This window comes from Symphodus melops (genome assembly GCF_947650265.1).
Source record: "Symphodus melops genome assembly, chromosome: 15".
Classification (NCBI taxonomy): domain Eukaryota; kingdom Metazoa; phylum Chordata; class Actinopteri; order Labriformes; family Labridae; genus Symphodus; species Symphodus melops.
Window position 1 is genome coordinate 15,387,821 of NC_136705.1, and position 71,675 is coordinate 15,459,495.

Genomic DNA, 71,675 nt, shown 5'->3' on the forward strand with positions numbered 1-71,675 from the left:
GGATCACAAGTTACGACCTCAAGCCAAGGAGCAAAATGTTCCAAGCGTGCTTTTTTTTTTTTTTTTTTTCAGATTTTCTGCCCCAACGAAAATAGAAGAGAGATACATGTTATTAACTGCTGACCTTTGCACACAAGTCAGACCACCTTCGCAGAAAGAATGCTGCAAGAGCTGAGGTTTAACCTGTCAAATGGAAACTCAACCTTAACAATAAGAGCATATTCAAGAGATGTCTAGAATTACCATGTTGTCATTGTGTACATTAGAAGAGAGAAAAAAGATTTCATATCGACATTTCTCATTCTGTCTCAATGCTAAGCTAAACTTCATATACTGTATGTCTTTATACTGAGATGATGTTAGTGCAATATGAATACATTATTCTGAATGATTGATTAACTAAACCTCCTGTGAGATCTCTTTAACATTTGCTCCAAAGCAAAGTCTCTGTCACTTTAAAACAACATTTTGCCATTTAAGATTACTGTTTAAGAACAGCCATGTAGACATATGGCTACTTTAAAATTTACGATTTTAACATCAGTGATATTCTGGGAGTGCTTTAGGTTATATTTTGACCATAGCTATTTGCTTTTGTTTCTACTTTCAAAATTCTCAAAATAATAAAGCAACACTAAATTACATTTGAATATTTATAAATCAATTGACAATGTGTCATGTGAATGTGTGATGCATAGTGATTAACCAATACAGCACCATCAACCTGTTAAGCAGCTCTCTGTTTTTTAAAGCTCCTCTAAGCAATGTCAGTCTTGCAATGTTGGCGCCCCCTATGGTGCTGATGTTCTGTGGCACTTGTGGAGACCAAGCGTCAACATAGGTATTGAAAATGGGTAAGAAGAGCCCTTTTAAAATATGGCAATGCACTCTTTAAAGAAATTTACCTTTAGTGTTTTAGCATACTGCAGGAAACCAAAGTGGTATGAAAACATAGAAGCAAGCTTGTAATGAGTAAACAAAACATTATCATCCGTGTGAGGTTTGGATCATAATGAGATTAAAAAAAGCAATAGGGAAAAAGAAACAATGCACTGTGTGATACACTTGGAAATGCAACCTTTGTTTTCAGGACAAACATCATTGACTTACGAAGAACGGGATATTCAGTTCAAGAAACATTTAAAATGTGAAAAAATTTGGTGTTAGTACATGTGTTTGCATTATGTTTGTAAGTGGGTCTACGTAGGTTTGTGAGTCTGTATGCCACAGTTGGCTGAAGAAGAAAACTAATTTGCTTGTCCATTTACTCTGCTTCCCTTTGCAGCACAATGCAGCGGCAGCCATTGGACAAAGAGGCCTCACTGTGGGATTCAAATGAAAGAGTGAGGAGGGGGCAGTGTTAAAAAGGATGAGTTTTTTTTTTTCTTTTTTTTTTGGGGGGGGGGGGGTGTACAGAGGTTGGGTTTCGAGGGTGGAGAGATGAATGAGATGTACAAGCAGAAGGGGGGGGGGGGGCGTACAAGAAGAAGGAGGGAAGGGGGGAAGAGGTGATAGATGATTACGGGTTAAGAGAAAGGAGGGGGACTGGTCACAAAATTATCCCCGACCCAAATCAGGGGGCAACGGTGCCCTTCAGCCCGCTGTGAGACCGTGCAGCCTCTCATCAAAATACTCACACAATACAGAGAAAAGCTCGGCTTCAAGCCAGCCGCCACAGTGTGTGTTTTATGTGTGTGATTCAAGGTGACACACAATATTATGTCCTCAAACTAGACTGCTGCAGGTTTGGTACATCAGGTGATAAATGAAAAGTTTTTGTGCTCACCTCGTCGTCAGGGCACTACATCGCTCGTGGGCGCTTAGAGGTTGTCAGTATACTTAGGTGTAGTCAAATGGGGAGAGGAAGCTTGGTGAAGACATGGAAATGAGCTGCAGGTGAGGCTGTGGTCAACAACCAACCTGTGGTCAAAGAGAATATAAACAGTAAATAGAAAAAGTGAGAGCTTTTCGCTGAGGATTACTTCAGGAAATCCGATCGTGCATTACATCAGAGAAAAAAAAATTCAGAGAAAGTGTAAAGATCAAAATAAACTCAATGTAGGTAAAGTACTTTCAAATGTCACTTATTATTTCATAGGAGGTGATAAGAATTCATGAATTATTGTGTACATCACTTCAATGCTGCACATGGGTCTTATTTTAACAGCTTCATTTATTGAAGGGTTGAATGTGAGTAATAAACATTTGATCAATAAACGTTTACTGTGAAATATAAAAGTGATTTGTGGTTTATATTTTGTATAATCAAAAACATAAGGTGATGCACAGGTATCAAGCATCGAAAATGAAAAATCCTAAATTAAAGAATCCCCAAACCCACAAAAAAGATACACTGAGGTCCAAAGCATGTTTTCACTAAATCAACTTAACCATGGGGCTTTAAATGTCCATAGTTTACATTTCTTTACTGTTCTTTATTAGCTCTATGCATTTACTGTCCCTTCGTGTCTGTGACTTTACACTATTTTCCATTAAAGATGAATTTGACTCTGGTTGTTTGTTCGTTGTCAGAAGTGTTTCATGTTCACACAGATTCACAGTCACAGGGCTCCCTCTAGTGTTGATGAAACAATGTAGCCTCTATTACCATCAGCATCAACTACTACTACAACCAATCAAATAGTCTACTGACCAAGAACCTATAAAAGACTATTATTTTGCAACGTAATTAACAGTTACATTAATTATTAATTGCCTACTAAGAGTTCACATGTAGCAATGTTTTGAGGAATCAGTGCTGTCAACTCAATGTCAACAATGACATTAAACTACACAACTTATAAGCCCCGTTTCCAACCAGCGGTTCAGTTCAGCAAATAAAGTCCAACTTTATAAAAGAATTAAAAAGCAGCAGTATGCAATTATGGGACTCCAAGCTGTCGCTAATATTCTGGATGGGGTCAAAAGATTGTCTCAGATCACTTCATAGCTACAGTACATGTCATAAACACAAAACGCGTTTAAAGATGCGCAATATATTAATGCATCGTTTTATGAATGGTTTATTAAAACAAAAAAACAAAAAGTACTGTTAAAAGTGTATGAGGCTAAATCTTACAGATTCTTTCTAACGTAGGCCGATATGTTTCATGAGTCCGTAAATTACAAATACAAGTTTGTGATAAGTGAACTCAGTCCTTTGTTTTCTGGGGGATGTACAGGCCTAAAAACTAAATACACACAGGTTAAAGGTAGTACATCTGAGGCCCTATAGCCTAAGGACGGTAGCTGTAAGGAAATCTTTTTTAAACCGTTCAAATATTATTTTACTTCGAGAAAATATATAGTAAATTGGGTTTCTGCTCAAAAATAAACTCACAACTGTCGCAATATAAACCAAATGACCAGAATCCGTTTGACCTATAAGGTGTAGCCTATTTTAAGCTGCAGGAATGTAGGCCTATTGTCATCATGTTTTGATCTGAGTGTTGATGTTATTTTAGTTGGTTAAAGTCGGGTTAGTAAATTTTATGTGCATTTTTAGTGCTGATGTTTCACATTTGAAACTCAACCATTCATACAAAAACAGTGTGCAACAAATTTTGCAGCATAACGGACCTCGTTTATCGTTTTGTTGGTCGTCTGTGCCGATTTGATCAACTTTAACAGCCAATGTCATTTTAATTTGATAAATTAAATAGGCTTAAAGATTTGACAGGATGGAATGATCGAGTTCCCCTTTTCGGATTCTGACCAAACAACTTTACTGGTCATCAGATCCCATCGAGCTAGATTAGGACAGGAGTTATATTCTGAATGTTTATCTGACCGTTCTGTCAGGAGATGTAATGATGAAATAAAGTGGGGTCGTACAGATTGCGTAAATACGCACAATACCTCGCTCGATCTACAGACGCACACATTGATGATGCCACAGCTGCTGGCAAAAGGCTTATAATAAGCCTACACAGACTACTACTTGTAAAATGGGGAAACTAAAAACGGTATGGACAGGTAGATTAACTTATTGCAGACTCTGCCTCTATTAATTAGCCTAAACGTTTTTTTCATGCAATGTAGACCTTAACGCCAATGATAACGTGTTGTGTGTAAGCTGTTAATATTTGAGTTGGTGATGCCAAGTAGTTTTTATGTTGTCGTTGACATTTTTACATTTATGGATCAATGCATGCGCTCACTGTAAAAGCCTACCTTCGTGAATGTACTTCTACAAACCTTAACGTCCTTTTTGACAAAATCTCGAGTTAAACTTTTAAAATAATATTTTCTTACAATAATAGAAATTTAAAAGAGAGACTTTCAGGACCATGACTTCCGACCACCACGGAGGATCTCAGCAGGCTGGGTCCAGATAAGGCCCCCAGATTTCACTCTATTTGTGCTGTAGGAGTGACCTGGTAACACGTGACTTTAGTGACGGAGGAAATATCTGTACCTCAATCGCTTTAAACATATAGAACTTTGTCTTGAAGGTGAATTTTCCAGGAATGCTAATTATCAAACCTTAGCAAAAAATGGTTCTTAGTACAGATGTTTCAGGGATTCTGCCACTTGGAGGTGCAAATATAATCACAATTAAAAACAGATTTACTTTTCCATGAGAATCCAAAGGCTTTTATATCCTTGGGACGGATAGTTGTGGCTTGTGATTCTAGTTTTTCATGTTTGATTTGATTTGAAGATTGTGAAGGTCTTCTGAACTTTACTGGATTCTGACATCTTCTTGTTTGTTGGTCATTTTCACAGGATTCTATACACTAGCACTTAGCTCCTGCTGCCAGACTGCCCATGATGAGGAAGCGGACCACCTTGGTCCACCCTTCTGCAGAGCTGACCCAGAATCCTGCTCCTCAGCGTCCCCTCCCTGATGCTGATATTACACCCTTGGTGCTAAGGCCTCAGCATAATATACCACCTGCTGAGCTGCCTCCAGTCCCCAGCGCTTCACCACTCCACTGCCAGACGACGACCCACTGCTGATCCAACAATATTCAGTGGGGGAGTATCAGCAGCGCCACCAAGCTGCAGTAGATGACACCGTCCCTCAGGTACCAGAGTGGCCGTCTTCATCCTTAAAGCTTAGATCTGAGACGTCGTCTTAGGCAGACGTTATGGAAGCGACTGGATCTTCCCATGTTCACTGAATCAGCGGATGAGATAGGACTCGTACATGTGGATGTATGTATGTATATATATATATATTTGGTATTAGTAAATTGTTGTTTTTAGTTGAATAACTGAAAGTACTTTTAGCATCTTGCACGGTCGTTTTTAGCATAGTCAATGTTCAAGTTTGAAGTCAAACCACTAAGAGGACCTTAATGTGAAAAACGTCATGTGCCTAGGAAATCCTCCACCTTTGTCCTCTTTATAAACTTTCTGCTTCCATCCTTAAAAAACAAACAAACAAAAAAAAAACCCATCTGCACCATCCAACATGTGCAAGTAGCTTTTACCACCAAATGCTGCACATAGAAACATTTCTTCCAACCTCTATCTAAAGCCTCTGCATGAATCCATCAGCGTCTGTCTCCAACCTGTGCCTAAATCTCAAGCCTGAGCCAAAAAAAAAAAAAAAAAGCAGCCTCTACCTCAACTTACGCAAAGTCAAAATCAGCTGCCCACAACCCAAGCCGCTACCAGAAACCTGTAGCCACCTTCACCTGCAGTTTGAAGCTGACAGCTATGGCAAATGCCTCCAATTCGAACCTCATATCAAGAGAAAATGACGCCACTACTCGGCTCCAGTATGATGACAATGACTCCACTCCTGGACAATATGGCCGGGTGGTTCTGTCAGGCCCTGCATTTTCAGGCTATATTCCTCCCAGCAGCTGCCCCGTGTTCCAGTCGACCTGCTCCCTCCCCACAGCATTCCCTACTCTATCCACCATTTCATCTAAATAAAAGAAAGCCAAAGACAAAATACAAATATTAAAGTTTCCCTTTATCATGTCAGGATGTGATGTAAATCTAGCAGAAGAAAACATAAAAAAGATATAGTCCAAAGCATCTTAAGTGCTGAGGTTTAAACTTTTTTAAACTGATTTAACACCGGACAGTAACGGCACATTTTCAACACAGATAAGATCAACAAAAATAAACATGTTCATAGTTTGACAAACCATACGTCGGTGGACAGTTTTTATGGGCAATGATCCCGATATGTCTATGTGTGTGTGTGTGTGTGTGTGTGTGTGTGTGTGTGTTTATGCGCGTGTGTGTTGAGTTCATTTCTCCGCGTCTCCTCTCAGACCTGATGGTAGCTGGTGTTGCAGAGTGTGTTGCATTTATGATTAAAACAGGAACAAATTTAAGAAACAGCTGAGCTTGAAGTTAGCTGTTATTGACTTTAAAATAGTTTAAAATCCCAACGGAGACACTTAGAAGCATTCACACAGGAGGGTCAGAGTCTGATCCATAGATGACTGGTCTGGAACATGGTACAGTCTTATTGTACAACAGTAAAGAGTTAAGAACAGGTGTGATAGTCACGTCTCCGTCTGAAATATCAAACAGGTAGGTAGGCTGTGTGTGAAGGGGGAGAGGAGGGGAGGGGAGGGGGGGGTAAAGGGTACAGTTGATTCTCTGTGGCGTTTCCTCTTTAGTTCCCATTCAATCCTCTAGAACAGCTGAATCATCGACTCCCGAGACTTGCCTACTCCGATCCATTTAACTGAGGAAAAAGAAAACAAGAAAGTAGAGTTCTTGATTTTTAGCGACAGATTTCAATCTGCTAAAATCTGGGTCTCAGTTTGTAGTAAAGTCCTTTGGCTAAACCAGTTAAGGACCACTTCTCTAAACAGATTAAATGCCCCATATCACTAATTCACCACTCCTCAAAGTGGTGCGTGCATATGACATAGATTAGCGTTAGCGCACAAGTTAGTTGGCCAAAGAAGAAGATGAAAGTGGGATAGAGACATGCTGTGGGATAATGTTAGACAGCATTGAAATGTAGTTAAGAGTCAGTGTGAAACTGACACCAAATCTCAGTGAACACATTTATCCTGCACTTCACATGTCGAGAGGCATTTTAAATTCTACAGCTAAACAGGTATCGTGATGTAAAATCATATTAGTGTTTTGTTATCAATTATTGCACAATCGCTGTATCATGCATTATCGTTATAAGGGGCCACAGGTCACATACTTTATCATTTCTTATCGTGGTTACAATCAGTGTCACTTTATCACTATCACTTCATGGTTAGTACTCTCATTAGACTGTTTGAAATATGATACCTGTCCTGTTTGAACAGAAGATAAACAGCATGTATGCAAATGAGGTGCTGATAAAGTTCCTTTGTCGTCCAGCAGAGGACACTATCAACATGTGATCAGGACTGTGTGGAAGTGTTTTGGAGTCGCATTGATATATGGGAACTCCCTGTGATGACAGTTTGTTAATCAGGGGGCTTTATGTTACTGATCAGGTCTGCTTTTGGACCTGGTTGATTTTACTTCGGTCTATTTCCACCATAACTGACTAGTATTATTTTTAATATCAGAATAAAATTTGTTTCCATTTCCGTAGTACAATGGCAAGGCAGGCACACCCTGAAAAGTGCTTGTGACTCTATAGCACTTAAGTTTAATTAAAATGAACATTTTCTTTAATGTGTCTACTTTGTATCTAACCCTGTGTGTGTGTGTGTGCGTGTGTGTGTGTGTGTGTGTGTGCGCGTGTGTACGCGTGTATAGTATCATACCAGGAACCCCCACATGCTCCTCAATGAAAAGGACATATTTCTGAGCATTTTCTGGCAGCTCCTCAAAAGTCCTTGCAGCCGATGTGTCACTCTTCCAGCCTGGCAGCGTCTCATACTGGACCTCCACACGATGCAAAACCTCCTGATTGGCTGGCACACAATCAACAAGACAAGGGTTTGGGATATGAGAGGGAAGTAATATTACACCATTGCTTCACATGAGACAGTGATCACACAGCTATGACAGCAGATCAATATGTCTCTGCATTGAAATGGATTTTTTAAAACCTTTAAATATGTGCTGACTCACCTGGAAAGTGAGGTATAGTTTGGTTGTCGACTTTGTATGCTACTCCCACTTTGATCTCTGCAAACATGTCAAGTATGTCCAGTTTGGTGAGGGCTAAACTAAGAGGGGACAGAAAAGTAAAAGAAAGTGTCCAATCACAGACAGCAGAGATTCTTACTGATAACATGAGAACAAATACAGCAAAAAACAACCATGCAAAACACCTGTTATTGTTTTTTGGTATCTTTAAAAAAGTAAACGAGACAAAAAATGAGACATGATCTGATAAGACAGATCAAATTTACTACACAAAAAAATACATAATGGTTTACATCAAAAATCTAAAACAAGTCTCCTGGGAGACTATACTGCAAATTATATACAACTATATGAATCCAAACAAGCACAAAGAACTCACGCAGTAAAGCCATTAATCATGTGTGCATATTTAATGAGCACCAGATCCAGCCAACCACATCGCCTCTTCCTGCCTGTGGTCACGCCCACTTCCTTCCCTCGGGTCTGAAGAAGCTCTCCGATGTCCTGAAGATCACAAGATCAGCAGAGTAACAAGAAGTTCAAGTTGGTGCTGTCAATCATCTGCATTTATATATTTAAATAATGCAGTCTCCTTGAGAAATTGTTGACAGTATGTGGTTAATGAATACCAACACGCTGTTTATGTTTATTACTCTGTAATGATTGGTGAATGTTACCGTGTGTGTACTCTTACATTGCTTTGCTCTGATGGGAAAGCTCCGATGCCCACTCTGGTGGTGTACGCTTTAACCACCCCATAAACTTCACCCACGTTCTGAGGCGGCATGCCGAGACCCGTACAAACCCCGCCCACTGTGCAGTTGGACGAAGTCACGAATGGGTACGTGCCTGCAAAGACGAGAGGAGTGAAAACTGAAATCAAGAATACAAAGACGAAGGAGAGAGTTTCTAGGGAGTGTGAGAGTATCATCATTTAATAATAATAATAAAAAAAAGTCTGCCAATAAGAGCACATAGCTGTGAGTAGTTCAGATTTACATCATAACCTGCTTGTACAGAAGTTCAGGGATGAATCGTGATAAGAGGTGAAAGTGACCCCAAACATAGATAACCCTGCACTTGACCTTTTTGGGGTATTCAAAAACTCAAAACAAATTCTTTGGTGTATCATTCTATTCTTGTCCTGCAATACTGAATAACCCGTATGGTTATAATACATGCATTATTTATTGTGAGAAACCTTACAATTCCCACCCCTACAAATAAAAAACATGACACAACCTGAATGTTCAATTAATTTGGTCAAAAACTCTCAAATACATAGCGCCGCTTGAATGTGACTCGAGGCTCACAAGCATTTGAAAAAGTTGCCTCCTGAAAAGAAAGAACCAAAATCAAAGCACTCAAAGCAGGTTGTAGTGGTGGTGGTGTCTTTTACAAAACTGTCCCCCAGGTGATAACCATTCGCACACTGACGTGAACAGTAAAACGGCTTCCTCTAAGAAATGTTAAAAATTGTGTGCTTCGGAAATTGTGTTTTAAAGTATTTCAGAAAACAAAAGGGGGATCAAGTTTCCAGGCCTAAATGCTGTAGGCTGCCCACATGCCAATCATCCCAGCGTTTAAAGAGAATGTTGTGTAATCAAAGCAGAACCAGGATTATAACTACAGCTGCCAGTGTGACCATCAGCAGTCTGTCCGCGCAAAGCGTTCTTTACTGAATACATTGATGTCTTTAATGGTTGATAAGCTCTTTACACGCGCAATGTTATTTTGTTGATATGTATAACTTTAAGGTTTGATGCCATAACTTCCATATGAAGAGTAGAAAAAGTTTCGAAAATGAGGTTGGTTGTTTTCAGTGAGCAGGTCACTCTGCCCTGATACCACAAGAGTGACGCATAGAGTTTGGATAACACATTATGATATCTACAAGATTAGCATGTCTGTCCTGTTATTATCCGAAATATAAAAAACTAAATTGTTACGCTATCAAACATCAACCGTCTGAGGATATTTCTGGACTGAATCATTACTTTCGGTCGGTTGACATACAGACTGCTGATACAGGATGCCGTCGTGCTCATGCACAGTCAGGTGGAATTAGGTGGGTTAACTGTGAGCGTGCACATCGAGCCTGGACGCGAGAGCATCTTAGAAGTTAGTAAACTTACCGCCGTCCCTAGTCTGAGCTCCAAGCAGCTTTTTGTAAAGAGCATCACAAAGCTTAAGGCAACTTCACTGGGTCACTGTAAATGCACTCAACAGTGCTCTGCAGTTAGAAAAAGCACTTATTCTCAGAGTAAGCACAAAGAATGTATTTGTACAGGACGACTGGAGAAAGAAACAAACAAAGTTAAAAGTTATGTTCGCTAAATGTGATACACGCGCAAGCTCACACTCAGCAGTCGACTTACCAAAGTCTATGTCCAGCAGAGCTGCGTTGGCTCCTTCCACCAGGATCTTCTTAGGAGGACCATGCAGAGCCTCGTACATGTAGTACACCCCGTCTCTCACCATGGGCTTGATCCGCTCCACGTAGTCCTGGAAGTCAAAATGTTACTACAAAGCTTCATGTTTCTAGCAACCTCCTGTTATTTTGTAGTTCTTCTAACCTTTAATTTGACCAGCTCTGCCTCTTTGTCGATCTCCAGAGTCGGGTATATAGACTTGTACTGCTGGGCTAATACTTTATACCTGGAACAGACAACATCAGTCAACACACACGCAGTTATTTCTTTCCTCTCAGTCATTCAAACCAACAACAAGGCTCAAATGTCAACATCTTTAATCATGGTGCAATTACATTGTCAACATGAGGCGGCTTCACATTCTTCTATTTTAAAAATGCATCAGGGATTTGTTTCACATCACTAAAACCCCGTAAAGACTTTACTATCGGCACAGACCTTTCAGAGAACTTTGTGAAGTCAGCCAAAAGGTCACATATCCTGAGGCCGCTGCGTGCTGCCTTTGCAGAGTACACGGGACCAATCCCCTTCTTTGTCGTCCCGAGGCTGGGAGGGACGACAAGTGAGGAGAGAGAGGGGAAGAAAAAAAACAGAAGTAGCATCAGCATGTAACGGCTTTTTTTTTTTTTTAAACAGTTGAAAGCGAATCATGTCTGTCTTCTCACTTTTCATCACACCACCAAATTACACAACATTTTTAGCAAGTTACTGATCTCTAATTTCAGTTTCAATTTGACCATGTGCAATTAAAACAGGTAACTATACAACATACTGTATATAAAAACATCATACATCCCTCAGCAAGTAAAGGACATATAACAGACAGCAATATATTGCACACGTCCCTCACACACACACCCCATAGTCAGAGGGTGCAGTGACACACACACACACACACACACACAATACCGTGTGTCAGCAAGGGATAGTCAAATCTTATTTGCAGAGGTAGACTGGCGTTTATAGTCTGCAAAATATCAGCTCGTGTTCAACAAAGTCATCTGGTCATTCCCCTATGTCATGAGCTTCAGGCATCAGTAAGTGTTGTGTTCAAGTGTTCTTACACTGGCAATCATATATAACTTCGTTTTACATAAGAGGGAAAAAAAAAATACAACAATAAACTAGTTAACCATTTACAGATGACACACTCAATATGTACCTGTAACTCGGCCTAAAAGAAGGAAGGTTTGTCTTAGCTGACTTTGGTTAGCATACTGTACATGCAAACTAAAGAATAGAAAAACCCAAAGCCTCTCTATGGGTTTAAAGTTTTATCATCAGCAACAGCCTATGTGGGATTATTGTACGAGTGAAAAGGTTGTATTTTTTTAGGCTGGTTAGCAGTGAAGGACACACACCCAATACAGACAACCATTAAAACAAGAATGCATTCAAACCTTTAAACTAAAAAAATACCAAGATAATAATAACTGTCAAAACTGAGATCAAACTGGCAGAGCGACTGAAGGCTCTGGAGCCCGTGGTGGACAGGCGTGAGGGTGGTGCAGTGAGTTGAATGGAAGAAGAAGACCTGCGTGTGGGTGGGTGTGATGATGTGCAGGAGTTCAAAGAGGTACAGAGGAGCAGGCCTTAAAAAGGTGAATTTTGAAGTTGATGCGAAATTTAACTGGGAGCCAATGAAGCTGCTGAAGGTAGGCCATGAGCTATGAATTATTTGAAGGAAACAGGCAAATCTATGTGTAATTAGACACCGAGCAGCCACATGTACTGTAGCTGATAAAGAATTCTCCTGTGAGGCTGGCAGTCGAATAAACCCTCTGACGAACAGATTGTCGAAGATTTTATTTGGGTAACGCAAAAGAAAGTTTCAACTTTTTGTTTAATGGAACTGAACAAAACTTTTCCATTATCGCAGCTTAAAATTCAGCAACTTATCACAGCAATCTACAAAGAGCTCATAACTCTGTCTTTTAGGCACCCTGTTGATGAGGCCCAACAGTGGTGGTTGCCAAATTGGAAATACAGGAAGAGCAGTATTCCTAAAACAACAAATATCCACAATTGTATGTGTTGGCGGTACAACACAGGGTTGTGTGTGTGTTGTTGGAATAAGGTATGATGATATATATGTAAATTATGGTAATAAGGGTCCTCTCATGTATAAACTATGCGTAAGTGTGTGTGCACATCAGCTATTTTCAGGTTTCTTACTTCTTGCCTGCTTGATCTTGTCTCTGCTGTTCCTGAATGTCATCAACTGCTTGGTGGAAGTCAAACACTGTAGAGGAGGGAGAGAGGGGACACTTTCACACACCTCAGAGAAAGCAGCACTCAGACATACATATCATGCATGGAAACTTTCACAGATTAAAATGAAGGGGTTGGTGAAAAGAAACTTACCAATATGTGCTCTGTCTGAGATGATCAACCTTTTTTCCCAGTCTTTGAGACCTACACACACACACACACACACACACACACACACACACACACACACACACACACACACACACACACACACACACACACACACACACACACACACACACACACACACACACACACACACACACACACACACACACACACACACACACACACACACACACACACACACACACACTCTTGAGCCTCCATAGAATAAAAACAAAGCTGAGTTTTTTACTTTTAGTGTTAAACAGTTTTTACCGTGTCCCTTGCGTTCGTTCTTTTCTGCTTCATCAAACAAGCCTGGGAGGTGGATCACTACACCGTTGCCTAAGACACAAAAAAGGAAAACTAAATAGTTGAAGGTCAGTCTTCAAACGTAAGAACATTAAGTCTTCTTAGAAGAATGATAACAGTCAAAAAGGGAAAGTTATTAACCGCAGGTATTGTAAATAATATGATACCAACACTGATTCAAGCCTCAGATTCCAGGAGCTCCTCGGTGACGACAATTTAGATTCTTTTTTAAACCTTTGATTGCTACAGGAATAATCTATAGTAATCTGCACATGTAGGTTCCTTGCATAGAGGTGGTGATCTGAACAATTCTAATCGAATCACCAAATAACCCAGTCCGTCAAAAGTTATGGAATCTCTGGTAAAAAAAAATATATACCGAGTCCACATCATAACCCAATTTCAGCTCAATTGATGAAAAATTTGATGTCATTGTGCTGCTGTATTTATAGATCTGTCAAGCTTTTGATACAGTTAATCCCTACCGTCTTTTTAAGAAATAATCTACTTTTGGTTTGGATGAAAGGTCATGTGCCTGGTTTCAGGATTACTTAATGTTTGACAAGTGTCTGGTAAAAAAAAAAAAAAAAGAGAAAAAAAAAGAGTTTGGTAAAAGTCCATTCTCAATACCAACAGTATGGGGATACTCCAGGGGTCAGTTCTAGGTCCACTGCTATTTAGCATGTACATCAATGAATGACACACCCAAGATCTGACCTGCCGTTGGCTATCAAATGTATGCTGATGACACGGTTATATACACATCTTGAAGATCTGCTAGGAAAGCTGCTACCCACCTTAATGACTGCTTGCACTCTGAGGCAAAATGGCTCGAGTCTTCTCAGTTAACATTAAACATTCATAAATGGTATGATGGTGGTATCAATATATCAATATGTTAAATAAAAGGAAAAAGAAACATCTTCAGTTAAAATATATCATGAGGCCATCAATGACGTTGATGATAACAAGTACTTATTAATTGTGCTTGACACACCTACGATTTGTTACACTCTACATTAGCACAGCACAGCCTTATATACATGCTATGATACTTTCACATCATACGGGATCAGTTCTTGGTCTCAAGCCTTTCAAACAGATCCTATCTCTATATAACCAGACAATTAAAAACATTTGACAAAAAAACCTGTAAAATGGCCCCATTGGTTACTTCAATCTTAATGTTTACATTTTTGCATGATCTGGCACTTTCTCCATTTGATGAATGTGCAACAAGGCGTCAGGATTCTAGTCCAGTCAACGCACACACTTCAGTGAGCGTTGCAGTCCTGTACGCAAAACCTTCACCTAACATAACAGACCTGTTGGAGTGGAATTCGGACACCTACATAACCCGTTCTCCTGACTTGTTTTGAAAGCTCCTTGAGCTCTCTATTAACGTTTAACAATTTGTAAAACTGCATTCTTTTTTAATGCCCTAACTTCGTAGAAAGCTCTCCAGCAAACTCTCAACACTGGAGTTCTTTTCTCTCTTTTAGAATGAAGGTTGGGTTTCGAGCCACTTTTTGAAAGCGTGTTTTAATTGATCTTAATTGTTTTTGTAATTGATAATAACTGTTATGGTATTTTATGTGTGTAATATTAAGGGTATTGGAAATTACCTGAAAACAGGCTCAAGGCTAACACTGATGGCAGGTTAAGCTTCGAGTGTTTTTTATAGTACTCTTAACATGAATAATAAGACATTGGAGGATTGCCATAAGGCGTGTAATATTCCTGCCTGTCAGAAATATGACAGCTGCAGCTGGACGGTGTAGTCAAAGAGGTTGGGGACCCCTGTGCTAGGCTATCACTACCCCATGATATACGAAACCAAATGAGGAAGACAATCATTCAAGCGTAGTGTGTGGTCGATTTCTCTTCAAACATTGCCACGGCTGCTTACTTGACTTTTGTGTTTATTCAAGACAGGCATTCTGGCTGATAAAATATCTTGACTCGATAAATGGCACTACTGGAGAAGCCACGCAAAAGATTACAATTCATCCTGAGCGGGACATAACACATGAACCAGACTTCATGGCAATCTTTCCAACATTTGATGAGACATTCAGTTTAGAAGAAAATAACTTGACTTGACTTAGTAGTGAAAAAGTCAGGGAACCAAAAAGTTAATAGGATTCACCATGTGTAAAAAAGAACTGTACGTACCCAGTTTATTGGCAATGTATGCAACAGTTGTTGAGATATTTCTGTCTGCACCAAAGAGGAAGACGGACTGACCAACTGATATGGCCACTCATAGAGCCAAGCTGGTAGGATGTCTATTAATATCTACATGCATGAAATACTGCATCATTAACGAAGATATGCTTATGCTTCTTATATTTTAATTAGGTCTATTTCATGAAATAATCCTTTCACAGCTTGTAATGAAACCTTGATTCATGATCTGCATGGAAATTCAGTGAATGATCGACCAACCAGCTGTCCTTTTTAAAATAATCTTAACACCTTCCATGGCAACAAAGGTCACAAGGTCAGACACAAAATTCTGCAAACATCTACTGATGAAAAGAAACATTATCTTCTGAGCTCAACGACTCAATTAATAAAAGAAATACATGTTATTTTTATCATCTCTCTTGATTTTTGGATTAAAAAAAACAAACCGAAAAAGGATCTACCATTACTATGGGTATGACACATGCAACGTGTACCAAACACCTTATTGTCACACTTGACGCACCTTTCATCAACTCTATATGATTGTCTGAGTGTGCACAATACGGCTAACGTCAATATATCCAAAAAAGAAACGTGGAAATGTCATCGTGTATTGACAGATCATACAGTGGTGCACGTTTAAGTATCATGTGTGGAGGTTTGAAAGGCTAAAAGATAGAGTAAGAAACCATTAGCTAATGAAGTTACTGCAGAGGAGTGGACGTGATGTGTAGTCTGGCTCTGAGTCAAGCTGATCACTCTCAGCACTGCTCTGTAGCATTCAACATGGAGGCTGTTACTCTGGCAAAGACGAAAGCCAGACTAAAAGTAGAGTTGATCTATTCATCAAGAAAATAGCTAAATGAGATGGCCTTGAAACAAGGGCCTGTGTTTAATTGTGTATGTGTGTGTGTGTGTGTGTGTGTGTGTGTGTGTGTGTGTGTGTGTGTGTGTGTGTGTGTGTGTGTGTGCGTGTGTGTGTGTGTGTGTGTGTGTGCGAAGTATGGCAGGAGTGTAAACTCTGTGTTTCTGCGTGTATGCGTTTTTGTGCGTTACACACCGATGAAGGCGGTGACCTTGGGGTTGATGATGCCGCTGGGGAGGAGGTGAAAGTCGTATTCTACTGAGTCTACCACCACTGTGTGTCCTGCGTTGTTTCCGCCCTGCAGAGAAAAGACAAACAGCCCAACATAATACAAAGTTTGAGCTGGAGGGCAGGCTGAATAGTTTGGCGAGTAGCAACAGGCATCACACATAAACCACTGTGTGTTGGTGTGTGCGCCCGTTGCTTGGAGATTCTTGCTCACTGTGCAGTCACATCTAAGGGAGGGGTCAACAGCATGCGTGAGCAAGGGACAAATGGACTGTTTGTACATTGGATTCAACATTATGTATATAATGTTTGTCTCTCCATAACATAAGTCCTGTTAAGACTTGAGCATGAATCAAGTCAGAACCAAAACCAGGACTGTCAATGGGCCTGGAGTATCTCAAAGGTATTTTCCTGAACCTTGATTGAACAAGTACTAAACGTTTGATAACTCCTTTTTTTTTTAACTGGACCAACTTCACTGGTTTCAGCCTGATGAGTTCCACCGCCATCAAGAGGAGGTGAACGTTAACGTGTGAAGCTTCATGGACAAGTATCCCTCACAAAAAGGCCACAAGAGAGGGAAAAAAAAACAATGTCAGCTTTTTAACTTGAAGTTCAGCAGAATCACTATAGTGAGTTTCTGTGTTGAGACGTTGATAAGATATGAATGGGACATCTGCAGACGTCTGCAATTTCTTGAGGTCAACTTCTGTATAATTAATCTGTACTTTTGGGATGTGCTGCTTGTGTGAAAGCAAACACGTGACATTTTCACCTTGACTTTACGCACACTTTTCCCCTGCCAGTCAATGTAGCACGTATGTAGGGCCAGCGTGTAAAAGCAGCAGGTAAATTATATTCAGCAGAATCCTGAATCACCGCTGCACTTCATAATAAACCTGTTTCATACTCTTTTCTGCTTTTTAGTTTATGGCCTGTGGCTCCTTTTCAACATGTCATTTCCCCACTCCCTCCTCATGATTTCCTACTCTATCTACTGTCCTGTCCAATAAAAGTAAAACATCCAAAATAAATCTAGAAAATATAGAATCAAAAGTGCCAAGAGGAAGCTGCTGGTGTTAGTGAACCAAGGAGGAGATGTATACTTTCAAAGTTGTTCACAAACGGTTACTCACAAAAGCCCCCTTTATTTGAACAGTAACAAATGTGTTATCTAACTTTATTACATTTTGTCTATTCAATATTTAATCCATTTATATATGAGGCTTCAGCTATGATGACAGAAAATCAAATGCAAGCAGACCAGAAAAATGAAAGCAGTTGCGTGCAGCAGCCTGCAAATGGACTGCTCTGATTGGTCGACCATGAAGAAAAACATTTTCAAATATGCAGGAGGAAGGGACGTGTTAAACAAAAACAATACGTGTTTACGGATCGAGGCACGCTCATGATATAGCCGGGCTGACGATGAAGAGAAAAACAAACTAGAACGAGGATATTACAATCTAAGCTGCTTAGCGTTTCACAGTCAGAGGTCACACTCTGCAGCTTTTACATAAAACAATATGACATAAGATGCTGTGAAAAGAACGCCAGCATCACATTCTCACTTCCTTCAGTGCAAACTCAACTTGAGCCTGTCTTGAGACAAAGATGTGATCCTATTGCTGTGGCCTGTGGGTATAAATCAAGCCCAGCATGTGCTTCGACCGCGCTGGGTTATTCCTGGCCACAGCAGCGGCCTGAAGGTGGAGAGGCGGCACAGATGGGGGGGTAGAAGCCTCTCCTTTTAAAGATACTTTTACGATTTACACCATCCCCCACAGAAGCTGACTCGGGTTCTCATGCAGTCCCCTGATAGGGCTCTAATTTGTGGAGGAGAAACGACATTTTGTGATGAATTATTGTCATTTGTTTTGTTATGCGTTACGTTCTCTTCGACTCTTCCTGTTTTCCCCCCCAATGTCTATCATAGTATACGTCTTTGAAGAAGTTAAGTATTGGCTCCTTATACAGTAAGGGTGGGAATCGCATCATGCAAAGTGATATCATATGATACAATGCACGATATGTAGCCACAATACAAAATATGACCATGAAACTGTGACTCTACGATAACTGATAAATTGCAAGAAACTCTTTTAACCACACTTTTAGGCAAATGATTCATTTTAGGAACAAAACGTCCCGAAAAAGGTAAAAAGCAGGATGAAAGTTTTTATTCAGCTTCACCTCTTATTATGCCTCATCTCTTCATGCCACTTCTTTCGGACTTTATTGCGCGGCCAGTTTCTTATTCTGGTCAATTTAAATTCTGTTCACATAACACTTGTTCATGTCGGGGCGTCACCCCGGCGATTCAAACTGCCATCTGTTTAAAGCGACAGTTTTTAATTCATAAAAATATCAGTAATTCAATCAAGACAGGAAAACAATAAAGTGCTGTATTAACATTTTATCCCACCCCTTGTTTCTGACATCTGTCAGTCGAGGATGTGTAAGAGTTAAACAAGGACGGAACAAAAGTATGAAACCTGTATGACAGGCTGCTAAAGGTTTCCCTTTTACCTCGTTCATCATAAAGTTACTAACGATGACTGAAAACAAGTTAAAGGTTGGTGTAAAATAGTGCACACATGATACCTGATATGGACCTGTGACCCGCTCCTGACCGAAGGTTAAAAACAGCTGTAATGCTCTGCTACTTTGGTTTAAAGGGAACACATGGGATACAATTTCAGCTGAAATAACTTTTATGCCAAGAGTTTAGATTATTTTCATAAAAGCACATAAGAAATAATGGAAACAGGTGCTGATTGATTTTCTTCTTTTAGCAGTTATTAAAAAAACAAATTGTTAAAGACTTGTTCGATGTCAGAAGTGAGGTTCAGATATGATTTTTTTTATTGAACGGGAGTGTTGTAAGTTTCTGTGCATGAGCAGAAACACCCTCCTGAGTAGGTTAAAGGTCTCAAGTCAGAGCCAACCACCTGCTCTTTTGAGGTGCTGTTGAACATGAAGCTGAGCGGACTGGTGTCGCTCTGTTCCAGTTGTCAGTCGGAAGGTGGATACAGAATTCTATAGGGCAGGTGTGTTTCTTCAATACATGACCTATAGAGTGTAAATGACTATAACAAATGTGTCCACAAAACCTCTTCAGTCAAAAAACAATAGTCTCTGTTTGAGCCAAGCCTTGGTTTCAGTTGTCATCTCCAAGGCAACAACTCCACATCAGTGTATGCTTGGTTGGTGTAGGGACCTCTAGCTCAATTCATATTATTTTTATAATAATAATAATTATTATAATAATAATAATTCATATTATTATTAAGTGTCTACTCTTGATCATGCATTTTACTACTAATACTATAATACAATACAACTCTGGAAAAAGAGCTCATCAACAGACTCTAAAGTTGTCCAGCTGATTACTGGAGACTTGCTTCATCAACTCGTTGTGTTGACTACAATGATGCTCATGGTAGCTTCCTTTTCTTTAGATTAACACTGTAAGATGTATTATTTTGAACCAGGGGTGAACAGAGTAAAAGAATATTGTACTCAAGTAAAAGTTCAGTTACTTTAAATAGATCTTAGTGAAGAAAAGGTCAAATGAATGGTCTCTAAAATACAAAGTGATTCATTATAATACCAGAACAGGTCAATTAAACTGTACGAGCCATCTGCGCTGTATAACGCGATATGTTATGTAATTCATCGTAGTGGCTGCAATCAGCTGATATGTTTCGTAGCACAAAGAAACCCTGAGCTTCATCTCCACAGCCTTCTTTCTTGCTGGTGAGGCTTGTTTTATAAAAAGATCAACACTATCTGCTCAGCATTTCAACACACACGACATAACGTATGCAGGGCACGCGGCCAGAGAGGGCTTTATTTTCACACGTGTCCTGCCATGGCTGCAGGAGCGACGTTGAGAGGCTCAGAAGACTCCGCGTGTCACTTTGCTGTCAACAGCAACAACTTCTAGTCGTCTGAACACAACGGAGCGACAGGACGGATAAACAACGCTCCCTGCCTCCTTCAATAAGAGACGCTCATCCTCAGTCTGGAATGGCTGAAATCTGCAAGAGTTTGATTTTTTTGCTGGAAAAATACTTTCAGAGTTTATTTCATTAGACTTATCAATAGTCTCATCAAAAGGGCTGGGCAACAAAACTACGCAGGAAAATGCGGCAAAATCTTTACGTTGATAACAATTAAAAACTTTTTTTTTTCCCCATAAGAGAAAAAACAAACACAGCCAAAACTTCTCAGGTATAAATGAGGTTCGGTTACAATGCTGAAGTGTCAGCTACAAAAGCCTTACAGTGGCAATTCATAGCAAGTCATTGTGACTTCATTCACCATCTTGCCTCATTTTCTTACATGACTTTTTGAGAGCCGACTCTGAAACAGGAAAAGTGTAAACGGACACTACAGAGAGCGGTTTAGCTTTTCACCCAAAGTAGGAAGTACTTCTCTTCACATTGTTGTGTTGCTAACACAAAAAAACAAACTCAGCTGAGTTTTTGAATACGTGTTCTGCTGCCAGGACAGCCGAATATTTACAAAACACATTATTAAAGTCCAGACAGACAGGTTGAATAAAGACACCAGAGACAGGTGCTACAAAAATAACAACAAGCTCTCTTGTGTTTTAAGTATGTGTTACAACTGAAGTTTTTTTTATTTTTTTTCCCTTTTTTCAAATGTGAGACTTTTTAGGCTCCATCCTCCCTCTAATGCCTTCACTCAGTGCGATATCTACTCCTGATCATGGAGCTCAGGGACACAACACTCTCAATCGAAGTGGGCCAAAAGCACTCGTGACATTTGAGAGTCTTCTAACCTGTTTTGCAAACCACTGTGCATGCAAATAAAACACAAAAGCACCTTTCAGGAGCTGAAACCTGCTGCTGATCAAGTCCAGAATTAAGTGAAGGGGGGGGGTCACATGATCAACGTGATTACGGAACTTTTTTTTAATGTAAAAAAAGAGTGTGTAACACCTTTATATCCTTAGTCTAAGTGCACACATACAGCACCTATCAATGACCACGCTATTGCCACACACACACCTCAAATGCCATGTAAGATTGTACAAGTAACATCTGCCTGACTGAAATATTTTCAACATTATAAGTTGTCTTGTTCGGCCCCTTCTCCCGTCCTATTCTCTTAAAGGATCTTCACAAACTTAGCATCATTATGACAACAGAGAAGATCATAATAAAAGGCAGCTTTCTTAAACACAACAACTTCTTTGTGAACAGAAAGTGATATTATAATATTAACTTATTATTTTATTATTTGCAAACAAACATCCACTTGTCTTTGACTCTCAGTTGAATATGCGGCAGGCAGTGGTGAGAGTAAACAAAAGGGGGTTTTTCCTTATTTTCTAAATGACTTCTTTATGTTAAAAACAAAGTCAAAGACACATAACAGTCAGGCTCGAGGTGTTTCAGTTAAATTCAGCAGCAGGCATGCAGGAATTGGAGGACAGAAGTTCGCATGGAAAAAAAAAAACTTTGAACGCAAAAAGTTAAATAATCAGATGATTAGAAAGAAAGGATCACAAATTAAACTAGATTGGCGAAATCTGGTGTTTAAATGGTCATAATTAAACTAATCTTGTTGATAGTTTATGTTTAACTTATTCATGCATTCTTATTTTCAGTGATGCGTTCAAGACCAACGACGCATCATCTCTCTGTAATTCAAATAATCATTAAAAGCCTCTCAGTCTGCAGCCAACACCGTTACCTCTACTGATAAGTTTGCCGGCGTGTCTTTCACGCACTGACGGAGCCAACACAGGTGAAGCACCTGGTGGTCACTTCAGTGAGCACGCGCTCTGGTTTCGTTGTCATGTGCGCGCGACAGGAGACAATTTATCACATCATTAAATGTGTCTGAGGGGCTAAGCAGCAGCAGTAGCAGCAGCTAGCAGGAATTCAAGGTGACATTAGCGAAACACTTGATACACATGTACTGAGGTGTTGGTAAGCTAGCAAACAGCCGTCAGGATGCTTTTAGAGTTAACACATGTAAACTAGCTTCATCTGCAGTGGACGCAGGGACGAGTGGATGCAACATGCTGTGCTACACCAACCTGACATCTGCAGACCATATCGGCGTCTTGTGCCAGAAGATCCACAACTTTTCCTTTCCCCTCGTCGCCCCACTGAGCCCCGAGCACCACGGTCACCGTGTTGCCAACAGGCGGTATGGGAGCTCGTTTTGTCGGGCTGTCGCTGCCGTTTCGGGGGGCCGCGGCACCGGCGGCTTCCTGACTCCCACTGTCCGACATTTCCGCTGGGTCGCTGCCGCTGACTTACACTTCAGCGCCCTTTCGCACCGGGCTGCTGCGATGCTGCATCAAAGATCGTTGAGAGGACTGAAGGGATTCCCTCCACGGTGACGTTCAAGACGTCTTGCACATGCGCAAAAGTGTCTCCAATGACAGTTTACACTCCTACATGTGAACTGAAACAGCTTGAAAGAGCTGCAAAGCGAGGACTCCCTCAAATATGAAACGTGCTCTATAGAAGATAATAAAACTGAATTTAACCCTATTGCTTTTTGGTCATCTCATTGTATGGGATTCAACCACAGGAGTCAAACAAACATGTTTTTTTTTCTATTCGGTAAGAGGTGCGTCATCTTGATGCTATTACTATCTCTGAAGACACTCCCACTATTCTGGAGGTGTGTTCAATAAATTACTTAATAAATTAACTTTTTGCACATTTAAATATGGAAACACTTACACAGAGTCCCTTTGCACGTGTTGTTTTTTTCCTCACTTATACAATTGACTAACTTCAACTGTTAAATAAAATTAAATCTGGTGAAGTTTCTAAACAGTTACATCTTTCCTCAAAATCTCTTTAATGGATGTAAAAAAGAAAGATCTGCACACAATTTCCCAACGATCTTACATGAACAGTTGCAAAAAGCTTATACAACCCCTGTACAGACCTTTACACATATACTTGATAGTCACTTGACAGGTAACTCCAGTACCAGCAAACAGACTGTTTTAAGTAAGAGTGAATTACTGGATTACCGACTGAGTGACAGAGAGTATTCAGAGACACACAAGCTTACTGAAAATGAACGAACAAAGAGAATGACATTTCTTAATTCATCAGGAATGAATCAACTTAAGGTCATTCAACATATATCATAAAATATGGAGAGCTAGCCTGAGGACGTGTGTTGCTCAAGTAGCACATCATAATGCATAAACTAAACAAAGATGAGAAATAACTGTATTTAAAGTTGACCATTTCAAACACAGAAAAACGAGAATTTGAAATTATTGACCACACAGTAGACTAAAAAAAAAGTGATTTCTAAAAAGTTGACATTCATATTAACTGTGTTAAACAATTGTGTCATGTGTCTTAACCCGCCTTACAAACACAGAAAGCAGACAATACAGAAAGTAGTCAAACCAAACAACAATGACCTGATTTTCTTGATCAATGTGTATCAAACATATGGGATATACATGTACTGATGCTCCAACTGATGTGTTATATGCTTTCTCAAATTATTTGGCTCCCTCTAGTGGTGATCATACACGTATCAGAGGGACTAGGTAATATATCAGATTATTACAGAAATGTAAAAGAAACTGCTGAATATCCTGATAAAATGAACATCAAGTCAATTGAGCTGTTGTATAAAGTATCTATAGACTCACACATCTAAATAAGAAAACTGAATAAGTGCTCTCATTCTATACACTAAAAAGCAAAAACATCAGTGTAGAAGAAAAAACATGAATTATGCCCAATGGTCCCTTAACATGTGTTGAATGCATTATATGTAGGATTGATCTCCAAACAGGATCTTCTCCCTCCCTACCGTGTTAATTTATTGAGGTGAAAAAGTGTGATCTTTTCATGAAGAGGTCTGCAGATTCTTAACTGACTAAATAAGTACTGCATTCAAAACCTCCTAATGTGCGAGTCTATAAAATCAGTCATCATGATGCAGAAAGATAGTCCATATTGTTATGTGTTTGAATGTATTCTTCAGATACTTTACTATGTGGTACTTTGTATGAATCCAACAATGTATAATATTCTGTGAGACTGTAAGACTGTAAGCAACAGAACTTTCTTTAACTTCAATGAAACACTGCTTTGTTGTATTAGAAAAGTTAACATTGAAAACTGCAGGATTTGGAGATAAGCAAACACAACTTTCTCTGACCTTTGAATGTAGTCGAAGTAAAGATTTGCATTGAATATAAACATTTAAGTGAACTACAAAAACCTCTAAATTCTTCTTGAATCACCGTCTTAACCATTCACGAAGCACTCTTAGTTTTGTCCTGCAGGGGGCAGCAGTTCTCTGACATGCGCAGACCAGCTCTGGTTCTCTACATTGTTTATTTCCTTAGCTTCAAAGCTAGTAAATAACACATTATCCATGCGTTCATCTCGTTGGTTTATTCACTCTAATTGAAAAGTTTTCTTAAAATGTCTCCTCGGTCTCTTCTCAGGACATTTGTAGACGAGCGTCTGACAGCTGCTGCCGAGGAAATATTTCAGGTTTTCGAAGGAGCAATATCCAAGTATGAAGAGGAAGCATCCAGCTCAAAGCAGGAGATTGAACGTCTCAGATGTCTGCTACTGGAGATTGAGTCGAACCAGAACAAAGGTATACTTTTGTTTTTATTATTATGATTATGATTATGATTAGTATAACATAATAACTTTAAGAAAAATTGTGAAGGTCAACAGGTATATGAAAAAATTTAGAGTAATACAATTCTTTTTCAGAAGCCTGGCAATCGAAGATTTATTCATTGAAAAAATAATTGTCAAATGATGACAATACTTTTGTCTTTTTTTACATGTGCCTCAAGGGAGACCTCATGATAGACTTTGATTAAGGATATATAGCATCACTTTATTTCCCCCCAGATCAACCATAACTGTAAAGGAAAGATTACACTCACAAACACAATCTATCAGGGGTCAACATGTAGATTAGGTTCTCCTTAAGTTTTATTTCAATAAATTAAAGACTTCTCAAAATAAATGTAATTGAAATTCAACTTCACTCAAATGTTGTTTATATATCTCAATGATGAGTCAATGATGGACATCTTTAGAAAATGTTGAGATGACTTGTTCCCAAAAAATATGAAATCTTGAATATGTAAGTATAACCTAAATTGTTGTTTGGAAAAAAGGACCACAGCTAAAACAGTTGTTTAAATGATTACTTACACATCATGTATAGAGGACTTATATACTATTTAATATTTTAACTTTTTTTCCTCATATATATATCTATATATATATTTTTTTTTTTTGTAGGATGCAAAAGTTCAGAGTCTTTTCTCTTATTTCCAGATCACTCACAGTTGTCAATCAATAATGAAGAACTTTCCCCTGAATCACATAACTGCGAGCAGGAGCCAAACCTCAGCGTGTGTCAGAAGGACCCAGAGCCTCCACACATTAAAGAGGAAGAGAAAGAAACCTGGGCCAGTGGGCTACAAGGAGAACAGCCATACCTCGCTTCTTCATCAACTTGGGAGACAAATGAGCAGCTGGACATAAAGTCAACTTCACAACATCACAATCAAAACAAGGAAAGTGAGCAGTTTCTGGAGCGTCAAGCAACTAAAACTATAAACGTAATGATACCTCTCCCCTCAATTCTGTCCTCTCAAACTCTGATCAGAAATGGAAGAGTCCAAGATGGTAGGGAGGGAGAAGATCCAACTGCAAGATCAAAGTCAAACCAAACACAGACAGACCAAAGTCAGAGGTCATTTACGTCTTCAAAAGACTCAACAAATTTATCTGATGTTAATTCAATTTCAAATGACTCTCATTTGTGTGATAAACCTTTTTCCTCCCATCATGACTTGTTAAATCATGCTTGTCTTGTGAATTCTAAGGACAAAGGTGTCCCCTGTGTTGTATGTGGACAGAGCTTTGAGTCCACTGAAAGCCTTAATGTGCACCTCAAATCACACAAGGGCACAAAATGTTGTCATGTTTGTGGTAAACACTGCAACAACAGGACCGCTCTTACAGACCACATGGCCAGCCACGCAGGGGTGAAACTGCATCGCTGCCACGTGTGTGGGAAAGAATGCAGCAGGAAAGGAGACTTAAAGATACACATGAGGTTTCACACGGGTGAGAAGCCTTATTACTGCTCTTTTTGTGGTAAAAGTTTCACCCACAGTGGACATCTGAGGAAGCACATGAGAAGCCACACCGGAGAGAGACCTCATCAGTGTGACATCTGCGGCAGAGGCTTCTTACAGAGAGTACACCTGAAAGTCCACCTAGGGACTCACGCTCCGAAATGTTAACTTCTTCATACGAATGGATCTTTATTTATTTATTCAAAGTCCTCAGCTTTTAATGTTATAAAGAGACAGTGTGCTCGAAGAAACATTCAAATGCTTCAAAACTTCAGTGATGCCACATGAAGTGTAAAAAATAGTAACCCCTAGTTTTTTATTCAAACTGTATTTTGAAGTGTTTCTCTTATTTCTGGACTTCAGTTGGTTACATTTCACCTCGAGGTCTCGAAGCAGTCCTGTTGCCTTTGGATCTAGCTTGAAGTTGGTTACAGTTCATGTTTTTTTGGCTGTTTGTCTAAGTTGTTGGTTTTTGATTTACTGACTGTGAATGTTTAATTAATTAATTAATTTAAAGAAATAAAGTATATAAAACTGCAGCTATTGCATTAACATTTGGCAGGAGGAGAAATGGGCCAACATGAAAACACACCAGTGCTAATATTAATGTAATGAACTAATGTAAAGTACTTTTGTACAATTTTGTCGAGAACAATAAATTGTCATTTTACAAAACCATACAGTCGTCCGTCCATAAAGTGTCTTCAAGGAAACCCCACGGGACTTGTCACAGTTGTACATTTATAAGGATTTTGATCAGTGTTTTTCTGGTCTCGAGGAACATGCTTCACCAGAAGGTGGCACTGCAGGAGCGTTTATTTTATCTGGTAAGTCAGCGATTGCTCTACGGTTCACTAAAAGGTTTAGGTAAAATGATCAACGCAAAAGAAGAGACTATTTGGACTTTGTTATAATCTAATTGTTAAAAAGTGTTTATTAGTTATTGACAGTGTGCACCATTGTTATCAGAAGTTTTCCCACAGTGTTCATAATCTGAGCATTAGAAGTTCAAGGACAGCCATGGGAAGAGCGTTCTAAATGTTCCTTTTCAAAAAAAAGTTACTTATTCAATGTATCTTCAATGTTTTTGACTACGCGATGTTAAGCCGTTGTTGGTCAACGTTTCTGTGGGAGAAGGTCCAGTATCTACTCTATATTTGTTATCATTTCTCATGTATCTTCTTGTTCAAGGGCCATTCATCCATGACTTTTTGGTCTCAGAAAAGGACCATAAAGCTCCACTTGGATCGTTCCCAGGTGGCCTGGAAACCTCTCACAGAACAGAAGCTCAGGCAGGAATTTCTGTGTTTGGGAAGCTGCTTTGGGCAATTCAGGTTTAAGATTGTGAAGCTAAAGTGCTAATCAGGCCACAGTGACCCTCAAGCCTTAAACCAACTACTCTAATCTGGTTATGTAACATTCCCCCCCCACAAAAAAAAGAATAAAACACACACACACTTAGCAGTAACCCCTAGATCCTTGGGAAAAGTTTCCCACATGTTTGCTCATGTCTGGCCACTGGAGGTTTAAGCTCCTAAATCTAATCAGATGGTTTGAATCATATATACAATGGCCTAAAGTAGCTGCTTGCTTATTGTACTGTGTGTTCTTTGCATGTACTTGCAGTCGTTGTTGATCCAGACAATTAATATTCGAGAATTTTCCCGCCTTACTTTTCTGTAGAAAATGAGGGCAAGAGGTTAATCTTCAGTGAAGTTATGTTATGTGAAACATACTCAGGGAACCTGGAGGATTTTAATTATGTGGGTCAGGTTGTCGCATATAGATTTAGCAGAAGAGCGGTTACATCTGCAGTTTTCTGCATGTGAAAGTGAAATATTGCACCCACACACTGATACCAAGAACTTCCCTGGCACTAAACAATCATCAGGAATTCATCTGACCCTCAGTTGCACAACTAGGTCATTGAGTTGCTCCAGCTGGTGAAGTCTCCATACAGCACTGAGAATTTGGAGGGAGAAGCCAAAATCTACACCTAGGTGTGGTCGGAGTTGGTCCAGTTGGAGTTTCTGGTACAAAGGAGATGAACGGGGGAGGTCTGATGGACTCATCCTCTTGGGGTTATGGTTTGATGTGGAGGAGGACAACAAACATCTGGTAGATATCCTCTTTAAAAGCCCAACACACACATATACGAACACACCAACAAGTTAGGGATCTGCAGAATTGTTGTTTTTTCTGGGTTCGTACACACATTTATTTAATGTTGAAGGTGATGGGGGGGAGAAAAGTGCAGGAAAAATGTGCAGTGATAACAGCTATTTGGAGAGATACTCAAATTCTTGCTTTGCAGTCCATCTTATCACATTACTGCAGTTGATAGATCCATGACTTAAATCCAGAACGATTTACTTCTCTGGACGCAGACCAGTGGATACATTTGCTGTATTGTTGCTGATCTCAGTGTAGACATCAAGCTGGATCTGATGTGCATTGAAAAGCTATTTAAAGCAGAGAAAGAGGAAAGGCTCTGCTGTTGTTGCTTGAAAGATTTCCAAAAGGCTTGTGTCCTCACACTTGTCCATCACAGATCTGATGATTGGATCACATGCTGCCTCACTCTTTGTTTCCTAGTACAATATTTAAACATCTTCTTAACTTAAAGATTTTGAAGCAATCTCACATTCTCTTCCTTGTATAATAGCTTTTTCTGGCAGGTTGTCAAACAGTCACAAGTTAAGATGCTAGATACTCTTATCTTTCTGTCTATCCTTTGGGTGCCTCCATTATAGGCAAAGAAAAAAAAAAGTAAAAAGCTGATATAATAAACCAGGCATTAAATCCAACAAAGCATGAAGAGAAACATGGCATGATGGGCAATTGTGACAACATAATTGGCAACAGAAATAAGAAAAGAAATACCATTCACCAATACCAATAAGAAGTTAAGAAATACCATTTTTCTTAAAAATGGTATTTCTTAACTTCTTATTTCTGTTGCCAATTATGTTGTCACAATTGCATGTTTCTTGTCAAGACAGCAAAACAAGCAATTAGCCTTTGACTCTGTCAGAAAGGCCAGAGCAGACTTCACATGCTAAGGAGACTCAGGGGGCTCAGTGGGTAGAGGCATTGTCTCTCAACCGGAAGGTCGAGGGTTCGATCCCGAGCTCCTGCCGATATGTCCATGGGCAAGACACTTAACCCTGAATTGCTCCTCTGCTCTGTCAGGGTGTATGCAGTTCGCTGCTCCTAATTGCCCCACGGAGATAAATAGAGTTTTGAAAACAGAAGACAAAAAAAGGTCCATCGGAGTGCAGGGACCTTTTACAAATCTGTGGTGGCATCAGCTATCCTGTACGGAGTGTTCTGCTGGAGAAGCAGCATCACGGCTGCAGACAGGAACAGACTACACAAACTGGTGAAGAAGGCCAGCTCTGTCCTGCAGCTGCTCTCTGGACACTGTGGAGGTGGTGGGAAACAGGAGTATGATGGTAAAGCTATCATCCCTGATGAAGAACGTTTCCCAACCCCTGCATGGTATGTATCAGCACTGGGCAGCTCTTTCGGCGATAGTCTTTTTGCAGACCACAGTCTCTGAAGAAGAGATACCAGGTCCTTCCTTCCTGCTGCAGTCAGACTGTTTAACCAATCCCCGTAGATCACAAAACACACCAGACAATTCACTCCTACCTTGTCCAATAATAATACTAGCCGATGTTATCAAACTATCTTGTGCAATAACATGTTCCACTTTGTGCACTGTGTGCATGATAGTGTTCTTACAATGACATATTTGGACTAAATATTGATAAAACTGCAGCTCCCAGCTGATCTAAGTTTTTTACATTTCTTATTCTATTTAATTGTGCACTGTGTTTCGTTTGCTGGCAATCCTTGTTCTTTGCTGCTGTAACTGCTGTAATAATTACAGGAGCATCTTATCTTATTCACAGCTATTTGAGATCATGGTGCATGCACTCTTTAGGAACCTATAGCTACAGCGGCTATACGTTCTGTCTTGTTACATATCTTGCTCCTTAGATATATTGCAAATGTATCTGATTAACTGGTAGAAGTGGTGCTACAGAGCCTGTGAGTAGTTATGAATAAAGGCATTTGTAGGACATGACCTAGAACCAGACTTCATATTCTGATGCTTGTAAAGGATTAAAAACTACTGATTTATTTGTTTAAAAAAAAAGAAAAAAGAAAAAAAGAAAATCCAGATCAAATGCTGCACTGACTGCTATTTGTCTGAATCTGGACCAGTCACAGACCCCCACCCTCCTGCCTCCCCCCCTGCAGCCTGTCTCTGGGTGCCAGCTGCATAAATGCGCTGCAGCGTTGAGTTGAGTTTTGCTGCTGTGTGAGACGAGACACGAATGAATACATGAACGGTGTCGCCTACGAACCGACGTCCTGCTCCTGTGAGGGCATCGCAGGCCGGTTGTGTGTGGGTAAGTCTGCGATCCTCTTGCGAGACACAAAGTACAGGACGGTATACACAGACATGCTGACACAGCCTTCCCAAAATACCTCCAGCCTGTGAGGGGGCGGGAGGGGTGTATGGGACGGCAACGCGAGGTACACGTTGCCATTATCTGCTTGGCAACTCGGAAGGCTAAATGCAGGTGTTTTGGTTTGCTCTCGATTCTGTAAAGCTTCAGGAGAAACGGTGACCAGGTAAAATGTTGAAAAAATCGCAGTGCGCTGCTTGGACGTGACAAGGCAGTGCTGAACGTGCGCCAGGTGATCTGCTCAGCTGTCCTTGATATGTGATATCAGACACTACATGTTTTATAGTCTATATTAAGCTCTGCAGCATGCATGTTGAGATAGCTGCAGAGGAAGTTGAAAGCTGAACTCTCTTTGGTCTCAGTTGCTTTATGCCAGAGGTTGACACTTGTAAACAGTCTGAGTTTAGGTATCACAACAGGAGACAGTGTGAGAATATAGTTCCTCCTCACACACTCACAACAGGGGGCAGCATGAAAGAGCTCCAAGGATAAACCCCACAGAGCTTAAAACCACTACTGTATCATTTAAAAATTTGGTATACTTCGTTTTCACATAGAGTGACGTCCATTTCTTCCTGCTCTGCAACACAATGTTGTTGGTTTGAATCATTTCAGATGCAGCTTGATTATTTGTTTAATAACCAAAGGCTTTGAGAAAGCTGCTATTCTCATTGACAAGCGTTTCTCTCAACAACAGTGTGCCGTGCCTTACATGTAAAGAGGAGACTTAAAATACTCAGCACTGGCCTAACAAACTGATGAAAGTTCTCAAATAAAAGCTGATAATCATGTGGTTGGTCATACATTAAATAAATGACACCTCTCCTCATCGGTTTATTGATTTAAGATATCATTTAAATAAGGCAGCAGCAGATCTACTAAATGTTACTTCATTATTATCATTTACTTTTGACTATAACAGTTGTTTAAACAAATCCTTCCCAAATGTCTCACGTTTTATATGTAGATCAGCAGAGGCAGAGATATCTGTTACTCTCTTCTATGGACAAACTTTAGCATAACATATACAATGGATATTGTAAATAACCATGGATTTCAGTTCTTTCCTTGTAAAGCACTTTGAAGCAAGACAGCGTTTCTCCTGCTGGTCTTATAATTCAGTGCTGCCTTAACATGTACCCAGTTGAAGTGTATCTTTATGCAGATCTCTCAATCACCGGATCTGTTAACAGGTTAGGACTGTGTCCTTAGAAGACTCAACATCTATAGTTAGAAATCTACACATGGGTAACACCACACAAATATGCAGTGGTGTAATGTGACGCAAAACCAGGTGACCAAGATCATCAAAAGCGTCATTGTGTTTACAACCACATGCCCTCTAGCACACAAGGTCATGATGAGTCAGGGAGATTACTGAGGGCAAAGCAAGGCCTAGAGAGTATTAAAGAGCAGAGTATAGACTGATCTACTGTTGATCGTTTTTTAAATAATGTAATGAATCATTGACTATAAATTATAAATTAAATTATTAACTAAGTCAATAGCAAACCTTTACACTATTTGACTGTCAGACCAAAAGAGTCCCAAGACTCAAAGCTATATGGAAATAAATATTAAAAAAAATCTGGGAATGGTTGTGTGCAAACATTAGCTGTTGTCTTACTCCGGCTTATGATGATTTTCACTCTTTATTGTCTTTTCAGTCACTCATCTATCAAGAAACAGGGAAAAACTGGTTACAACATTGTATGTCAAGCCAAAGTAAATGGCCCCAATTTCAATATGGTGAATTCTTTGTTTCTTAAAATTCAATTCCAAACAGCCCCAGCTTAACTTTATTATCTGTAAATAGTCAATGTTGGCATGTCAACATGCTTCACTAAGAAGGCAAATGTGGAACAAGCAATAGAAAACAGGTGTTTGAGGGGAATAAACATGAGAGTAGGTATTTACCAAAACTATATATATATATATATATACACACACACACACACACACACACACACACACACACACACACACACACACACTCACACACACTTGAATGATGCAATCATGAAAATGACTCAAACCATGACAATGGTAGGGATTGACTTGCTAAATGTTAGCATGTTAGCATTGGCATGGTCATTATGAAGATGTAAGCATTTTGTTATTAGCATTTTGTCATCTGTCAGATAAAGATTTGAAGCATCATGTCGTCTCACATAAATTGATCAAGGCCAAGAGATGAAGGAAGGAGAAGGTTGAATAAAGATGGCAGAAGGTGAACTTAAAAATCCCTCAGGTAAAATATTTGAGCATATTTGCTCAGAAAATAGGTCTTTCAGGTCACTGTAGTTTAAACACACTGGAATGTGGTCTCATTAACTCTCCGAGAATAAATAAGCTCAGGATTGTTTTTATATCTTCAACTAAATATCTTATACATTACGAACACACACACACACACACACACACACACACACACACACACACACACACACACACACACAAGCTTGTTTTGTTTAAAGGAGGAAAATTAGGGTCAATCAGATTCTTATCAACCCATTTCTGTATTAATCAGGCATACTACAATGCTTTATTTCACAAAGAAAGAATGTACCCACAATGTTTCTGCATGAATACTGAGAAGTTAGAAGAACTTTGTTTTTTCTTATCAGGGAATGAGATTACATAAATTCCTCATGCTGGTTTAGGGAAACGCCTTGGAATAATGTCAAACATATGTTTGACATTTAAATTGTCCATTTACATTTGAACAAAGTCATTTTCAGCCATTTGTGCTCCCCAAAGTTAAATAAATAGATTAGATTAAAAAGCTTTTAAACACCTCAAAACACTTAGTCTCTCTAAGTCAGGGTGACCATATACCAAAGTGTTCATATGAAGAGCCTCAAATCTCATATGTAGAGTAAACAGTTCTACACTTGAGGGGATAATGAAGAGATCTCTTAATCTTGTCGACATTTATTGCAAATTTCAGCTTAGACCAATGAAGGAAAATGTCTTTATTTCTACAAAGTAAACTTACTAAGGCCAAGGGAAGATCATAGTCATAAAAAGGGCAAACTTTAATAGAGATATGATCATGTATCACCAACCTTCACCTTTACTATTTGCAGTGCCACATGACATATTATTGTTAGGGGAAATATTAATTTTGCAGTTGCTGACAGGTTTGTTGTGTTGTTGAAATGTTGACAGCTCAGCATATTATTTCTGCCAAGACATCTGCCCTTCAGTTCTACAACTCACTCTGTGGGTAAAACCTCAGACTTGGACAAAATAGAACAACTTAAACATATTAGTAAGGGATAAAAGATAGCTTGTCTTTGTAAACGAGCAGGCAGGAATGAAAAAGCAGATACGCTAAAATCAAAGGAAGTCATATTCATCCAGAATCCAAGGAGAGTAAATGTGCATGCAAATGATTGGAGAATGGAAGTTGGCAAAAGTCAGACTTATTGAAGCCAGTGGATAAATATTGCAGCACCCTTCACAAATCCTGCAGGTTTTCACTCTGTATTCCAGGGAAGAAATCATCTACACAAGTAGACATTTGCACACCTTCTTGAGGTCTGTGGTTTTGTTGATTGTGGCAACATTGCCCAACCTGGCGAGACTATTAGTTTTTCTCAAGATGACCACAACTTCTGCTAAACTGAGTTAGCGAAATTGAGCCAGCACATGACAGTCCACCATGTTAAATGTGTGCTTAGAAGTGAAGCAGAAAACAAAACAGATAAACAAAAAAAAGAAAAGAAAAATAAATCAAAAATAATAAAGTTGTTAGAATCGTGACAATTTTCCCCTAAAAATTAAGATTAGATCCTTGTAAAGATGAAAGCTGACAAGAAAATGGAGAAACGCAAACACTAATAATAATCTGCCCTCAACTTTGCATAATCTGCCCTCAACTTTGCCACTTCTGTTTTGTTACCTGTTTGATTGATTGATTTATTTTTCTATTTCTTTTAGTTCACTTTATTCATGTGTATTTTCATGTAATGTACAGTGTCCTTGAGTGACCTGAAAGGCGCTTCAAATTAAATGAAAAGCATGTTGAGTATCTCTTCTTGTCGTAACCTCCATATAGGTGCATCCAGGCTCTTTACACGCTGCTTTAACTATTAGCGTGGGAAAATGCTGCTGCACGAGTGAGCATGTGATTTCAAACATTTTGTAGGCTATACTTTTAAAGTACATCTCATAAATGGTCACACGTGCTAATATCCTGGTGTTCATTACTACAGGATGTCTGACTAGATTCTGTGGTTTAATTTTTTTTATCAGTTGTTTGGGATTATCCAATCACAGCTTCTGGAAAGATGTTTCATACCTAGCAATGGGGTCAACCACACCTCCTCAATAAGATGAAAGTTTCTGTCCCTTCCTTGCTCAGAGTTTCTCTGAGAATGTTCCTGGTTTCTCTGATGCCATTCAGCTTCATCACATTTGGACAGAGCTACTAGTCAAAATAAAACTCCTTGTGTTGTGTTAGGACTCGGTGTTGTGGAGGTGAAGGTGTGTTGACAATAGCTATTGGTGAAAACTTGCAGTGTTGACGGGGAGCTGTAGAGAAGCTGCCACACATCTGTTTATGGTACATCCTTTGCTTTTTTCCCTGACAATATCACACAAAACAAATAAGTTACATCTAATTTAGAATCAAGTCCACAGTTATTGGGCACCAAAAAAGATGATGATGGTTGAAGTCATTCAAAGTTATGCTACAGTACTCAACAGCGCCACCAGTGGTCAAAATCTCAACTCTGCTTTGTAATTTAAACTAATAAACTTAAAGGATGAATAAACAAAACAGCCACTATCAGCTGATTTACTGAATCACTCTACATAAAGATGCCGATTCAAGAGACATCCTGTTGGCTATTGTTAGGCTGACGCTGTACTGTTTAAATATACCTAGTGTCAGATTTCCTTGAACAAACATAGATTTCAGCTGTCATTCATTATGTGTCCTCTTATGAAGCCATGCAGTAACACATAATAATAATAGATGTTCACTTGTGTTGCTGATCAGACCTCTTGTGTGAAACCAACCTTAAACATCTAAGATTGCTTTAAACATTTTAATTACAAGGAGCAGTATAAATTAATCAGTGCATGGCACTGACTTTCTAAAATGAACATTGGCAGAAAGAATGACACAGAATCCTAAAGTACTTTGTGTACTTGTATAAGTAAGTAAGTATCCCATTCATATCTGCTTTTATAAGATGACTCTGATTAGCTTCATTTTGCTCTCTTTTTCTGACAATCATATAATTAGGATATATGAAACAATGTACCCTAACCCAGAGATGCTCTTAAATGTGGTGACCTTTTTTTTTTTTTTTTTTTGGTGACCCGAGGAACCTTCAGTTTGTGTCAATTTTGAGGTTTCTCCTGGATAAAGCCGAGTCTCTAAATGCTTTGCTGATCTTGTCTACATGTGGGAAATAGTATATCCTGATAAAAGGAAAAACTCATCCTGCTGTCTTAAAAGTCAAATAGTGAGCAGCCCCTAAAACGACAGCCATGCTGCAACCCCTTTCACTTCAACACTACAGAAACAATGTCATTGAATCTCAAGGGGGTACCATTGCTAAATTTAACAGGGGACGGAAAGCTTTAGCTCCTAAAAGTCAATAAAGATATCAGTATACTTATCTTCCCTTGGAAAAATTCAAAAGAATCAAAAACAAAACCAACCTGCCATTCCCAACAATGCACTCGTCAAAGCCAGTTTAAATAATGAAATCAAAGGGAATCCCTTGAGCGACTATAAAGAAGCCCTACCAATTACACTGGCCTTTTATGTTTTAGGGGATCTGATGGCTTCTACAGATTGCATCCAGGGTCCAAAGAGTCAGTCAAGCAAGGAGGAGCAAGTTTGGAAAATAAACCTGGAGCCGTCTCACGCAGCAATACTCAGAGAACAATTGAGTAACTGAGTAATGGATTTTAAATGGGCAAACAGGATGTGGGATGGACATAACCACACCATAGTAATCATTGTTTTGGAAGCACTCCAAAATATTAAACAAAAAAAATAAGACCTTGCACTCAGTTGACTCTGTTTGATTATTTTCCTTTTTTAGGAGTAGAGAACAGGAAGGCTGACTGGCTGTGATAAGAGAAGGATGGGCCAGGATAAGGGCTGATGAAAACATTTTCTATTCCGCGACAAAGACATGAAATCAATGAAAAGCAAATCCATTTGCATTGTCAGGCGCTGACTATATACACAACCAGAAGTACTTCCTCAATTGTTTTAACAGGTGTTGATATGTACACCAAGAAAATATGAATCTGATTGCATTCAAACCCTCACAGATTCATGTGCACTCAAACAGTTTGGCTTTATTTGACACGTGGAGCTCACAATGCAGAACACATCACGGGTGTTGGCGGTATCCTGCATCGACCGTCCTTTGCTCTAATGAACTTGAGTAAGTTGTTGAGCAACCAAGAACATAAAACCAGAGGAATGTTTCTGATTGTCATGGTGGATAAACATTTCAGCAACAAATTATTGGCTGCTTATCTTGGCTTCATTTTGAAAATAGAATCTAAGCCTTTGTTAACATTTAGCACATACCTACTATAGTATTGGTAAATGAGTGCAAAAAACTAGAAGGGTTGACCAGGGATATCTCAGTCAATGAACGTCTAATGATTTAGAGGTGTTTTTGGTGTTAACCATGGCTATAGTAAGGAATGTGAACAACAACCCATCGTAAGTGCAGTATTTTGGAACTGATGCAAAGTTTCACAGTTATTTCTTGTCCTTAAATGCACCACAGGATTGAGAGGAATACAGCAAATGTCTGCATGATCCAGCCTTAAAAGCATTTCAAAATGTATGACCCACTCAAACTGTGATAGGAATTTGGAGGGGCTCTTAAGGTAAAGACCAGAAGGGGTTTGACCCTATAACAGACCTTTTTCTTTGTTTGCCTGTCTTGGTCACTCCTGTCCAAAACCTTAATCCTACAAAATCAAGCCACAACATGAAAGTTCTAATCCCAGATGGGATTTACTTCATTCTGTCCCACTCCTGAGCCATTCAGGAGATGACAGAGGCCATCCACTGGAATTCCGCTGTCCTCTTAAATCTCAGTATGTGGTCAGAAAGTCACTTCCAGCCTATTCGTGTCATGCCCTCCTCCTCTCGCAGATCTTGCTCCTTTTGCCATAGACTTCACAGGATCGCTTGATTTAGACATGTATGGTGTTTATTTGCGCATAAACTTGTGTTCTAAAAATGGCCTCAGAGGGGTCAAGAGGAAGTGGACAAGTTTATGACATAAGATTTTTCTCTGACAATAGAAATGTCTACAATCGTGCATCAAAAGGGGGCCATTGAATGTCCAGGTTGACAATGTGTTACAGGCTACTGTGGGAAAGTAAGAGGTTCTTGTAAGGGTGAATTACGATGCGATTGTTTTGCTTACATGACTCTTGTAAGTGCAATGAAAGTGTATTAATCACCCAGCCCTACTCCTCGCATATGTAAATATAAAGTATGTTTATCTGAATAAGATGGATAGGCAAGAAGATGGATAACTGGACTCAGACAGATAAAAATAACGTCTTACAAAAAAGACTTGGGTCTACTTGAGTCTGTTTATTAAAAGCAGTTTTATCAAATAACAATGACCATGACATTCAGCTTAGATTTTGTTTATAAATGACATTGAAGCTGCTGTGAAGAACCTTAGTTTTTTTTCCAAATTTTGGTGACCCCTTCGAATTAAGTGCCATCTCTCATATTTTTTCTGCTATCTTTTTTCTGTAATAGGTGTTAAAAAGAACTATCCTTTGTTATTAAAGTAGTTAAATTAATAATTCACAGAGAATCTTTGTGGTAAAAGTCCTAATAAAGGCTCTTTCTACAGCATGCTGTTATGCGCTTTATCTGACACCTATTGACACTTTTTCACTGTTGACAATCCACTTTTTTTTAACTTGCATGCAGTCATCTCTAAAGTTTTAGCTCCGATTTCTTCCACATGAATTCTCAGACAGATATGTAAAACACTTTTTTTTTTTTTTTTTTTTTATTATTTTTTTTTTTATACTTGTCTCTTCTTCATTTCTCTCCATGGAAAATCCCTGTCAGCTGAAATGAAAGCATGCTTACTAACTTTTACTTTGGAACGCTCTAAAAACCAGCCTGAGGCTCAGAGGAACATGGAGTAAAGACATATTTATATTCAGATTCAGGAAATAGAGATATTTGTGTTGTCACATAAGGAAATTAAATGCTGCTTTGTGTCTTCATGGCAGCAGAGAGAAGAAAACAGTAACCTCTCAGTCCTCTGCAGCTCCTCCTCGGCGGGTTTGTGTCAGCGAGGAAGCAGTCAGACTATAGCTTTTCTTTACAGGCGGTTTCTGTCCATAACCACAGCAAGCTTTTTTTAGATGGGGTGAGACAGGGTGTGGAAGACTGTTTACCTACTACGATTATATGAGCAAACAGTTCTTCCAGAGTAAAACGCAGCACCAAAACAACGCCTCTGCAGGGCGATCCAGACGGGCCAGAGTGTTATGACGAACTCATACGTTGGTGTCACTTCTCACAGACGCTTAAGAAAACAAGCTGGGCCCTTAAGGCAATGGAAAAGAGGATTGTAATGTGTTTGTTTTCAAAGACACATTTACTCCAGGACTTTATGCTGCATAAATTAAACATACAATGGTATAATTAGTATACATTCCAGTTGAAGGACAAACATTCTGAATGTCTAATTACTTCGTGTGGAGTACAAGTCTTGCTTTCAGATTTTACTACATTCATGTAACTAGACGCTCCCTCAGGCACTCTCAGTATTCCACATGTTTTACTGTTCTTGTTTTGTCCTTGACTAAATTCGTCAGACCGGTAAACATTCAGAATTGACCTTCAGCTATAGCACATAAATTATTGCATTTGTAAAAAAAAAAAACCTGTGTGAATAATGAGATTCAATTATGCAGTGTTGTTTAAAGACCGATCTCTTCCTGCTATAGTTTACACTCTACGATGCAACTTTTTGGTGGGCTTCAATGTGAGGAGAGCATGACGAAACAGAACACCAGCAGCCTGTGTTTCTACCACGTTATTTGACCTAATTGATTGCAGATACTAAAAAAGGTTTTGTAGTGTTTTGGACCTCTTATCTTTCACTGGTCTATCAGTGAGTTATCTTTCTTTTGTGAATTTCAACTCAGAGCTACAGCTCAGCATATTTTCTGCCACTGGGTTGAGCAGTTAGTAAATGTCTATTAAATAAGAGAGAGTTGTTATTGTTTTGGGTGGCCTTCATTAACTAACCATAAATGGACCTTAGATACTCTTGCAAATGGTGGATCAGATTTGATTTGTTAAATTGTCAATCATTTCTATATTATGATATAAAATTAGATTTATGCCATAGGTGTGTGTGTATATATATATGTGTGTGTGTGTGTTTGTGTGTATATATATACACACACACACACACACACACATATATACATACATATATAAACATACATGTGTACACACACACACACATATATATATAAATATATATATATAACTTATAATAACACCATTTAGTGGTTTGTATGGAGTAAAATTTGAAATATATGCAACATATACGTTTTGAAACATAGTTTGTACATATCAATTTATTCTTTTCACGTTGCCAATCGCTGATAATGGATTTCTAATTTCTGAAAGCTTGCAACAGCTTTGACATAGCAAGCTTATTTTAGGGGAATCTGCCTCTGAGATTATTTGCACCAAATGTGGTCCCGAAACACGACTTGGAAAAACTGCACAACACAACAGTCATTGGTAACAGATGACATCGTTATCCCACATGAAAATACAAAATGCTATGAAATGTTCCCCCCGCCCCCTCTAGCGATGGAGGTGTTGACGTCCAAAGGACTGTCGTAAATTTCCAAATTATGAGTTGAGAGCAGTTTAATCGCTCAAAAAAAAAAAAAAAAAAAATCATAAAATAGCTTTTTGTGTGGAGTTTACTTAGATACATCTACTTCAAGGTTGCTCCTAGTTGTGTCTGGCTTGGACATTTTACTTATTGAATGATCTTCCTTCTTTAACATTACAGATGATTGTAAAGTTTACTCGATCATTCACTACAATTTAATTAACTGTTGTTAAAAATATCATTATTATTCCTTTTGGATATTTTTTCCCCCGTTTACTAATTACATCAACGTGTGCTATTTGGACTTCTGTTCGATGAAGTAGCCTCCTTCTTCCCTCTGCAGCAGAGTCTTAGTTTTTACGAGGAGCTCCAGAAGGTAACACGGGTTCGAGCAGCTCTGGGGGCGCACACACACAAACACACACACAACCAGACTACTGAGAAGGTAAGATTTACAAACGTGCTTTATGAAAGAAAAGTGTGAACTAATTGTATCTGTCACTCAGTAATGTTTTATATCTGAATATGCCATCTAACAGAGATCTTATCAAAACTGACTGCTGAAGGCGAATTTGCTGGGAAAATAACATCACGCGTTTCTGTTGAAATAATACAGGCTGCTTTCGATGACATTTTTTTGTTCATTTCGTCGATTCCGTGGGTCGATTCGATGTGGTGAATGGTTGAACGTTGACGGGGGGGAAACGTAGGCACATGTAGGCAAGAGTGCCGGTGTTTTGATGCCGGACGCCAGCATGGCTCCTTTGTTGACTGCGGCATGGTTCAATTAAATTTAGCGCCAACTTTTCGCCTGGTCTGTTCAGCCTGCTCTAAAGTTAATGAAGTATAGCGATGAATGCTAAAGTAGATGTCTGTCTGTTCGCTGTGCTGCAGTGTGCTAACTAAAGAAGAACATAATGTGAGCATCGCTGTAACATGAGGAGAGTTACTGACAGATACTATTACATCTATTGTTTTCGAACATGTTATTATTATTGTCTTACACGATGTCAGGCTGACTGACAGCTATCTACTTACAACTGACCGTAAGCGGGAACACGTGATATCAAAATGTTCAAAACCCGAATTAAAAGTCTGTAATGGTCGATTCTTCACATTAATAATGATTAATGTAATAAAAGGTTAACGTATCTTCTCGTTTAAACCAACACTGTTAATAAATCATGTGGCAGCAGCATGCGGGGGAGCACGTGCGTGACAGGCTGCTTTAATCAATTCGTTAGCACGAGCACGAGGGAAGGTCCCATCACAGGACCTGAGTGCAGAGACAGAGGTATGACATGAGTCTACTCAGAGTTTTGCGTGTGAGTGTGAGTGACTAAACGGATGTGTGGTGTTACGAGCTTGTGCACCCGCATACCAGGGAAGTGATTGCACGTTGAATCTTTGTATATAGGTCACTATTTGTGAAGTGACTTTATATGCGGGTGTGGTGATAAATAATAACTAGGGTACTTTTAATATCTAGTTGTATGCTTTTAATCCTGTAAATGTGCCATTTTGCCGTGCAGATTGCGTTACAATGAATGATTTAAGGGCATGGATTTGCATTATTTGCTTTAAATTCACTTCAGGATTATTATAACTCCTTTAAATGACAAGGGTATCTCTGTGGCTGTGATTGACTGTTTCCTGGCTTGGCTCCCTGTCATGTGGGCCCGTGCTATTTGAGACTCTGCTGACCTTAAACATGGTGAAGAGCGCACCAGAATGGCTGGCTTTGTCTTTCAGCCAACAGCTGATGGGACAGCATTGTGGACCCACTCCACATGAACATCTGTTTTATAGAAGTGAGAGTTAAGTTTCTCCATTTGTTGCCGGCTTTGCGGGGTCGGAGATAACTTGTAAATTGCGGTTCTGTATGGCAGAGTAAGCATTTATCATTTTCGCTGGTTGGGGGGCTGCTTATGTGAAGATAAGATAAGGCTAGGATCATGACCCCACTTGTCCTACTCATTTAAAACCATCAATGCTGACTGGCCCAGTCATTGATAGAAGTGGAGGTGCTATTACCAGTTCATCATCAGTATTTTCAGACCACTTGAACCAACAAAAGGACAAGCCGCTGGAGATGGGCTTTGTTCCCGCTCTGAGTGGCGGGAAATGTGCTGTGGCGTTAAGGGGAGGGTATGAGGACAATGGGTTTGGAGATTTTAATGCATGCGCTGATGTTTTTTTGTTTTGTTTTTTTTCCCCCGAGGATGTGCTTTCATGCCGCCTCATTAGTGTCTCACAAAAGCCTCCTTCCTGTCACTGTGCAGTTGTTTCCCTCACTTATATTGTATTATTTTGATTACGTCCCAGTCTTACAAAGCAGGACAGTCTGCTGCTCGTGCAGACCTGTGTCAGGATGGAAGTTGTTTCCACAGAATTTATATAATGCGCAAAACTTTTTTGCGCTTTGTAACTACTGAAAGTGAAAACTGCAAATTGTAGATGTTGTCTAATCCAGTTTATTTATGACTGTGGGAATTGAGTTAATGTTCATTTTTTCTTTTTAAATAAAGCTGCACTCTTATGTCATCATCAAGTTGTTCCCGCCTCCTCAAAAAAATTTAACTATTCCTCCCTGCTTTTATTGTCCTTCCCAAGTGGACAATAAAAGAAGGATTTTGGATGTTTGCACGCCATCACTTACAAATTTTCTCCGATTAAATAAATCGCTTCATTCATTTGATGTAATAATATTTAAATAAGGAGATTAAAACTGTCCACGTACTTTAAATGCAGCGACATGTTTTGTTGACGAACAATCCTTCAGACTACAGCAGAGTGATTGGAATAAAGAGTTTGCGTTGTAAGAGGTTTGTTTGACTTGATTAGCTTTCTATGACAGGTTGTCAGTCAGCTCGTAGGCGCCACACAATGTTACTCGGGCCTGCTGTGTCTGCTTTGTTTTATCCTGAACACCCAAATCTCATCTCTGTAGTGGAGCTGATGAAGTGAACGTCTTTTTGGCTGCCTTTCAGGCTCCTTGTGTTTGCACGAATACGCGTCGATTCAGAGTGAGGCATTGTTTTATCTGTTGACTTTAATTCATTTTAACTGTCAAAGGCGTTTAAAATTTGGCCGCTTGAACAAATGAGTGGGTGACATGAAAGGCCTGTGTGGACATGACGAGCCCCAAGCTTGGAGGGATGGACTTCTGTATGACTGTGTACCAGGCCTCCGACCTAACCACATCATGTGCACGTGCCACGGGGAAGTTGTTGAACATTTAGTCAGCAGTATTTGTTGCTATGGTTACCAGACTTTACTGCTTCTGGTGAGATTTACATCTTAAGACTAGCTTTCTCATCTTACTGTCATGTTTAAATGTTGTGCTGCACAGCAACACAACAACATTGATCACCTCTACAGAAAGGCATTCCTCCACTTTAGAGATGCAGCCAACCAATTTTTTTAGATCAACTTTATTCGGCTGTCCAATACAATGTTTAACTAATCAGCTAAACATTGACTTCTGTTATCCTCAACCTTAACCTTTATAACATTTATTGTTCAGAGCAGCTGTGAGCAGGATGTTATAAAACCTTTTCAGGTTTCTAATTTCTCTGTTTCAAAACATTGAGCTCGTTTTCTGTTGTGTCATTTAACCTGATTTTCTAGGTTTTCTATTCGTGACATAAAGTTTACTACAGCTTGGCTGGCAGCCTCCAAAACGCCACAGAAGAGTGTATAGGAGAGCCACAGATGTGCATCATTAATCTGAACTATTCTTTGCTTTTACTGTTTTGATTTTCAAGGTCAGTTGGTTTTGTAGCTGGGCTGACCTCTGTGGATTATTTGGAAAGCCTCAGGAACTATGACCTTTAAAAGATCTCTCATTACAGTTTCCCCCCCTTTTCTCTTTTCACGGTGGGTGGAATTGTGTATTTCTTTACAAGGCTGTATAGCAATGTGTTTTAACGTTATGCTAGCTTCACATACAGAAAGGTAGCCTGGACAACTGACAGGTTTTTCAACTTCAATATTTTAAACTGAAGTGCAACGATTGTACTTTTATCACCTAGATGGAGCTGTTCCATCGCACTAGAAGGTCTCGATGGAGAGGACTTGTGGACACTTGACTGTGCAAGTTGAGTTTGTTTAAAGTTCTCAACGACATTTCTTTATTGATGACGTGGATTGGCACCGTCATTCCGACATATACTGTAGTACGTAATATCAGAGCTGATTCTGACATTAGATTGGATCTGTTTTACAAAATCAAGCTTAGAATTTTAAACAAGCTACTTCTGTACAACTTCCTTATTGACAGTCAGTGGTGAAGTCTAGTTTATTAAAGGTGCACGGTGTAGATTTGGTAGTTAGAGAAGGGAAACAATTCTGTGCTATATTGTCTGAACTAAATACCGTAAATTCCGTACTATTGAGCGCACCTGGATATAAGCCGCACCGGCTAAAAATAAGTAAATAAATGTATTTGTACATATATAAGCCGCACTTGATTATAAGCCGCAGGTGTCCACGCTATAACAAGAGCTATTTACACAGACGTAGGCTACCGGTAACATCCGCAAATACTGTAGCGTCCGTACGGACGTTAAAGGACGACGAGAGCGTTCAAATAATAACTTTTAATAACCCGATCACTGTCGGCCGTGACCACGCCGTTTACAGCGGAGAACAAAACCATAACTTGCCGTAACAATCCAACTCTCTCCCCCAGCGTTCTCTCATACAGCCACTCAACACGTTCTCGCTGGTGCATTCACTGACTCTCCACATAATCGGAATTATGAACACATTATCAACTACTGACTTTACAACATGAACCGTTACAATACGAAGCCTAGCCGACGGTGTCTGTAACACGGCTGATGAAAAAGATGACCGTAATATATTTCACAAGAAAAATTCCATCCATTCACTGCCTCTGAATGACTTCATTACTCACTTCCTCAGTCTCTGTTGTCGCTGTCAGTGTCATCTTAACGTGCAGCAGCTCTGTTAGCTTCTTTGACAGCCAGGTCGATCGCCTTTAACTTGAAAGCTACATCATATGCATTTCTCTGTGTGTTTTCCATGATGAGGGTGCGTGCATGAAGCGCAAAATGACTGATATTAAGATCCGACGTGACGAAGTCAAATGTTTTTGCGGCAGAAGCTCATTGTCCCCCATAAAAAATCCATGCATTAGCCGCACCGGAGTAGAAGCCGCAGTGCTCGAAGTGTGAGAAAAAAGTAGCGGCTTATAGTCCGGAATTTACGGTACACAAACCTTATTCAAAAGAAAAAATGTAAAGTTGTATCTTAAAGATGACCTTTGTTTTGACTTTCCATGGATTTGTATCTTTGTTCAACCAATGGGACCGATCAGGATTGATGGATTGTTACATCCGTATCATTATGCTGCGTTTTGTTTAAAAGAGATCTTTGCTGTTTGATTTAAAGTTTACACCCCTGCTGTGTGCACAATGATGAGTCTTAAGAAATAAAAGTGCAAAGCCTCATGAATGGACTCCAGGTCTTCTTGCATATGATTTAACATTTTTATCCTCCTGCTTATTATTCTTTTAACTTTTCAACACATGTTTGGTTCTGCTATCACTGTTGTGTTCAATAAAAAAAACAACTTTTTCTTTTGAACATTAGATAACATTAATTCACATGTTCCTCCTTTTGCCCACTCTGTTAATGGAGGTCACTTTTGGATCTGTGCTCTTAAGACCGCCAGAGGACTGAGTCAATAACATTGTCCTTGGAACAGGAGCAGAAGGAAATGCAGTGTGAAATGGGTATCGAGGTTATAAAAGTCAGTCTACTGCGACGTAACTGAAATGTATTCTTGGCTGTCTCAGGCTGTTGAGCAAGCTGGGTTTTATATTCATGTGTTGGTCATTCTAGGAGCGGCATGTAATAGGAAGCTTGTCAGGTTATGAGGCACATGTGTGTACTGCATATTAATCATAAGTGAAACGTTGAGAGATTGGAACATGCTTTTTAAATAGTGTGAAATCCATATTCATATCTGATAGGCTTTGGTGGATACAAATGTACGTGCAGCTACTTCTAGTCCAGCACTGGATTGGACCAGCGATGCTTGAGTTCAAATGTAAATCTTGTACCGAGCCCCTGGTAGGTGTCAACATGCTAACAGGACAAACACTCAGTCCATAGAGATGAAGCAAATATGCATAGCATTGGAAATGAGTTTACTCGATGTGATCAAAGACGAAGCTTGGCAGGAAAGGCTACGTCTGTAAAGTAACGCTGGTTAGGAAAAAAGCGAGCGTATCATCCGCCTGAGTGTTCTACCACGCCTGAAGGCTGGCTATCAACAGCAATGACTTTGATGATTTTCTTTACTTTTCGGTAGTCGCTGCTGATGAAATAGAGGCTGCTGGTAGGTTTTTTTTTTTTTCTTCTGACATTCGACGACACTTCAAAATACTTCCATACAGCCAACATATTGCAGCTTGTCGTGTACATAATTCTGCCTCACCATATTGGCCGTATATCAATGATTTAGCTTTTATTGACTGATATCAATATGATGCCAATCATGCATCCCTTTCTAGTCCTAAGTATTCTTAATTCTTTTCCTGTTACAAATTAGAGGTTAAATGTGATCAGGTTGTTTCCTATTTGTGAAATTAGCTCTTAATTAGATTGCTATAAAAGGAAACCAGCAGGTCTTTGTATCTTGAACACCAGAGTTGAGCTGACTATGGGTATAGTTAACACTGTATTTTTGTTCAAATCTTAACGTTGTGTATTTGAGTTTAGGAGATGAGTCATAGCATAACCCATCCCGGCATGTTGCAAAGTTTTTAAATGTGAGACAATTACAAAAAGAAGTACCTCCCATGTTATTCACTATCGTTAATTCTTAAACTGCGTTGAGACTAATCCAGGCCAGAGGAGATATTTTGACTTTGGTTTGAGTGTTTTCCCTATAAGCACCAGGAAATGACCTTGTTCTTCCTTCACCTCATCATATGACCAGCATCAAACCAGCCTGTGGCTTAGTCAGGAGAATAAAGGCAACCCTGTTCGAGAGGTATGCTGGTGAGACGGGAAAAATGTACTCCTGTCCTTTTCTATTAAGCTCGAGCCCTGGTTCAAATGTATCTTTAATAAAAAACATGAATGAAACGTTTATTTTCAGCCAGTTTGATTTGTACAGACTATTTCCAAGTGTACTCAGTTCATGTTAGTTATCTCCTATTGTTGGCTGGGATAAAGCTACAGATGGACATGTGTTACTTTCATGACACATGGCGGCACCAGCGATGTCTTTTCACCTGCCAGCTTTTGAGACTTGTCTGAATAATTTAATATTAAGATGGTCCATGCAATCCCAGACGCTCTGAAACCCCAAACCAAAGTGTTAGCCTAATGAAGAAGCACATCTAGACATCCTAGATATTATTTTAGTTAAGAAATGGAACAAGGGAAGCAATCTTAAGTAAGTGTGTTAATATTTAAAATGAGAGCCGAGTTTGTTTGTTGTTTAAGTTTGAAATTAATTTAACAGTTGGAGATAATTTATAACCAATTTTATTTTCTCGGTCTAATTTTAGTATAGCTGCACTGTCGTTCATTTACTGCTCTGTGTGCCTTTGAGTGGCCCCTCGGGGACAAATGAACTGAAGTGCACCTGTGTGGCCAGAATTGAACTCCATCTTTTACCACTGACACAAGAGGAAACAATAAATCGTAGACACTCCTGGTAAATCTTTGCCTATTGGTCGAGTTGGATGTGGCTGAGAGGCCTGCTACTTAAAGTGTCAGACTGATGCCAAACTGGAGTTTTGTACCACTCTACAGACTACAAAGTGCCTGTGTGTGTGTGTGTATATATGTGTATATGTGTGTGTTTGTGCGGTGGCACCATTTCAACACCAGGAAACTCGGGCCAGCTGGCTCGTTTTGATGACACGTTTACTTGAAAGAGAAATACTTCGCAGGAATCTGGGACATAACTGAACAAATGTGTTTTTTTACTGACTCGTAGTGTCTGTAATACCAACACAGACAAACAGCAACTTTTAAAGAGAAACAATCACATCATGTAAGTGTAAAATGTGAAATGAGCTGTGTCTGTGTGCCCTTTCAAAACTGTCCAGGAAAAGTCATTCATGAATAATACATGGTGAATTTTCTCTCTAGTTTCAATACCAGGGTTGCCAGATCTCACAAGAGAAACAAGCAACCAGCTTTATAGAGAAAAACCGCTTCGACCGAAAATCATTGGTCAAAGATGATGACTGTCAAAGAATGAGGCATTGCAGTGTTCATAAATCAATAAATCAAGTTAACAAACTCTGTTTCTGGGGACTCGGGCTTATAGTGCTCACCTGCGATGTGAATCACAGGGTCACTCATGATGCGATTCACCATAACGATAATATCACCACACAGTAATTCTGTGATTACCAGGTTTGGCAATATCAGTCATTTTCCTCAACCATTAGTTGAATACCTTTATGATCAATGATGGATTATTTCTTTCTGAGCATGTCTTAACAGCACAGTAGTTACTTTTACACGTTAATTTAATAAATACAAACTGTAAAACAACAAGGCTCTCGCTCTTTTAAATGTAGGACTGTCCTTATTTAACAGCGCTATAAAACAATGCCAATGTCCTCTCTAGACTAACAGGGCTGACTGAGAGAAACTCCTTTTTAAAATCAACATAAAGTTCTGTTTAAAAGTTAAATTAAACCATCTTTTTTTTCTTCTTTTCAAATATCAACATTTGGCAACAGACACTTGATGATTGTATCCTACAAGTCAGGAAACGATGTACGATGTCCCATTGATATTTAGTCCCATCCCTGTTGATATAAACCAACTTAACTTGATTGAGTGATCGGGATGGAAACCTAATCCACACACACTCCCACCAGATACACTCACAGATGCAGGAAAAGGACGCTAAGATAGAAGGCGGAGGGAGCGCGAGTGGCGTAAGAGAAGTGAAAAGGAAAGAGGTAATGAGTCTCACAATCCAGGCTCAGGGGGAGCTGATCATGTTGTCATGAAACAATTATGGATGGAGGCGCCGGAGAGAAACGGAGGATGAAATAACTTGGGGGGGGGGGGGAAATGGAGGGCGAAATGAAGAAAACCGTGCGGAACAGGAAAGATGCGCCGTTGATTAAATCCAATCCTTCGTGTTCTCATCTTAGCTGTTTTAATTCGTCGTCTTTTTCTGAGCGCTTCAGACTTTCAAAGATCGTCCTGTCCTCAGAGAGATCACTGTGGCACTGTTCACCTGAAACAATAGAGGTCCTGGAGCTGCCGTCCGCCGTGTCAAAGGGGCATCACACATGCGTCGAATGTTAGATTTAAACATCTGCACGAAGGCCAGAGGACAAAAGGGAGTTTGAGGTTAAAGGAAGAGGGAGGGATGGACATTCAAGAGGGGCAGGTCCAATGGGCAGCAGACAGCAGGGTGTCAACCTACTAAACCTCTGTATGGTATAAAGTGGAGCACGGCTTTTTTGTTAGTTGGGCATCTGACCAGGAAAGTAAGAGGAGTCCGCTGTTCCTGATTGAAGTCTGCTGTGAGTAATGAAATGAAATTGGGTTTTATGGGGTCAGAATATGGTCATGCTCTCCCTCAGAATTTCCCTTTTTAACATATTTCAGAGAAATGTGACGCTCATCTCGATGATTTGTGTGTCACTTACCAAATTGGTAGATGTCTTGTGAGTTCCTTTTGTCGTTTAGAAAGGTCAGAAGTTGAAGTGAAGGAGGTTTCTTCTTCCATTCTGCAGCATGTTTGAGTGTTTTACCCCTCATCCTTGGTGCAGCTGGCCGTTCTTCCCCCCTCTCTCTCTCTCTCTCTCTGACGATTGAGACGTGCTCTAAACTCAGACATTAGAAACGTGGAGCTACTCGCTGCTCTTATCTCTTAAAGCTTGATGTTATCTGTTCCTGCCACGCTGCTCAAAATCATTACGTGTAAGACGGCTTTTTTAAACTTTGAGATCACATTATACATCGAATGTAACGGCTGTGTTGACCCGCGTTAAACGCTCTTTGCTGTATTTATACGTGAAAGCAGGACTTGTGTCACATGTCTGCAGCTGATAAAGACCTGTGTACATCCAGTCACTCGAAATGTTTACAGTTTGTTAACATGTAAATTTGTTATCTGTGCATTTCAGACCCGGTGCCTCCCTGATTAAACCCTGACTGAGCACGTGTCCTGACTCACCATCCAGAAACATGACGGCCATCCACGCACCTCGGGACAAGTAAGAGAATCCCTCTCTATTTTAGTTTTCCGAACGTGCAGCATGAGAGTTAGAAAGCAGCTGTCAAATAAATAATGTCGGACATTGTTTGTTGATGTTTGGTTGAACGCTTCACTCGTGTGCTCTTACGTCAACTTCCTCTTGTCTCTTTCCCAGATACAATGCCGTGTGGATTATTTTCTTCATCCTGGGCTTGGGAACTCTCTTACCCTGGAATTTCTTCATGACAGCAACAATGGTAGGGCCGAGTAACATTTTAGGACACCTGAATGTGAGGATTATTGCAGTTAAATGCAGTTAATCTTCAAGGCCCTGTCGGTGGCCTTGTGGTTAGTCGATGAAAAGGTCTGGCTCCTCCTAGAGGAAGGTCGCCAACTAAAAGAAATCCCGGATTGTTTGTTTACCTCTTCTTTTAAAAGCGCCTGCTTTCACTTAGGGTGGCAGACCTGACTCCATCCAGGTGGATTATCCAGCTGTGCGAAAGCCCCTCTAATCCCGAGCCATTCTTTCTGACCTCCTGAAGGGTTAACTTCTTAAACCAGGGAATTTCACTGTTAATATCCTGGATCCACCCTGAGGGCGAACGTCTGTCTGAGCTTGAATTGCCCATTTGTTTTTTTCACATTTAAGAACTGCAACTTCAGCTTGTATGTTCCATATCTTAGTCATGACTTTAATTGGTGCTTCATTTAAGCGCTTAACTCTTCCCATGTTTCATTGAAGTGAACAAGAAAATGAAATGAAAGGCTCTTTTAGTGACACTTTTGGGAATATGTGCACCGTACAATATTAGTTCATATTTTCTCATAGTTATTAATTATTACCGGTGTGTTGTTTTGCTGAAAGCTCCTAACCTCTATGCCACATGTGCTTTTCTTCCTTCGTCTTGTTCTGTAGTACTTCACCAGTCGGCTGAAAGACTCGCCTTCCACAGACCTTTCCTCCAATCAGACGTCAAATGGGAGTTTGGTGATCGGTGACACGCGCAATGTGCTGGAGGCCAAGTTCAACAACGTCATGACACTCTGCGCCATGGTGCCTCTGCTCATTTTCACCTGCCTCAACTCCTTTATTCACCAGAGGTATCAACCGTGCTGCTCTCACACAGCCGTACACACACACACACACACACACACACACACACACACACACACACACACACTCATTCTGTCTAGTTTCATGACAGATGCTTACTATCCGAGGTTTATCTTATTGAGGTGTGCACTATCACTTTCTGCCTCCTCTCCTCACTCCTCTCCTCAGCCCATGCCGCTCAGGTAACATGATCCAGAATGTGAATGTATGCCTTGTATGATGTCTCCAGGATGTTTGCTTTAATTAGAGCGGCATTTGAGAGGTCCCTGTGGTGGACCTCGACCACGGCTTACTCTTCCCATGCACAAACACACCCAGGAATGCTATTTATGTTCTCAACTCCCTCCACATCGACTTCTTAATTCTCCCTCCATCCCTTCAACTTTGTTCCTTTACTCCCGCTCATATCCCGTATACACTCCCTTTACGTCTGCAGAGCCTTTTTTGTTACACTTCCCTTTCTTCCTCTGTAAGTGAAAAATGTATTCTTGAACAGAAGAAAAGAAGGATGTTGGGTGCTCATGGTGGCAGTGAGGTAGACTCCAGGTGAAAACCAGGAGCTAAACTATTGACCTTAAGAGAGGAGGAACAGACAGATTTTTTTTTTTTTTAAAAAAAGGCCTTTTCACTTTATCAGTCTCCCAGCAAGTGTGCCTGGTGGCGTCCGCCCTTTTTTAAAATCAACCCACTCTATTTCTTCAACTTTGTGTCGAAAAGATCTCTACTTGACTCTTTTATCATCACGTCAGAAAATGTTTTTTATTTCTGCTCACCAATGAATCACAACACTACAGACTGCAGACTGTCAGATTACCAAAGAAACCTGTTGTTCACTTCCTCTTTTTTTATTTTTTTAACACTTCTCATTTATATAAAGAATATAGAATAATTTTCCTTCGACATTTGAAAACAAAGTGTTTTGCATACTTTAACACAAGAGTTATTTCATGACCTACTATTCATTTAATCTGTGATTCATGTTTTGAATGTATTCATGAAGTGTCCTGTCCACAGGTGGCTTGAGTTGGTGGTGTTATTTAAATGTTCTTTCACTTTGTGTGACTCAGGATTCCTCAGAAGCTGAGGATCTCCGGCAGCCTGACGGTCATCCTGGTTGTTTTCCTGTTGACGGCTGTGCTCGTCAAGGTCGACGTGGCCCCGCTGACCTTCTTTACCCTCACCATGATCAAAATTGTCTGCATCAATTGTGAGTTTGAGGAAATGCACTTCTGATGATAAGACTTTGATTAAAAGTCCGCAGAGGAAAGAGTGAGGTTGTTTTTGACGAGTTAGGCTCTTAGCTTAGAGAAGTCGTGAATCTGTCAGGTCAGCAGGACTCTAAGATGACTCAGGAGCTCACTGTGGCTGCTAGTTGCGTCAAACACAAATACAAACGCATACTTTAGTTGAAGAGTTTGGAATAGTACAAGTAAACTTTCAAACGCTCGCTTCATCAGACTCATGCATTCTTGTCGTTGCATGTGTTTTTATTTTTTCTATGAAAGTTGCAGTATAGTGTCTGAAGTCCTTATTTGGGTTAGAAGGTCAGGATAGGTGTTTCTCTGATAACAAAGGATGAAAAAAAACAACCTTATTTTGTCTCTGTTGTTTCCTCAAACTCTTAAGACAGGCAGACAGTAGATCAAGTGCTATCAAAGATGTTATACTGAATATGATATAAATCTGTGTGTAATGTAACACAATCCACAAAACTTAATGTCCCGCCCTTTATTTGACTGCATTCGTTGAAGGATGGTCTTTATCTCGTTTCCACTTAGAACTCATGCAAATGATTACATCCATGTGTTTGCCTCTTTGATCCTCTTTTGCATCCACTGTGTTTGAACAGTTCTCTCTCTCTCTCTCTCTCTCTCTCTCTCTCTCTCTCTCTCTCTCTCTCTCTCTCTCTCTCTCTCTCTCTCTAAGTGTGTAATCCCACAGTGAGGGTTTATTTACAGTGACACACTCAGCAGCAGGGAAAAGCTCACCTCCCTTTTTATCACAGTCGGGCCAGCCCTGACCCTCAGGTCCTCCCGTGGAACGGGCTCACGAGTGTTTGATTTACAGACGAGGGGGTCGTGACTTTGATGCTTTCATATCTCCAGGGTCACACATTCCTCTCATTGGACACATGTTCACAGATTCCTGCAGCTAATGAAGTTTCAAAGTGGATGTACAAGTGCTTGTAATTAATACAAGTGTTGCAAGATTTGATAAAAAAAGAAGCCTTTCAGGCTCCAAGTTGTGTAAAATAAGATAAAGAAAGTTGTTACATAACAGCAAAGTCAAAGTCAACTCCCTGTCATTTAGTGGAATGTTCTCAGTTGTGTCTTTTTCTGTTTCTCCTTTATTCTTCTTCTTCTGTGTCTCAGTGAGTCTTCAAAGTGTTGTTATTCTCAAACATCCGTGTTTTTTTTCTCTCTCTCCCTCCCCAGCGTTCGGGGCGATTCTTCAGGGCAGTCTGTTCGGGCTAGCAGGGATTCTGCCTGCCTCCTACACCACACCCATCATGAGCGGACAGGGGCTGGCCGGCACCTTCGCTGCTTTCTCCATGATCTGCGCACTTGCCTGTATGTTCTACCACGAGTACACTGCTGCTAAAATTAGAGACATGGACACGCAGGTGATGGATAAAGCACCCGAAGACGTACTGATGCTGCTAAGATTGAATGTTTTGTCCCATCCCATATCTTCCAGCCATTCTTTGTCCAAGTGAACACAGTTCAACCTTTTAGCGAGTGACTTTATTTCATTGAGAAATATACTAGTCACAGGATTTTGAATGTAAATTTAAAGAAAAGGCTTTATTAAAGGAAAAGAACTTCTCTGAAAGCTGGGCGCACAAGTAAAAAAACGATTGCGTTCATTGAAAACTCATAGACGTCTCCATACCCACTGATGGTTTTCTGTTTGTCTGTAGCTGGATCCGCCCTGCAGGACAGCGCTTTTGGTTACTTCATCACAGCCTGTGTTGTGATCCTGTTGGCCATAATGTCCTACATCGTTCTGCCCAGAATGGTAAGAGCTTGTTCTAGCATTTTCTAAACTCCTGACTCCTTTTTTTTTTCTTTCTGCATTTAAGTTTAAAATGTTGCATTATTTGTTGATTTCAACAGGAGTTCTTCCAGTACTACATGGAGAGCAATGTATCCAGACCCTCTGCTGACGAGGAGAATAAGATGGACTTGCTCAGGAAAGGTACAAACAGTAAACTTGTAATAATAATTATGCTCTTTACTTTGATTTCAACTTTTAAACTTAGAAAAATATTTTAACGTATCGTTCTCAAAGAAATTCCTCCCAAAAATAAACTGTAATTCTTTTATTGTTAACAATATTAGAAATGTTCAAAAAAGTCACATTTAATATATATATATGTTTTTCAACAAACATATTTGCTCCTGGATATTTGGAGAGAGATGTCTGTTTTATGGCAGGCAGTACTTTCTACAGAACTGTTTTCTGCTGCAGTTTAGTTTTGGCTCTCTGTGTATCTGCGGTTAAGGAGACTGACAGTACGATCTCAAAGAGGATAATTTGATGTTCAGCACTTAAACCAGGGATAGGAAAACAAACACTTTCTCCTCCAGCAGATGTATTCATTCCTTTCACGCCAAAACTCAAATAGTCTTCTTCCTTAACGTTTCATTAAAACACGTCATGATGAGATTTTATGCACTTTTTACTTACCCGACCATGAGCACGTCATGTGACCTTATGTTAGCTCGTTTGGTTAGTCCACACGACTTCAACATGGTTTATAACAACAAACTGGACTTGCTCCACATTTTGGCTGTGCTCACTACGGATGCCTCTGATTGGAGGAGGAGGAATGTCCTGCAGCACTCACAGCTGACAGAATATGTTTAAAACCAAAAGACAGCCTGAGTGTGTTCAGTTTGAGTCGTAATGTTGCTGTGCTCATTGGCTGGCAATTCAGTTTTATTCCAAAACTTTATGAAACGGTCACAGTATGTTTCTGCAACGGTGATTGGATTTAAATAACGTGACTTGAGAAGTAATGTTACAGGACCCAGCAGACTCGCATCAATAAGCTGTAATGATGTTAATTTTCACTTGTGTAAAATGCAGAACTGGATCCTTGGCCTTAAAGCAGGTTTTGATTCCCATCCCTAGCTTTAGCTGCTTTAGCTGCTTAAGACTCACTTTGCCTTTACAGGAAATGCGCTTTCAGCCTTGTCTCTATCTTAGTGTCTTCCTCACGGCCAAAAGTTTTCCTTCGAAACCACAAAATGACCATAGGTACCAAGGCCGCTGCCTTTGTTGCAATTTGTGTTTTGGTGACATCTCGACTGCCCACCGTGAAATATTATGCACAGTATGACTGTATGAGTGTGTAAAGGAAACACTATTTCATTTAAAGAAATCTTGTGTGTAAACCAGAGACAAAACTGTGTGTGTGTGTGTGTGTGTGTTACTCAGATAGTGCTGCAGAGAAGAGACCTGCGGTGAGCCTGACGGACGAGGAGCTCAAACCCAGCGTGTCTGTGTTCAGCATCTTCAAACAGGTGAACTGACATAAACAATCATGAAATCAGCCAACAGTCTTCACAGTGGTTAAAGAAGCTGACTTGACACAGTGTTGCCCACCTGTATGCAACACATTGAACTGCTCCTATAATATTGATGCTATTGGTCTTGTCCTCTCTAACCAGATCTGGGTGATGGCTCTGTCCGTGTGCTTCATCTTCACTGTCACCATCGGTACTTTCCCAGCAGTGACAGTCGAGGTCAAGTCCACAGTTGCCAACGGAGGTGCTTGGGGTGAGTCACAGAAATTTAGAAACAAAACGTTGTTTGTTTCACAACATGAAGATAACAGGCTGGGAAGATTTGAAACTTTAAAACCCACACAGAGTGCCCTCTGTTGTTGAGTTTCTCTGCAATTGAAAAAAGTTGAGACTCATTTCTTTGTTTGCTGCGTGAAGTAAAACTGTCAGTGCGCCGGGATGGTTCACCTGGAAGAACATGCGCCTCATGTACCGAGGCTAAAAGTTCATCAACAGGAAATACAAAAAAAAATAATAATAATCTGTCAAAAAGACAATCAGCTCGCCCTGAACTCAAAGTGTTGACTCTTTGGATCAGGATACATAACCATTAAAAAGCCTCTGTCCGGACACTGCTGCTAACAATCAGCCGTCTTTGTTTGAACTCCACAACGAGGGCCTAAAAGTTTTTTTATTTGACACATTCATTCTACCTCAAGGACCATTCCACTGAAAGTCTGTCTAATTTTAAGTGCTCTCTTCACCAGGATTGATATTAAATGTTAAGATATGTTAATATCTTGTTTTTTTTTCCCCCACTTCAGAGACGTACTTCATCCCTGTGTCGTGTTTCCTCCTCTTTAACGTGATGGACTGGGCCGGCAGGAGTCTGACGGCCTTCTGTATGTGGGTGAGTAGAAACCCTTTTAACCATCATGCTCAGTACCTCTGATCTTCCCTGAATGTTCTCGGCACGAGTGGAATGGTAGAGAAATATGTTTTACTTAAGAGTTCGGAGTGAAGATAAAGGAGACATGTTGCAAATGTTGCCTGGAAAACATCGACATCACCAAAGTGCTGTAATACTCTGCGGTTCAGAGGAAATGATCAGATTGAATACATTCTTTACAAACAACACTTGTTTAGTCGTGTACTCGCTGAAGAGAACAGGAGTCAGCTGCTGTGGGACCATGTGAATTTATTTATCGTTATTTGGCAACAGTAAGAGGGTCACATGCAGGTTTCCTCCGAGGTGCTTCGAGAGGTCATGTTTTTTATTGAGCTACACTTTGCCACATTTGAAACCATTTATACAACATTTAAAATCAACACTAGTTTCTGTCTTTTTCTGGGCAGAGAAACGAAAACATTGTAAGAGAAAATAAGAAATGTAGAACGTTGTTTAAAGAAGTCGGAGTGCTTTTCTTTTAGGCAGAGAAACACAGGAGACAAATATCATGCATTTATAGTTTAACTTATCATTGTCAGTATTCAGTCATTTATTCAGTTTTTTTCATTGGATCTCTCTCTATATAATAAATGTTATTAATGCTTTGAGTCTCCTGTCGGCCCCTGTGGTTCACATTGCTTTGTTTCTCTCTGCAGCCCGGTAAAGACAGCATGTTGCTTCCTGTGTTTGTGGCTCTGCGGGTCATCTTCATCCCCCTCTTCATGCTCTGTAACGTCCAGCCTCGTTACTTCCTCCCCGTGCTGTTCCATCACGACGCCTGGTACATCATCTTCATGATCCTCTTCTCCTTTTCCAACGGATACCTGGCCAGTCTCTGCATGTGCTTCGGACCAAAGTAAGGACAACCCACCCGTCGTTATTTCACAGAGCTATAGAAACATGAGCAATCCTGATGAACTTTGTCCCTCTGCTCTCTCCGTACAGGAAAGTGTCACAGCATGAGGCAGAGACGGCGGGGGCCATCATGGCCTTCTTCTTGTCCCTGGGCTTGGCGCTGGGTGCTGCTGTGTCATTTGCTTTCCGTGCCATGATCTAAGATCTTCAATGAGACCACCTCACCATCCAACATCCACCCTGTCCTCACCCTGTTCAGGAGAGGACACGGCAGACGAGGGGAACAGTGTCCTGATGTGTACAGTAGAGACTTGTCTCAACCAACTCAGCGACAGTATAAGCTGAGACATGTTACTGATTTTTTTTTTGTGTGTGTGTGTGGGGGGGGGGGGGCTGTAAACTGAGCAGCACAGTGTGTGAATGTGTTTTGTTCCTCATCTTTCCAAAGGATGCCGTTGATCAAACAGGGTTGCTCTTGACGAGCAATTTTAGAAAGAAGCAACTGAACAAGGAAATCAACACCAACATCCGTAAAAACCAACTGTCCTGGTTAATTTAGTAAAAAACCTAAGATAAAGATAGATAATATAAAATGTCCCAACACACATTCAAACAGAATTCAAACAGTAAAGACGACATGAACACAGAGCATCCCGGAGCCTCATTTATAAAGAAGTTATTCTGCAGCAAATAACATGGACGTGTTCAAAAACATAATCATTTTGATTCACTTTGTTTCATCTTATTTAATACTACAGGACTGCATAAAAAATCGTTGTGACATATTTTCTATAAATAAGGCTCTTGGTGTCGACTGTCCCTATTAACCAGTAAATACAAGTAACAGTTTGTAAACTCTGTTTCGAGCTACACGTTTACACATCCAGTCTGAAACGTCGCTCTGGACTGTTCTGAATGCTGATCAAGCCAAATACAAAAAGACAACATGGGGAAAAGATGAACTTTGACAGGAAGTGATGACCCATCAGCCGCTTTGCTCCCTCACTCCACTTCATCATGGACCCTGCTTTCTTGTGTTTCTGTGTGTTTGTGTGTGTGTCTTAGGAGACGAGGTTGATGACCTGGGCCATATCCATCTGAATAATAATAGTTTTAGAGTGTCTGTTTAGATTAACTTGTAACATGTGGCCCTCTTCATAACAGTGGGAGGTCACATTTTCTGCCTGAAGTTCAGCCCATGTGTTTTTTTATGGGTTTTTTATTTTTATTTTAAGTGTTACTGTGTCTTCCTGAAGAGAATCGGCATGATGTATTTTTTAATGCAGAAAAGAGAAAAATATGCAACAGTCTTGTGACTGGAAAACGTGCCATGAAGAGCGAGACTTATGAGTTCTTACTGTGACATTTCTCATGTAACGTGGACTGTGGAAGATCATTTTTATATTGAATATGGTTTGTAGTATGTTGTTCAAACTTTCCCATGTGGATCTTGCCGAGTTATTTTTGTTATAAAATTGGGGGTTGTTTAAAGGCCCTCTTATCTATCAGTGTTATATTTGAATGGCTTTGATGTCTTGTCATCCTTTTTTCAAAGTGTTTTACTCGTACACAGTATTCTTTGTAACAACAGCTGTTTACAGTTTTGCCCGTTTTAATGCAAAAGTTGGTTTGTTATAATTGTGTTGGCATGGACGTTTCAAATGTTACATTTATCGCAGCTATCGACAGTTCAGTGATCCAAATAAAACTGTGTATTTTTAAGAATGTGGCTCCCTCTGCTGGTCATATTTAGTAATCTTTATTTAGTAATGACAACTATTGGTTCCTTTTTAAATGTTACATAAACATGATCTCTACAGTATGTTCACAAAGAATCGCAGCCCTTCCTCCTCTACTTCTCACTGACCTTTATGCAAGCAGAGACTGTCCCGAGAAAGCTACTTTTACTACTCAGAAATCAAAGAATCAACCATTATGAAACGTTGAGACTGCCCAAGTATTAAACATTTTTAAGATTTCCCATAAACCCATGTAACTGTTTAAACTCAGTTCAGCAAACCTCAAGTTAGCCCTCCAAGCTCAAACAACAAATACTGTGACCTCAACTTTCATTAACGTGAAAAGGAAGGGCACCTAAAAAAAATCCACTGACCACAATAAAAAAAAAAAAGCAATCTCCTTAAACCTGCAGTGATCGAAGTTTTGGCACTTGAGGAGGTATTGATGACAAACTGACACTGAAATAAAATGATTCCGTAGTTGTGACGGCTACTTTGTCTGCATAGGTTCTTAGTCATCCAGGTCATTAAATTGAAATTGAAATTGTTCAATTGTTCAATTGAAGCTTGAAACAAAGGCAACTGGCCTTCAAGATCTTGAAAACATTACACAATGTTTTTTGTTCTCTGAAGCCTTCAGATCAGCCGGCTAACTTGTTTTAATTCTTCTTTTACATCCAACAGATATGGAGCAACATTGTCACTCAGTTGGTCTCCTATATCTTCCTCCACAGGTGAGGAAAACATTAGGCTACAGTATATTGGCTCAAGTTTGGTCTCTTTCAACTCCTGGGAAAAATACATGGTTCTCCAGTTTAGAAATGCTTAAATAAGTTTACCAGCAGTGAGTATATTTAGAGTGTTTATGATTATTTAGCGGCCTGCTGGGAACATGAATGTGCCAAAGAGAAGTGGAGGACCAAACCAAAACAGATAAAGTAGGTTCAGAAATATAGTTTAAAAAACCCTGAAAGATTTCAGCTCAGGCGATCATATTGTGTGGGTTTACTATGACTAAGGTTATGAAACAGTGAAATGAAGACTGAAGGTTATGTATGACTTCTGAAAGAGAACTGGAGATCACGTTTGAAACCCCTGCAACCGAGGAGTTAGATGAAGAAACAAACTTCACAGCAAAATCATTAAAGAGAGAACAGGAAATCCAAAGTCTTTCAGAGGAGGAAGCTCATCTGAAGAACTTTGGATTTATATCAATGAAGTGTCACATTTCTTTCACTTTATAGCAGGAAACGTATTATGTATTTATCAGCTGTAAACTGCAGCTACTGATAAGTGAACGCGTCACTTTAGAAAACCGAACCTCATTTTAGAAGTTTTAGCTTCAACAAGCACCTCTATAATAGTTCATCAGTTATTTAATCCATCATTTATGCCTAATGAAGCTTTTCTGACTCTTTGTTTCTAATAACTACTAAGATGTGCAGCTTTCTAGTTTAAAAAGAAAAGAAATCTTCGCTCAAAGACTTCCTCACAGGAGACAAGAACAATGAGTCGAAAGGTGTTTATAGATGATTTATTCTTAAGGTACAGTTTATTCAAAAATAAATTACCAGAGAGATCTTTAAAAGACAGACAGACATCCTCTCCAACCAGCCCGTCACAAAGTATTCACATCACATTTCTATTGACGTCTGTCCTCGTGAGAGGGCCACAACTAGTGTAAACCCCAAAGCAGCAACCTCTCTTTAAAATACCACCAACTGTTTAGCTGAACAAAAAGTAGCCAAAGTCAACTGATTCACTATAAAATGTACACAAAGTTTATTTAAATATTTAATCCAACGTAGATGCCTGATTTGTTGTAATGTGTTAGGAAAGGTCAGTATTAAGAAACTGTACAGTATGAGACGGGCATCTGAGGTGAGAAATCATTTGGATGGAATCAAACTGAAACAATCGAGACGGTAATGAAGTCGTTGGTGAACAAATCATCTCCTGCGACAGAAACCTCTCCAGAGACTTCTGCAGACTGGAGAGGGCAGGAGAAACATTTCTCGTCAGTGTTTGAAATAATGTGAAACATTAAAGTGATAAACACTCCTTTGCTGGGTGATGGACTAGAGGATTGCAATGTTTTTAGGTCTGCTGGCTAATCATACAGCTAGCTTAGCTAGGAAAAAAGGCAGCTAACGAAGAGAAGCAGATCAGCTGCGGGCTGTAGCTACAATCTTTCCTCCCCATGAGGTGTATTCATTTCCTTATCTTACTCACTACAAGAAAGCAAAGAGGTTATTTTCCAAAATGTGAAACTTTCCCTTGAAAGAACTTGAGATTAAAGATTTGTCTTGCTAGCACAGCAACAGCTAGAGGCTACTAAAAAAACCATCTAGTGTCTCTTTAATGAAAGGCAACGAGGAGAGAACTGTCTCAACATGAGAACAAAGAGAGGCCTGGCTCTAAAAGCTCGAAGCTAGCTCGATGCTACAACAGAGTGACTCGATGAAGAGAGCTGTACACCTGCAGGTCGGCTATGAGACGCTTTTTAAAAAGTCTGTTCTACATTAAAAACAAACACCTGATGAGAGGCCCTGGGCTTACTACACAATCGCACAGAGTCAAAGGGTAAGACGATTTCTCAATCAAATGATCTCCTGTGCTTGTAGGAAGGGTTTAACAAACAGACGACAAGTAAACTGAACAAAATAATAAAATGCACATAAGTCAGCTTTTAAATTTGCATTCATTGTGTTCCAGCTGCTCACAGCTGTGTCAGTTTTCCCTGAATTACAGCTTGATCCTGAAGCGATGCTGCAAACAGGTCAACATGTCTACAATACGCACCACAACACAACACGTGTCTACAGCATGGCACACTGGAGGAGATGACAGTCTTCTACATCCTGTTTTGGCTTCTCTAAACGGTCCTCTCCTGAAAATGCTGTTTCTGCTCAGAGGCACTGGGGGGCGATGAAGAGCAACACGGGCAGCAAGTCTATTACAGCAAATGAAGAAGGTGCAGCGATGTGGGAGGAAAAAGCTTTGGTGTTGATGTAGTTCCACAGTTGAAGGACCGGACAGATTGAACATGTGGGCAGGAGACTGATGAACACAACGAGGGAGAAGCATGCACGAGGAGGAGCATCATTGAGTCTTTAACTTGGCGTGCTGCGAGCCCTGTTCCGTCAAGCTTGCTTTGATGGAGTTAATCACCGTCTGTCTGACGTTGTCTTCCATATAATTTTCACTTAATGGTTTCAAAACCTGCAAAAGAGGAAGGAGAATAATTAAGTTTGTGTGAGAGTAAGTCCAGTCTAAGCAGCCCAAGATGTTCTATAAAAAGGGACAAAGAAACGTAAAGAAAACAGGTTAAGGGAGGAAAATATAAAAGATAAATTAAAGAACAAAAAGTGTGTGCAGTCTTAAACATGCCAACCACAGAAACTCATTTTAAACTTCTCAAATATTAAGAGCTACAGCTGAAAAAAGGAAAAAACAAATGATGTGCCACCAAAGATATTTAGAAACCGTTTGAGCGGGCATCGAGTCCTCGGAATCCTGAGATGAGTCGGGCCTGTCGGTGTGCAGATACATTCAAAGGGAGCAGATGAAGTAAGAGAATCAAGCACCATTGGATTAAAAAAAATCTAAATGATGAAAATAGAAAGCTAACTGCAAGAGTTCTTATACAAGAGAGAAGGTTGCCAGTGGTCCAGCGGCAGCTAGTTACTCCTCTTGTAGTTGTTATTGTTGTTGTTGAGCGGAGTCAGAGCTCTGAGGCTGTGCGTCGCTCCTGATGGGAGTGAAGGGAACAGCGAGACGGGCCAAGCCAGGCGCATCCTGACTGGTTCCAAAAGTTGTGAAAACACCTGAGAGGACAGTGAGGGACAGAGGGGTTCAACAAAAAACAAACCAGGAGGAAGAAAAGTGATCAAGAAGTTTGGGGAGAAGATAAAGTAAAACAAAAAAAAAGAAAAGAAAAAAGAAAAGGAAGAGGTGAAATTCTGAGTTATACTTTTTTGATCAGACAATTTCAAACAACACAGAAGAAGAAGAAGATGGGGTGATGGGAATGAACAAAGTAAAAGATGAAATGAGGCAGGATGTCGAGAACAGCAGACGACACCTCTCACCTCTCTGATCGTCTTCTGCGGAGCACGAGGAAGGAAGGAGGAAGAGAGACGACAGCAGAGGAGGGAGGGGGAAAGTCAGAGGAGACACGAAGGTTGTGTTCGCGGTAAAAACAGACATTTAAGAAACATAAACACTCGATTTTCATTTGTTCTCCCGAGTTCAGCCTGCAGGTCAAAAACAGATGGTGGAATGAAACTGGAGGGGTGACGACAGAGTGAGCACATTTTACTGTGAAGGAAGCTGGAGGTGAGACCGAGTTTCTGCTAGAGGTTTTTTAGATTGGAGGATGTGAACGTAAACAGGACATTTAAAAGTCGTTAAAAGAATATCGTAACACTGAAAATAAAAAGGCAACAAGGCACCTCATGGAAATATTCAACTTTGAGTCAAATAAACAGCAGATGGAACACACCATTTTTATATCGCCTTGTCCCTGGAGAGGAAAAAAAAAAAGTAACTCTCTAAAAACTACATTTAAACTTTAAACACCTGACTTAGAGAAAACAGATCCCTGGTTCTTATGAAATGGAACCTATAATATAAATCTAATAACTTCTTCCACAGATTCACCTTGACAAACAAACACTTTCAGTACCCACCTGTTCCCAGAGTGTTTCAGCCACCTGGTCTATCATTGTTCCCACCTCCCGAAACTCTCCAGTGTATTTGACGTACGCCCAGGCGCAGAGAGCCAGCAGAGCCACGCCCAGCACCAGGTTAGCCAGCGACGCAAAGGTGCTCAGACCGATGAAGCCCGTCACGCCGGACACAACGTAGGTGACAAACATGACTGCGAAGAGCGTGGCGGGCGTGCGCGCTGTGTAGAAGATGTTCTTGCCGTCGTTTTGTTTGGAGAAGTGGACGTAGGATTCGTCCAGCTCTGCCTCCAGCTGGGTCTGGTAACGCTGGCAGTATTCCTCTCCGCCCATTTTCTTAACCGAGCGGAAGAAACGCACCGAGTGCTCGCGAAACTCGCCGTGGCAGCGCTCCAGGTCAGTTGGGGCGATGTATGGCTTATCTCCACCACAGATCTGAAAGACAGAGACACTTCAGTGGAAGAAACAAAGGACGTAACACTTGACTACAGAATCCTCTCGGTCATCATTTAGAGAATTTTAGCTTATTATATTATTGTTTATTCGCGACTTATTACATTTTCCAAGTCTAACTCAGCCTCGTGTCTGATGAGGAAAATCAACAAATAAATATAGAAGTGGAAGATTTCACAGTGGTCATCCAACAGTGTTTCCTGTTTTTGCTCCAGTTTTTTGTGATAACTGTAAAATTAAAGTAAATAAACAGATCATTCAAAGCATGTTGTTACCTGCTCCATGCTCTTGCTGTACTTTTCTTTGGCTCCCGCCACAGCAGTCAGATTGTTGGCTTCTGCTGTCGCCTGACAACCAGATGAACAGGATAAGATTCAGGATAGCTTTATGGCCGCAGACAACAGAATCAAACCTTTGAGATGGGGAATAAAATATCTAAATAATAATTCGGAGACAGAAACGTACCTGCAGCATGGACTTCGGGTGAGGCAGTTCCTCCCCTTGGTAGATCTTTATGTACGACTGCGGGAAGATCAGACATCAACATGATCACATGGATGTTTCTATCGATGAGCTTTTAAATCCTCAAGCTTTTGATTTGTGTTCTACATTAGCAGACATATCTCGGGTTAATTTGATGATTCTTGTTGAACCTGTGACTTATCAGTGTGAAAACAACTATGGTAGACTGTAATGGAATCCTTCAGAACCTTGAAGTACTCCAGCAGATCTCTGCAGGTCACTTTGTTTCCTCCAATCTTCTTCTCCTCCAGTCGCTCTGGAGCCAGCAGGAGAGGCACCAGCTTGGCCAGATACTTTTTAAAATCCCCATCGATATCTGAAACACACAAACGCGCACTTCTATCGTCCTCTGAAGCATGACTGAATTGACGTCAAGTTTAAGGAGGCTACCACTGTTCATCGTTTGAAATATACAGATTCTAACTTTGTTTTAACCTTTCAGCCTGCCGTCAAAGTAGGGGTTGGTGGCCACCTTGAGGCCTGGGTGTGGCAGCAGGAAGCAGCCGATGTTGGAGAAGCAGGAGTTGATGTGCTGCCTAACATTCTGCAGCTCCTCGTGTTGACTCTGTTTTACCTGTTTCACAGAGAAAGGGTTTGCTTTTATTCTCTTTGAAGTAAATATACTCACTCATAAACAGATGTTGGCATTTTGTGTCTGCGCTTTCACAAAGCAATACAAGTGAGATAGCTTCTGCAAAAATAACTCAAAAAAAAAAAAAAAAAAAAAAATTCTCACCTGCAAACGTTTCTCCAGGAAGTTCTTTCCTCCTTCCAGTCCGTAGTCGTGTTCGTAAGCATAACTCCAGTCCCTAATCAGGAACATCAAGGACTAAAACGCAACACAATTAACAGACAGAATTAGACACTTCATATCAGATTTTGGGAGGAAACATCAGAACTTCATGAATAATGGTTATGTCGCTAAAAATTGATCACCTCTGTTTTTATTTATTGTCCATATATTGTTTGTTTCTATTTAAAATGACTGAAACGAATTAAACGGGTGTAAAGGAGAGGAATGAGTCCATCAAAACAAAAACGTACATGCTAACTGTTGAGCACTGTCATTCTTGCACTAATTCATTGTAAACATTCTGTTACTGAAACAACGCATTTGTGCTAATCAGACAGCTGCAGGAATTTTTCTGCAATTACAATTAGGTACCAAATATTGGGTGTAATTCTATGTTACCATCATTTTAGTTTGAATAGATGCTTGTAATTTTAATTTTACTATCACGACAACTGTATTACCCAGGATAAATTATTTTCTTCTAAACTCACGGTAAACTTGTCAGAGGTTTGGATGGGTCTGTGTGTAAAAGAGTAGTGAACTTTTTTTTTTTTTAATTTATCCCAAAACAGCTTCATTTGCATCCAAGCAATCAGAAATATCCTGCACCTGGAAAGGTTTATGTCGGATCTCTTCCATCGCCAGCCGGCCATATTCAGTGAAGAGCTGCATAATATGAGAGAAAAATAGAAAGGAATGATCAGAATGCCAAAGTTCCTGAGACAGATTACGGTGCTGTGAGGAGAAGAAAGGACACCAACCTGCAGGTGCTGCAAGTCGTCCTCCTGTATGTTCTGAGAGAGGTTGTACACCTGAAAAAAGACAAAGAAAATAAACAACATTAGGTCTGAATGTTGATGTTTTTAGAAAAAAAGCAAGAGCTGATTTTCCACCTGTAAGTCTCACCTGCACGGAGCTCGTCATTGTGCTGAGGGCGAACACTGTAGCGCTGTCTTTAATGGTGGACTGGCTGTCAAAAGCCCCCTGAGTGTCGACCAGGAGCACAGCGACCTGAAGAGATCAAACACATGCAGCTTTATGCAGCCAATTGGGTTCAATGTGTTTCCACTGCTTTCTATGCTGATCATTCTTTACCTTGCTGCCATCAGGTTTGTCAACCACAAAGACTTCGCTCCACATCTGAATTCCTGTGGTCTCCCTCTCACAGCCTCCTCTCCAGGTGAAGCCTGTCAGGGGCTCGTCATCACCTCCTATCCACGAGTCACTCTGTAAGGGGGGGTTAATGAAGATGTCAGAGCTGAGAGAGTCTCTTGAGTTGATCGTTTGGTTTCAAATATTAAAGATTGTTGTTTATAAAAATGAAGTAAAACTATTTCAAGAGTGTTCCTAATCCTGTTTATATCAGAACGGCTCTGACTCTAAGACTTGGTATGAACCCTGATTGTATAATTTAAATCCTGAAATGGAGACTAATAAGAAATTTGATCCGATTTTGTATTGAATAAAATGTGGCACTATCAGGCCACATTTTGACAAGCCTTATATAACCATCCTGACATCTATCAGTGCAAGGCTGACTGAGAAAGTCTGCTATCAGGGAGGCTCACTAGACTTCGGGCAAAGTCTCTTCTCTCCTGTTTGCTGACCTGTAGTGTTATTCTACTGCAGGTAACTTTACTGAACAAAACCATCATCATCGAGTGGTTTGATTTTATTTACCGAGTATACTGTACACACAAACAGTTGTGAGCCATCCGACTAAGCAACCACTGAGGCAGCGAGAAACAAAAAGGTAATCCAGGAAGTGCATTTCATCCAATGACCACTTGAGTCTCTCACACAATCTCCTTATAATGCGACCTTTGTATCAAAATGTCACATCAAAAATAATCACACTGGGTACAAGAAACTGTTTTGGCCTTCAGGGTGAAGGGACGCATTAGAGGCAGGCTATTTTGAATCACAGGGGAGTTCTTCCATCGCTGCAACACGCGACAGAATGGAACGCTCGGCCCTGGTGAGTTGATGTCTTTTGGAGAATGATGTACAAACAACACGGCAGGTTCATTGGGAAGACGGTAAAAGAAGCCTGTGCTCCAGTATTTTTATTAAAACACTATTATGTCCACTCGGGATAGGTCATGAGTGTTTACATTTTAAAAATGTAAATTTTTCCTTTTTTTTTTTTTACCAGCGACTGTTTATAATGAGGTACTAACAGAGCTGCAGCTGAACGCTAACCACCATGAAATAACAAATGAAGAAGAAAGTTCGTACAAGTTCCAGATGCTTATAAACCAGCTGTGACGCTGAGAGATTGGTAACTGGTGAAAAAAATGAAGAGACTTCTGCCGCTGTCAAAGAGTTCTGTGTGCGACTGAGCTGTAATACGGTCCAGTGAAGTCCTGCCAGAAAAAACTTCCCTTCCATAAATCTTCAGCAACTATTTCATTTGAAAGGGAGGCAGCCAGCATAATCATCAAACAATTCCAAGTGATAATTGAATAGTTTCCCTGCTCTCCATCCATTATCTACACGGCTCGTTTATGGCCCATGAATTGGGCAGAGAGCAGATTTCTCCGGACGACGCGGATTGAATGAAATGCAGCTCCAACAGAGAAGTGCTGCTGCAGCACAAGACCTCCGTTTGAGACTCAAACCTCAGCACTGTATACATCCCACTGCCTCATAGCAAAGATGATCTGATCTTACTCTTGGTCTGCAGATCTTTATAACCCCCCCCCCCCCCCCCTCCCACCCCCCCAATCACAAAACCTTTGCTCTGATTTCCCTCAGGTTAAAGTAAGAGCCACATTGTGACCTTGCTTGTTCTTTAGTAAAACCACTGACCACAAATAGGAAATGCACAAACAGGCTTCACAAGCAAATACCTGATTTGCAAGGGAAAGAGTGCATAACACGGATTACTGTGCACTCCAACATCAAATCTGAACTGAGCCTGACCCTGGAACAGAACAGATGCTGCTCAATAACAGAGAAAGCTCGTCTGTTTGCACCTGAAGAATCCCATCCTGAACAAACTGCATCAGTGTGAATACAAGAATGTGCAGATAGGGTCAGACCTGCATGAATGCCCATGTTCATGCAGTCACCAGCCGTGAGACAGGGTCACAACATTCCTCTGTTTATCCGTATGTGTGCATGTGTGTGTGTGTGTGTGTGTTTGTGTGTGTGTGTAAGGTGATCTTGGCTGCTTCTGTGTCCAGCTGCTTTCAGAAGGTCTGAAGGACGAGTTCAGATTCTCTCGTCAGAGTAAGTCACACAGCTGCTGGGAAAAGACACTCAGTAATGTGTGTGTGTGTGTGTGTGTGTGTGGGTGTGTGTGTGTGTGTGTGTGTCACTACTTTTTCAGGATTTATTAAAAAGGTGCGTGAAGCTACAGAGGAAATCGTGAGTATACGACTGGAATCGCTGAAACCCAGACTTCTGAACTAAACTGTTTTCAGACCGGTTAAGCCGCGCTGTCACCTCGAACTCATCGCTGTGATCTCAGTATGAGGCTGAACAGGAAGCACTGGTGTTTGCTGCGCGTTCAGGCACACATGCCTGTACTGGTTGTGACGCCAACTGCTGAACTATGAAGCCCTCCCGCTTCTACGATCTGTTCCTGAACATTGCCCAACATTCACAGAGACATAAGATAAGCAGTTAAATGTTAACTCAGCACAAACACACGCTCATCGAAAGGACTGTCTTAATAAAGCACAGTGACACTGAACTTATCTCACATGTTCCTCAGTCATCATCCTCAGTATTGAATTATAATAAACAATGTTAATGGTGGATTTACACAACAGAAAACTAATTAGGTTTTGAGGATTTGTGTGATTTTATCCCTAATTTTGAAAGGCTTGATAATCATTCAGCACTGAATGATTGAATGATGATGAATTCAGCACTTTTCTTTTTGATAAATCTTATAGTTAGGGCTGGCTTAGCTCATAGTTATGCTGCTATAGGCCTAGACTACCGGGGGAACTGGCACCAGGATCTCTTATCTCTCTTTCCCTCTTTCTCTCCCAGCTTTCTTATCTTATAGTAATAAGATATGTCTATAGTGACAAGCAGTAGCTTGTCACTATCTTTATATTCTAACCTCTCCTTTTGAGCTCTCTTAGGTTCCTTGAGCTCTCTTAGGTTCCTTGGGACTGTTGGCGAGGATGGCCTGCCCAAACACCCCCCCAACCTATCCCATCCTATTCTTCTTTCTGCATCTTGTCCCATCTCCCCCATCCCATTTTCAAGCCCAGCACAGTTTAGCAGATGGCTGTTCCGTCATGAGCCCGGGTCTGCTGAAGATTTCTGCCTGTTAAAAGGAAGTTTTTTCTTGCCACGCTATGACGGATTAAGCTGGGCTCTTGTAATATAGCCATCAGTAAGGTCCTTTACCTGCTTTTGTAAACATAACAATGAGCATGGTCTTGTTACCTGCTCTTTTGTTAATGTTAACAGACAAACAGTAAGGTCCTTTACCTGCTTTTGTAAAGTGTCTTGAGATAACGCCTGTTATGAATTGACGCTATATAAATAAAGATTGATTGATTAAAGATTGATTGAATAGGACAAACTTGATATTTTTGATATTGATCATTTCTCTTACCTGCGAGTGCATGTAGCGCAGCATGAAGTCCAGCAGGAAGGACTTGCCCTTGCGGAAAGCCCCGGCCACGGACACGACAACCACGTTCAGGTCCTTCACGTGATCCTGCAGCAGGATCTTCTCCAACGCTGCGACGTCGAGCTCAAAGCTGTGATCGTCCTCATTGGCCAGGACAATCTGGATCGGTCTGTCCTTTTCTTCTTCAACACAAGCCTGAAACGTGAAGACACGGACGCCTTATTACAAGCCTGAGCGTCAGGACGATGTTAGCCTCATATAAAGCAAAGAGACATGAAGGTCC

The 71,675-nt window shown here is 40.2% G+C and overlaps 4 protein-coding genes across 8 annotated transcripts in view; 2 read left to right on the top strand and 2 right to left on the bottom strand.

Annotated features, from left to right (window-relative positions):
- Window positions 1-5,908: 5,908 nt before the first annotated feature.
- On the bottom strand, window positions 5,909-22,906 carry adss2 (adenylosuccinate synthase 2). The gene is made up of 13 exons (XM_079363534.1): window positions 22,502-22,906; window positions 16,393-16,495; window positions 13,107-13,175; window positions 12,819-12,869; window positions 12,630-12,696; window positions 10,893-11,000; window positions 10,599-10,680; window positions 10,401-10,527; window positions 8,717-8,871; window positions 8,402-8,526; window positions 8,005-8,102; window positions 7,695-7,844; window positions 5,909-6,658 (listed from the first exon to the last, which is right to left on the bottom strand). The coding sequence occupies exons 1-13, from the start codon at window positions 22,697-22,699 to the stop codon at window positions 6,606-6,608; spliced, it is 1,386 nt and encodes a 461-aa protein (XP_079219660.1). The 5' UTR covers window positions 22,700-22,906; the 3' UTR covers window positions 5,909-6,605.
- A 1,824-nt stretch (window positions 22,907-24,730) lies between these two features.
- LOC306836179 (uncharacterized protein) lies at window positions 24,731-27,189 on the top strand. The gene is made up of 2 exons (XM_079363140.1): window positions 24,731-25,065; window positions 25,767-27,189. The coding sequence occupies exons 1-2, from the start codon at window positions 24,885-24,887 to the stop codon at window positions 26,741-26,743; spliced, it is 1,158 nt and encodes a 385-aa protein (XP_079219266.1). The 5' UTR covers window positions 24,731-24,884; the 3' UTR covers window positions 26,744-27,189.
- Window positions 27,190-30,870: 3,681 nt separating this feature from the next.
- On the top strand, window positions 30,871-60,322 carry LOC306835788 (equilibrative nucleoside transporter 1-like). Of its 4 annotated transcripts, none has more exons than XM_079362525.1 (13): window positions 30,871-30,996; window positions 51,098-51,187; window positions 51,344-51,425; window positions 52,085-52,269; window positions 53,350-53,489; window positions 54,718-54,852; window positions 55,203-55,300; window positions 55,399-55,480; window positions 56,726-56,811; window positions 56,959-57,067; window positions 57,618-57,703; window positions 58,399-58,598; window positions 58,688-60,322. In XM_079362525.1, exons 2-13 carry the CDS (start codon window positions 51,159-51,161, stop codon window positions 58,797-58,799), a joined length of 1,344 nt encoding a protein of 447 aa, XP_079218651.1. In that variant the 5' UTR covers window positions 30,871-30,996; window positions 51,098-51,158; the 3' UTR covers window positions 58,800-60,322. The 4 variants fall into 4 exon arrangements, with proteins under 4 accessions (XP_079218651.1, XP_079218650.1, XP_079218653.1 ...); XM_079362524.1 differs by lacking the exon at window positions 30,871-30,996 and adding an exon at window positions 41,284-41,394; XM_079362527.1 differs by lacking the exon at window positions 30,871-30,996 and adding an exon at window positions 47,631-47,976.
- A 1,772-nt stretch (window positions 60,323-62,094) lies between these two features.
- LOC306836139 (atlastin-2-like) overlaps window positions 62,095-71,675 on the bottom strand; it is a 15,753-nt gene continuing 6,172 nt past the window's right edge. The window contains exons 3-14 of one of the 2 annotated variants that reach the window (XM_079363084.1): window positions 71,375-71,587; window positions 67,888-68,019; window positions 67,699-67,803; window positions 67,554-67,604; window positions 67,402-67,458; window positions 66,736-66,828; window positions 66,435-66,573; window positions 66,188-66,315; window positions 65,943-65,999; window positions 65,753-65,824; window positions 65,028-65,459; window positions 62,095-63,558 (exon numbers count right to left, since the gene is read on the bottom strand). In XM_079363084.1, the coding sequence (XP_079219210.1) occupies window positions 63,439-63,558; window positions 65,028-65,459; window positions 65,753-65,824; window positions 65,943-65,999; window positions 66,188-66,315; window positions 66,435-66,573; window positions 66,736-66,828; window positions 67,402-67,458; window positions 67,554-67,604; window positions 67,699-67,803; window positions 67,888-68,019; window positions 71,375-71,587 (1,599 nt within the window). In that variant the 3' untranslated portion in view covers window positions 62,095-63,438. The other variant, XM_079363085.1, reaches the window with a different exon arrangement.

What these genes read in the sequence shown, in the direction of transcription:
- adss2 (XM_079363534.1), bottom strand. Translation starts at nt 22,699, where the DNA reads ATGTCGGACAGTGGGAGTCAGGAAGCCGCCGGTGCCGCGGCCCCCCGA. An exon ending in CAAGGTCACCGCCTTCATCG is followed by an intron (nt 13,176 to 16,392) that starts GTGTGTAACGCA and finishes TTTGTGTCTTAG; the next exon opens with GCAACGGTGTAGTGATCCAC. An exon ending in GAACGAACGCAAGGGACACG is followed by an intron (nt 12,870 to 13,106) that starts GTAAAAACTGTT and finishes GTGTGTGTGTAG; the next exon opens with GTCTCAAAGACTGGGAAAAA.
- LOC306836179 (XM_079363140.1), top strand. Translation starts at nt 24,885, where the DNA reads ATGTCTCCTCGGTCTCTTCTCAGGACATTTGTAGACGAGCGTCTGACA. An exon ending in TGAGTCGAACCAGAACAAAG is followed by an intron (nt 25,066 to 25,766) that starts GTATACTTTTGT and finishes TCTTATTTCCAG; the next exon opens with ATCACTCACAGTTGTCAATC.
- LOC306835788 (XM_079362525.1), top strand. Translation starts at nt 51,159, where the DNA reads ATGACGGCCATCCACGCACCTCGGGACAA. An exon ending in TCTTCATGACAGCAACAATG is followed by an intron (nt 51,426 to 52,084) that starts GTAGGGCCGAGT and finishes CTTGTTCTGTAG; the next exon opens with TACTTCACCAGTCGGCTGAA. An exon ending in AACTCCTTTATTCACCAGAG is followed by an intron (nt 52,270 to 53,349) that starts GTATCAACCGTG and finishes TGTGTGACTCAG; the next exon opens with GATTCCTCAGAAGCTGAGGA.